This window comes from Lynx canadensis, chromosome B2, assembly GCF_007474595.2.
Source record: "Lynx canadensis isolate LIC74 chromosome B2, mLynCan4.pri.v2, whole genome shotgun sequence".
In the NCBI taxonomy this organism is placed as follows: domain Eukaryota; kingdom Metazoa; phylum Chordata; class Mammalia; order Carnivora; family Felidae; genus Lynx; species Lynx canadensis.
Window position 1 is genome coordinate 29,503,506 of NC_044307.1, and position 65,803 is coordinate 29,569,308.

The 65,803-nt window shown below is 40.7% G+C and overlaps 1 long non-coding RNA gene, 1 other non-coding gene and 2 pseudogenes across 2 annotated transcripts; 2 read left to right on the forward strand and 2 right to left on the reverse strand.

Annotated features, from left to right (window-relative positions):
* Positions 1–18,592: 18,592 nt before the first annotated feature.
* Positions 18,593–21,642, reverse strand: LOC115514880 (annotated as a pseudogene).
* A 15,836-nt stretch (positions 21,643–37,478) lies between these two features.
* On the forward strand, positions 37,479–42,746 carry LOC115513673. Its single transcript, XR_003968782.1, has 2 exons — positions 37,479–37,520; positions 42,290–42,746. It is a non-coding gene; the product is annotated as an uncharacterized LOC115513673 (long non-coding RNA).
* An 8,616-nt stretch (positions 42,747–51,362) lies between these two features.
* LOC115514881 lies at positions 51,363–53,824 on the forward strand (annotated as a pseudogene).
* A 1,579-nt stretch (positions 53,825–55,403) lies between these two features.
* Positions 55,404–55,507, reverse strand: LOC115515120. Its single transcript, XR_003969180.1, has one exon. It is a non-coding gene; the product is annotated as a U6 spliceosomal RNA (small nuclear RNA).
* Positions 55,508–65,803: the final 10,296 nt, after the last annotated feature.

A 65,803-nucleotide genomic window follows, 5' to 3' on the forward strand; every position in this document is an offset into this window, starting at 1 on the left:
CTTGACAACAAATTTTATAAACACACACACACACACACACACACACACATTCTAGAAAGTTAACGAAGTAAAAAAAAAAAGATGACTCAATCAAAAGATATCGATATCAAATCCCAGAATACATGAACTAAAATCAGGATAAGGGCATGCCCTTCATTGTTGAGGGGACAATGGCAGCTCCAGTGGGATCCATGGGGCTATGCTCTAGTGAAGACTGCCTCAAGGTTCTCTGTGGCCACAGTCCCAGTTACAGTTAAAGGATGGTTCTCCCTGATGAAATCAAAGCCTCTTTGAGCCACTATATTGTCATAGTCTATTATTGTATCTAGAGGAAATCAAATAAATGTTTGGGATTTAATTTATGGTTGATGCATTAATCAATGATTTTTGAAGAGTAAATTATGGAAACCTTTAAATATCCCCAGGCTATTTCCATTTCTCACATCAGCCACTAGCATTTGTTGCTTCTCATTTCCCTTTCTTGTCATATGTTTCTGGGTCCTCCTGTAGGAATTCTTAAGTCTAGACTTTCAGTCAGCTGCATTTCTGTCCATATTCTCTTCTAAACACCAGGCTCAATGAAGACAGGTACACTGGATTACTTATTTTTCCCTTAAACATACTCTGTACTTGATCGTTATTTGTCCACATAGTGATTCATATAAAATAAATGAGGAAATGGAGACCCAGAGAGGCAAAGTGCTCTGCCTTGACTCACACGATATAGACCAAAAAGGGAAAAAGTGAAAGGCAGTTGATAGGTGATCCCAGAGTTGTGGAATTGAGCCTTGCATCAGCTCCATGCTGAACGTGGAGCCTGCTTGAAATTCTCTTTCATCCTTTGCCCCCTCACTGTTCATGCACTCTAGCTCATAAATAAATAAATACATAAATACATAAAAATACAGTCAAACAATGACAGTGTGGGAACAATGAAGGCGAAGTTTTGTGTGTGTTTATTTCTCTCTTTCGAGCTACACCAACTCTATAGGACTGACTGGGACCCCAGTCACCCACTTCCACTGAAGACTTGGCCTATTGGCAGATGTATGAGAGTGGGCTTCAAAAGGTTTTCAAGTTTCTAATTCATAGGTTTATTGATACCTAGGTATTTTCTTCTTACCCTGTTTCTCTATTAACCTCAAGATAGCAACATTGGGGTGTTATCTATACTCATTTTCTTGATATAGTTCCATTTGCCCCTCAGATGCCCTTTTTTTCTCCTTGAGTGCAGCAGTTGCTATCAGGATCTTGAATGAGAGCACTTAGTGGACTATGTGGGATGCTGGAGCTGTCTCCTTCCCTTTCATAGCCACCTTTATGCTTCACAAAACTCAGCTCCACAATTATACTCCTTTCTCCACAGCATCTCTAAAATATTACTTAAATTAAAAGAAAAAGAAACATGTTTGGAAAAATGTTTTTTGGTTTGATTAACATGGAAAGCACTCACTTTCCAGTTTTGTACCTCTCACCAGAATTTTGTCCCTAAACATTGAACTCATTTCAAACTTTTGGCTTAACTAGGAATTGCTGTAGTTAGTCTATCCTAGACTGCATCCTGTGAACCCTTAGGAATTGGAGGACACAACTTTTCCAAATTAAATATGTGGTCCTGTTCTGGCTAAAACAATGGTCTTCCAGAACCATTCTTGAGTTTTACTAGAACAAATTGAGCAAACCATATGTTCACTCTTTGCACAACACCCAACGCTTCATAGCTACCAAAAAATTTTTTTTGCTGAGTTTAAATGACTTCCGTAAATACACCACTGGTTTACATTAGCTTATGGCACCCTTGTTTCCTGACCAGGGGTCAGCCACCTCTCCTGCACTTGCCATTATTAACTAACGTGCAGGACTAGGGCCACCTGGGTGGCTCAGTTTGTTGAGCGACTAACTTCGGCTCAGGTCATGATCTCATGGTTCATGAGTTGGAGTCTTGCGTCATCCTCTTTGCTGACAGCCTGGAGCCTGCTTTGGATTCTGTGTCTCCCTCTCTTTCTGTCCCTCCCCTGCTCACCCTCTGTCTCTCTCTCTCTTTCTCTCTCTCTCATAAATAAAAAAAACATTAAAAAAATTTTAATGTGCAGGATTATATCTTATCTTCTAGCAACTCCTCTGTAAAAAAGAACCCAGGAAAAATATCTCCCAGAATCCCCTTCTTTGTGTATCTCTACTTCAAGTTTTCCAGTGGGAGAGACTTACATGAGACTTGGGGTCCAGAAGAGAGGGAGAACCCTCTATCCATCACAAGTGGTTGAACCCAGATGAGTAGGTAGATGCGAGATTCTCAGCAGCTTCTCTGCTAGGCTTGAGACCCACCTGCTTTGGTTGTGCAGTCTGAGATGAGGGGTGGGAGCTTTCTCACAGGTTCTAGAGAATTATATCAATCTCCCAGAAAGCTTTTGAGAATCACCTATTAGTGCTTCAGGCTGAGACCTTCAGGATATGCTTCCCTAGCCTTCCCACTTCAGCTTCTCAGAACTTTGGTGGTGACTGGTATTATTGTCCTGCAAATTACCACTAATTTGGCATCCTGAAACAACATAAATTTATAATCTTTCAGTTCTGGAGTTCTGGAGTTCTGAAATAAGTTTTACAGGGCAAAAATCAAGATGTCTGCAGGCTCTAGGATATGATCTGTTTCCTTGCCTTCTCCAGTTTCCAGAGGCCTCCTGCATTTCTTGGCTGGTGACCCCTTCCTCCATCTTTGGAGTCAATGATCAAATCAGTTTGACTTCTGACTCTGCCATCATATCTCCTTCTCTAACTGACTCCTTTGTCATCCTCTTTCACTGACAAAGAATCTCGTGTTTACATTGGACCTGCCTGGATAATCTAGGATAATATTCCTATATCAAGAGCCTTCACTTAATCACCTCTGGAAAGTTCCTTTTACCATATTAAGTGACATTTTCACATGTTCCAGGGATTAGGTCAGGATATCATTATCCTGCCTACCACATGACTTCACTAACATTTGCTCTCCTAGACTTTCAAACAGTAGTGTAAACTCTCATTCTTATGTTAATTTTTTAATTTCTGGAATACCAGGCTTGGTTCAATTCCTCAACCAAGAAAAGATGGAAATTGTCCTCCTGTTATCCCAAAGTCTCCAAAAGATACTGATTTCTCAATATGCAATGACTATAGATTAGGCAGTGACCTTTCTGGGGTAATGGAGTGACAAGAAAAAGAATAACTAGAAAGTCCTTTTGATTCTGTCCCTTACCATGGTATCTGGTCCTCTTGGGCTATTGACTACAATTTCCCTCCCACCTTGACCCCAGCCAATTTCTGATTCCCCAAGGCATTTTTACAAGTATTTGTATTCAGTTCTTGAATTTGCCATCTTCTCTCTACACTCTCTTGTATCCCCATGTTTACATTTTTCTTCTTTTCCAACACAGTAGTTATACCCTGATTCTTGTCACTGTACTCTTTTTACCTTGCACACATGTGAGCCAATTCTCCAGGAAGAAATTCCATACACCTCTTCATTGTTTGTTTTTATTTGGATGTGGAGTTTAACAAGGAAAGCTCTCAAGTTTTTTCTGCTTAAATTTTCTGTTTAATTTAAATTTAAATTAAAATTAAATTTAATTTTCTGTTTTAAAATTTTACTGTAAAAATAAAGCATACTCATAGTAGGAAATGAAATAAATTTGTTTTTTTTTTTTTTTTGTAAACCAAACTGTGTTTTATTTTTTTTTTTATATGAAGTTTATTGACAAATTGGTTTCCATACAACACCCAGTGCTCATCCCAAAAGGTGCCCTCCTCAATACCCATCACCCACCCGCCCCTCCCTCCCACCCCCCATCAACCCTCAGTTTGTTCTCAGTTTTTAACAGTCTCTTATGCTTTGGCTCTCTCCCACTCTAACGTCCTTTTTTTTTTTTTTTTTTTTTTTTTTTTCCTTCCCCTCCCCCATGGGTTCCTGTTAAGTTTCTCAGGATCCACATAAGAGTGAAACCATATGGTATCTGTCTTTCTCTGTATGGCTTATTTCACTTAGCATCACACTCTCCACTTCCATCCACGTTGCTACAAAAGGCCATATTTCATTTTTTCTCATTGCCACGTAGTATTCCATTGTGTATATAAACCACAATTTCTTTATCCATTCATCAGTTGATGGACATTTAGGCTCTTTCCATAATTTGGCTATTGTTGAGAGTGCTGCTATGAACATTGGGGTACAAGTGCCCCTATGCATCAGTACTCCTGTATCCCTTGGATAAATTCCTAGCAGTGCTATTGCTGGGTCATAGGGTAGGTCTATTTTTAATTTTGTGAGGAACCTCCACACTGCTTTCCAGAGCGGCTGCACCAATTTGCATTCCCACCAACAGTGCAAGAGGGTTCCCGTTTCTCCACATCCTCTCCAGCATCTATAGTCTCCTGATTTGTTCATTTTGGCCACTCTGACTGGCGTGAGGTGATACCTGAGTGTGGTTTTGATTTGTATTTCCCTGATAAGGAGCGACGCTGAACATCTTTTCATGTGCCTGTTGGCTATCTGGATGTCTTCTTTAGAGAAGTGTCTATTCATGTTTTCTGCCCATTTCTTCACTGGGTTCTTTGTTTTTCGGGTGTGGAGTTTGGTGAGCTCTTTATAGATTTTAGATACTAGCCCTTTGTCCGATATGTCATTTGCAAATATCTTTTCCCATTCCGTTGGTTGCCTTTTAGTTTTGTTGGTTGTTTCCTTTGCTGTGCAGAAGCTTTTTATCTTCATAAGGTCCCAGTAATTCACTTTTGCTTTTAATTCCCTTGCCTTTGGGGATGTGTCGAGTAAGAGATTGCTACGGCTGAGGTCAGAGAGGTCTTTTCCTGCTTTCTCCTCTAAGGTTCTGATGGTTTCCTGTCTCACATTTAGGTCCTTTATCCATTTTGAGTTTATTTTTGTAAATGGCGTGAGAAAGTGGTCTAGTTTCAACCTTCTGCATGTTGCTGTCCAGTTCTCCCAGCACCATTTGTTAAAGAGGCTGTCTTTTTTCCATTGGATGTTCTTTCCTGCTTTGTCAAAGATGAGTTGGCCATATGTTTGTGGGTCTAGTTCTGGGGTTTCTATTCTATTCCATTGGTCTGTGTGTCTGTTTTTGTGCCAATACCATGCTGTCTTGATGATGACAGCTTTGTAGTAGAGGCTGAAGTCTGGGATTGTGATGCCTCCTGCTTTGGTCTTCTTCTTCAAAATTCCTTTGGCTATTCGGGGCCTTTTGTGGTTCCATATGAATTTTAGGATTGCTTGTTCTAGTTTCGAGAAGAATGCTGGTGCAATTTTGATTGGGATTGCATTGAATGTGTAGATAGCTTTGGGTAGTATTGACATTTTGACAATATTTATTTTTCCAATCCATGAGCAGGGAATGTCTTTCCATTTCTTTAAATCTTCTTCAATTGCCTTCATAAGCTTTCTATAGTTTTCAGCATACAGATCCTTTACATCTTTGGTTAGATTTATTCCTAGGTATTTTATGCTTCTTGGTGCAATTGTAAATGGGATCAGTTTCTTTATTTGTCTTTCTGTTGCTTCATTGTTAGTGTATAAGAATGCAACTGATTTCTGGACATTGATTTTGTATCCTGCAACTTTGCTGAATTCATGTATCAGTTCTAGCAGACTTTTGGTGGAGTCTATCGGATTTTCCATGTATAATATCATGTCATCTGCAAAAAGCGAAAGCTTGACTTCATCTTTGCCAATTTTGATGCCTTTGATTTCCTTTTGTTGTCTGATTGCTGATGCTAGAACTTCCAGCACTATGTTAAACAACAACGGTGAGAGTGGGCATCCCTGTCGTGTTCCTGATCTCAGGGAAAAAGCTCTCAGTTTTTCCCCGTTGAGGATGATGTTAGCTGTGGGCTTTTCATAAATGGCTTTTATGATCTTTAAGTATGTTCCTTCTATCCCGACTTTCTCAAGGGTTTTTATTAAGAAAGGGTGCTGGATTTTGTCAAAGGCCTTTTCTGCATCGATTGACAGGATCATATGGTTCTTCTCTTTTTTTTTGTTAATGTGATGTATCACGTTGATTGATTTGCGAATGTTGAACCAGCCCTGCATCCCAGGAATGAATCCCACTTGATCATGGTGAATAATTCTTTTTATATGCTGTTGAATTCGATTTGCTAGTATCTTATTGAGAATTTTTGCATCCATATTCATCAGGGATATTGGCCTGTAGTTCTCTTTTTTTACTGGGTCTCTGTCTGGTTTAGGAATCAAAGTAATACTGGCTTCATAGAATGAGTCTGGAAGTTTTCCTTCCCTTTCTATTTCTTGGAATAGCTTGAGAAGGATAGGTATTATCTCTGCTTTAAACGTCTGGTAGAACTCCCCTGGGAAGCCATCTGGTCCTGGACTCTTATTTGTTGGGAGATTTTTGATAACCGATTCAATTTCTTCGCTGGTTATGGGTCTGTTCAAGCTTTCTATTTCCTCCTGATTGAGTTTTGGAAGAGTGTGGGTGTTTAGGAATTTGTCCATTTCTTCCAGGTTGTCCAATTTGTTGGCATATAATTTTTCATAGTATTCCCTGATAATTGTTTGTATCTCTGAGGGACTGGTTGTAATAATTCCATTTTCATTCATGATTTTATCTATTTGGGTCATCTCCCTTTGGAAATGAAATAAATTTGTATAAATATATTCTAAAATCTCTTCTATCACTAAAGCTTATACCAACTTTATTGAGGTCATTATTGTTACTAGCCTACTCTATATTTCCACTTTCCCCATTTTCATGCAAACATAAACACCTCTTTGGTTGTTTTATCTCATAGCTTTTTTAAGCAAAAAAACCAACAAATTTTACTTGTAGTAAAAATTTACTTGTAGTTTAATCATTTCATAACTTGAGATTTAACATATATGCCATAAAATTCACATATTCAAAGTGTGCAATACAATGGTTTTTAGTATATTCACACACTTGTGCTACCATTACTATGGCCAACACGAGAACATTTTATCACCCCCCCCCAAAAAAAAAAGAACCAGTGCCCATTAGTGGTCACTCTCCTTTTTCCTCAAGATCCCCAGTCTTCAGCAACCACCAACCTATGTTCTGTCACAGCACATTTTCCTATTCTGTATAGTTTACGTAATTTAAATAATGTAATATGTGGCCTTTTGTGTCTGACTTCTTTCACTTAGGATAATGTTTTCAAGTTACAGGCATGTCATAGCATGTATTAATATTTCATTTCTTTTTTCTTTTTCTTTCTTTTTTTTGCTAAATAATATTCCATTGTATAGATACATCACATTGTATATATTCTTTTATTATTTGATTGTTTGATTTTATTATTTTCTCCATTTGGGGCTATTGTACTATAACATTTGCATGCAAGTTTTTGTGTGGACATAATGTTTTCATTTCTCTTCATTCCTGGGAGTGAAATTATTGGGTCATATGGTACCTCAATGTTTAACATTTTGAGAAACTACTAGTCTGTTTTTCAAAGGGGTTGCACCATTTTGCATTCCCACCAGCAGTGTGTAAGGATTCCAATTTCTACACATCCTCATCAACACTTATTATTATTGTTTTTTATTATTATTATAGACATTCTAGTGGATGGGGAGTAGAGTCTCATTGATTTGATTTGCATTTCCCTGATGGCTAATGATGCTGAACATTCTTTTATGTATGTATAGACCTTTTGTATGCCTTCTTTAGAAAATCATAAATTCAAATCCTTTGTCTATTTTCTAATTTTATTATTTATCTTCTTATTATCTACTTATAATAGTTTATATATCCTAGATATAATTCCCTCCTTACCAGATGTATAATTTGCAAAACAAATTTCCCATTCTTTTCATTTTCTTGATGGAGTTCTTGGAAGCACAAGTTTTTAATTTTGATGCTATATCAAAACAAATTTCCCATTCTTTTCATTTTCTTGATGGAGTTCTTGGAAGCACAAGTTTTTAATTTTGATGCTATATCAAACTTATCTTTTTTTTTCTTTTTTTGCTTGTGCTTTTAGTGTCATATATAAGAAACCATTACCTAATCCAAAGTCATAAATATTTGCATCTATGTTTTCTTCTAAGAGCTTTACAGTGTTATATCTTACATTTAGGTCTTTGATCCATTTTGAATTTATTTTTATGTGTGGTGTGAATTAGGAGTCCAACTTCATTCATTTGAATGTGGATATACAGTTGTCCCAGCACCATTTGATCAAAAATCTATTCTTTATCCCATTAAATTGTCTTAGCACTCTCTTTGAAAAACAATTGATCATAAATGTGAAGGTTATTTCTGGACTCTCAATTCTATTCCTATTTTATTCTTTTTGGTGCTATTATAAATTAATTTATTTCTTAATATCATTTCTTGTTTATTCATTGATACCATATAGAAATATAATAGATTTTGTATGATGATCTTGTATCTTACCAAATTACAGAGCTCATTTATTATTCCTAATTTTTAAAATTTATTCCTTTGAATTTGCATGCATAAAATCATATCATCTGCACATAGAGATACTTTAATTCTTTTCTTTCAAATATAGATAACTTTCATTTCACTTTCTTGCTCATTGTAGCCTTGTAAAAATGAAGTTGTTCATAAAAAACTATTCTGTCCAAAATGCCCTTTTATTAGCTGTTTTTACGTATATCATAGATATACATAATATCACAGATATCCTGCCACTTTCACAAAATGAGTTTTAACTTATTTTTAATATCACTCCATAGTATTATACACACAACTACTCCCCTATTGACATTTAGGTGATTTCTCTTATTTCTCACTACAGGGAATGCCCTGTCCATATATTTTTACACATATAACCTCACACAGCCATCCTAAAATCTTCTGATTTTACATAAAACTAGACTGTGTAGTTAAACTGAAGGTCTGAATGGCTAGCTGGATATACTGACTAACTGAAATCCCACTTCTGCTGTGTATAATTTTATTTTTTTTAATTTTTTTAATGTTTATTTATTTTTGAGACAGAGAGAGACAGAGCATGAATGGGGGAGGGTCAGAGAGAGGGAGACACAGAATCTGAAACAGGCTCCAGGCTCTGAGCGGTCAGCACAGAGCCCGATGCGGGGCTCGAACTCACGGACTGCGAGATCATGACCTGAGCCGAAGTTGGACCCTTAACCTACTGAGCCACCCAGGCGCCCCTGCTGTGTATAATTTTAAACAGCAACTACATTTGAAATTCAGATTCTCCAGGTGCAACCACACTTAATCTTTCCCAGTCTTAGAGATTCCCTCTCTGCCTCTCAACTTCTCTGTACCTGAAATTACCCTTGTACTCTAGACCAAGAAGTGATCTAGTCCTCTAGTCCTAGTTCTATTACTTGCTAGCTATGTGACCTAGAGAAGGTAAAAGGGATTTATCTCCATTGACTTCACTTCTAGTTATCAAATCTCCATATAGTTTACACAGGTTGAATCCAAAAAATGTTTGTGTTTCATCTTTCCAGCCAGTAGGCACACCATCACAGTGTTTTTCATACTTCAGTCCTACTCAAAGATTTAAGTGACTACTGTCCAGATAGGATAAATTCCTGGGAAGATCCAGATCACCTCCTACCTTGGCTCCTACCAGACCAGACCGCTCACCATGCACTGATTATGCCATAATTCACTCTGCTTCTGCACCTTTGCTCATTCTGACTCTCCCATCAATTCTCAAGGGTCAGCAGTGACCTCTAGTTTCAAATGTAATGGACTTTCTTGCCTTCGTTTCCCTCAATGTCTCTAGGGTTTTCGACAGAGTACAGTCCTCCTTCTGGAGGTGCTTACTTTGGCCTAAATACTATCATATTGTAGATTCACTGTAGATAGCTGCCTGACAAAAAAGGGGCTCAGCTGACTTAATACATCTTAACTTATTTCCTCTTCTGCCCAAACAAACTCGTCTATTATAATGGTATTATGGATAATTATTTCAAGGGAGAGAGGTGCAGTATTTGACCTTATGATTAAAAACTGTTTAAAGTCATAATTTCATGACCATTGGGGTTTACCTTAAACTTTCTTCCCTGGTATCCTTTCATATCCAGTTGACAACTCCAGCTCCCTATATACCAGGATTTGTAGATCTGTCCACGGTGCTGAAACACTTAATCAAGTTCCACTAACTCCATAAATGGCATTTTTTAATTATGGAAAACTAATCGTTAATGAAAAGTCTACAGTCGAGTTTGTACATTCATTATTATAATTTTAGAGCACTTCACTTACTGAACGATCCAGCAGTAAGTTGGAAAGATAACATCTGGAAAGACCCACAGAATATTCTCTTAACAAAAATAGACCACATAATGAAGGAAAAATTTATTTTGAAATTTTTAAATCAGAATACAAAGAAAAGAAGTCCAGTATTATCATGGAGGAAAGAGAGAAATAATTTTGATTTAAATTAACTTTATTTATTCCTTCCCAACTTATATACTACCTTTTTGGGGTTTTTTGTTTGTTTTTTGTTGTTGTTTGTTTAAATTTTTTTAACGTTTATTTATTTTTGAGACAGAGAGAGACAGAGCATGAACGGGGGAGGGTCAGAGAGAGGGAGACACAGAATCCGAAACAGGCTCCAGGCTCTGAGCTGTCAGCACAGAGCCCGACGTGGGGCTCGAAGTCACAGACCTCGAGATCATGACCTGAGCCAAAGTCGGCCGCTTAACCAACTGAGCCACCCAGGCGCCCCTATACTACCTTTTTGAATGTCACCATACATTTTAATTTTTTCCATAGTTAATCTTCATTAAATTTTACTCACATATTTTACTTTTACTTTTATTTATTTTTGTCTTTAATCTCACACCCTTCTCCTTTTGCCTGAAGTACTTTCTCCAGAGCTTCCTTTAGTAATGGTCTGTTTGTATCAAATGATCTGTCTTGGTCTGAAAAAATCCATTGAGATTTTAATTTTAATTATTATATATTTCTTTTTTTTAATTTTTTTAACGTTTATTTATTTTTGAGACAGAGAGAGACAGCATGAACGGGGGAGGGTCAGAGAGAGGGAGACACAGAATCCGAAACAGGCTCCAGGCTCTGAGCTGTCAGCACAGAGCCCCACGCGGGGCTCGAACTCACGGACCGTGAGATCATGACCTGAGCCGAAGTCGGCCACTTAACCGACTGAGCCACCCAGGCGCCCCTATTTCTTATTTTTTAAAGTTTATTTATTTATTTTGGGAGAGAGACCATGAGCGGGGGTGGGGCAGAGAGAGAAGGAGAGAGAAACTAAATATGCTCCCTACTGTCAGCACAGAGCCTGATGCGGAGCTTGAGCCCATGAACTGAGAGATCATGAGCTGAACCAAAATCAAGAGTGGGACTTTTAACTAACTGAGTCACCCAGGTTCACTGAAAATATTCTAAAGTTTTCTTTTATTCATAGTAAACATAGCTATTTTATAACCTATTTTCGTTATTCTAATTTCTAAATTAAATGATGTTGCTGTCTTTTCTGCTTGATCTTTTATGGTGCCTTGTTTTTTGTGAAAATATGTTTCCTTATTCAGAATCAAGTGTTTATTTTGCTTATTAAGTAATTTTTTTTGAATTTTCAAAGCATGGATAATAGCAGGTTCCTCCAGAGAGGATTTGGGTTTGCTTGCACCAGATTCCCTGAATTCATAGCATGATGATTTCCAGACCACCCAAGTAATATAAAGTTGGGCTGAAAATCCATAAGAGAGAAGAACACTTATTAAAATTTAGGCACAAGTTTTTCCTCCCACTTTACTCAGCATCAAGGCAACCGGCTCTGTAGTTTCTTGGGCATAGGACATCTACCTCACACTAAGGAACTGGCACTTTGCAGTACCTGCTTAATCAAAATCATCCTAATAGGTTTTTTACTTTGAGGGCTCCTGGGGCTTTGCCTTCTATACCAAATGCCTTATGAGGCCATGAAAACTAAATCTTAAGTTTTCCACATTAAGTAGATGAGCTCTTGACAAGAGTAAATTCAGAGTGCCCTGATTTCAGGCTGGACAATCCCCACCAAAGTATAAGTCCTTCGATCTTTTAATGAAGTTTTATATATTTTTTTCATCCATTTTTGTTAGCATTAGAATAGGTGTGGACACCTAATGTGTCATGTAAGTGATTCACACCTTATCCTCAAATATGTGTATCACAAATCTTCCCATCTTGTTCCTTCCAAGTCACTGAACATCTAAGCAAACAATTTACTGCCATGCATTGATGAGGATTCAACCACAAGACATTTCTCCTTTTGACAAAGAGAATTTAAAGAAGGTCTTATGTAAGATCTTCCCTCTGGGAGGATTTCCCTTTCCCCACTGTTCTTTATGATCATCCTTGAATGGGGTTGTAATGCTGTAACAGTCCACCTCTGGCTATTCAAAGTATATTCAAAACCATATGTAAACCAGATTCAATTTTTTCCACTGCAGTCAACCAGCTTTAGGGAACTCCTCACAGATTACAAGTATGAAACAAAGAAGAATGGACTCTGCAGCAGTTATAAGAACACTAGGAATGGATTTCATTTGGCTACACAACTTACCTGTGCTTTCAGGGCCTGCTCAAGTCTGATGCCATATGTAACACTTCCCCTGCTAAAGGAGTGCTGCTTTATATAAAATATATAAATATATAAAACTCAGATCATGATAAGTCACTTTGTCATTTACTGTGGTGGTGGCATTCAGAATTGACCAGGGCACAGTATCAAACCAGAAGCTATTTCTGAAAAGCAGAATATAGAGTATACCTTTTTTCCAAACCCTGGAACTTAAGTGATGAATCTCCTATGACTGTTTCTCTCTCTTTCCCTCTCTACAGCTGCCCCCTGTCTCACACATCACACACACACACACCACACTACACCACACCACACCAATATCCAATTAAGCATTTGGGGACAAGTGGCAGATATGCTTGCCTACTGCCTGGATCAGTGTGGCATTTCATTTTAGATGGAAATATTTTTATACTTGTACTACTTTATGGGATTTTGCTTCCGAAAAACTGCTTTGTAGGATGAGGAGTCATTACTTTTTATTTGATAAAATTATCTCTGTTCACAAAGGGATCAATAACACCAGTGCAGCTCTCAAAGAGCTCATACTCTTTAGAGTGTGAGGAATTCCTTGGAGTTTGAATAGTGGGTAGTCTCATTGCCAAACACTAGAACCAGTTATAGGATTTGGTACACAAGGTTTTGGGGGAGGATGGAGGACGAAGGCAGTGCTTCTTTAACACCTAACTGAACTGCCTCCAAGACTTCCGTTCAAACTTAGCTGCCTTTTTAATGACTGGATTCTGATTTTATAGGAAAAATCTCAGCTATGCAATTGCTGTCTCCAATACTAAAGAAGCCAATTTGATATGAGGCATCCTTCTTTACTATTGCAGGTGATATAAAGTCAGTAATTTCCTGAGGGATTTGGGGCCTCAAAGTCCAGGCCTAATCTTACTTGGGTTTGAGAAACCTGAATAGAGAATCTCTGATGTTTGGACCTGTATTGGACTTACAAGATCTAATTATAGGCTGTGACCTTCCCTTCCAAAAGTCTCTTGCAGGGTAAGACTTCTGGTAATGCACCATGAAGAGGTATACTGGAAAGTTGTCCTTCAGAAAACAATTACGAAAACTGGACAAAAATACATGCATAGAACCATACATATATGCTTATAAGCTCTTCATGTAACTCAGTGGGGAAAGGATAGTGTTTTCAACAAATGCAGTTGGAACAAATTGACAAGGAAAAGAACAAACAACACATACAAAAACTAACTTGAAAAGGAATTTAGACCAAAACTTAAGAGCTAAACTTGGTAAACATCTAGAACAGTGCTATCCAATACATTATAATCTGAGCCACATATGTAATTTTAAGTTTTCAATTTGCCACATTTTAAAAAGTAAAAAGTAATGAATAAAATTAATTTTAATAATATTTTATTTAACCCAATACATCTAAAATGTTATATAGTTTTAGCATATAATCTATATAAAAGATTATAGATCAACTATTTTATATTCTTTTGATTACACTTAACATTTTTTGAAAGTATTGTTTTGAGCCTACAGGGGTTAGAAATTCTTTAGTGTTACATCCTACTTTCCTCCAGATCCAGAGATTCTAGGATTTGCTGAACCTATCAGAATTGCTTACACATCAAACTGGATGCAGGAGAAAATGAGTGCAGAGACAGAGCTGAGGGTAGGATCTACTTCAGCTTCTTCCCTCGTCTCCCATCTTTCCTCCACTCACAGGCCCTGAATTCCCCTCCAGGCTCAAGGGTTTCATGAATCACCAGTAAGGGGTAGGCAGGAACAGATCATGAGGTCATGAGATATGCAAACCCAGATCCCCACAATTCCTCTACAGGAAGTTCTTCCTGAAATCCATTCACTCCCATTCCTGCTGCAGCCTCAATGCTTTCCTCAGTAGAGTCCCAGGTCTGTGCAGAGGTGATCTAGAATACTCTTCTTTCCAATAAACAGAGGGATCACTCCCTAGGCCCCCCAGGACTTAGCTCAAATGTCACTTCTCAGAAAAGCCTACCTTGGAGATATTTAAAATTGCAACCAGCTTCCTCATATAACCTAACTTGTTCTTTATCTCTAAATCAATCTTTACTTACTGACACCTCTATAATTGACATCAGTTACTTTATTTATTGACCATATATTCCATCTGAATGTAAGCTCCATGACAGAAGGAATTGTTCCTATTTTTGTTGATGTATCCCAACTTCCTAGAATAGTGGCTAACACATGGTAGATGTTAAATAATGACCGAATAAATCTAGAAACTGCAACTCCTTAAAACTGAGTCTGTCGTGAATGGATAAAGAAATTGTGGTTTATATATACAATGGAATACTACTTGGCAATGAGAAAGAATGAAATATGGCCTTTTGTAGCAACACAGATGGAACTGGAGAGTGTTATGCTAAGTGAGATAAGTTATACAGAGAAAGACAGATACCATATATTTTCACTTTTATGTGGATCCTGAGACACTTAACAGAAGACCATGGGGGAGGAGAAGGGGAAACAAAAAGAGAGGGAGGAAGCCAAACCATAAGAGACTGTTAAAAACTGATAATAAACTGAGGGTTGATGGGGGGTTGGAGAGAGGGAAAAGTGACTGATGGGCATTGAGGGGGGCACCTGTTGGGATGAACACTGGGTGTTGTATGGAAACCAATTTGACAACAAATTTCATATTAAAAAAAATTAAGTCTGTCGCAGGAGGAGTATTTTCCTAGTATGTGATTTTGAAGTCATCTGGGGGATGGAGGGTGGGTAGGGAGATGAGGCTACTTACTACCCTCCCAGAACTCATTACCCCTCTCTACCCTAGATACAGCTACACATGCATGGGTCCCAGATGAAGTTCTTACCAGCCTCTTGGGCCAGGTCCAGGGGTTCTTAAAAAACAAAATCAAAGCCATAAGACCATTGGCGCCTCTATGCTTAGCTGCAGCATGTGGGGCCCTGTGGGCCCTCCCCTAGCCATGACCCCCAAATCACTGCTTAGTTTGCAGAAACAGACATTAGATTTGGATTTAGAACTGCAAGACCTTCAATTTCAGAAATTGGTTGTGGCAGGGAGGAAAGCCTGAGGTGGTAGAGACAGTAGATTCATGTCTGCTTAGGTCCATGGAAAGGAAAAGAGGCAGATCCTGAACTCTCCTGTTGGAGAAGGGCTGCCATCCAGACTATGAGAGTGGGTGGTCTGACATGGGAGGTGGGTTCACCCTTGGTGTCCAGGGGAATGGTAGTGGGATGCCTGGGCCCTAAAGTTCTGAACAGTCACAGAGGGACTTCCCTGGGATTTTGGGGTGGATATTGGGTGAATGCCCCACTCAGTCTCATTGTGGATCTCTTTGTAACTGAATTTAGTCTGCAGCTCCTATGCCATGTCCTGCCCTCAGCCCTGCCATACTAGGCATGGAGAAAATCACCTGGTTGATTCCTAGCAATGCCTTCATTTCTGGAAGTATCAGCCAAACAAGTATCAGGGACTAGAGAGTCCAAAGTCTCATTCCAGGAGTCTGAGGAATTGAGGACTGGGGTACCCTCTATGTGGGATCCACCTTGGACCTGGGACCCAGCTAATACAGCCTACAGACCTTCTTCTGCCCTGAAGGCTGTTCACAGTCGTTCAGCAAGGAGGAAACATCCATGTGATTGTGGAATTTGGGAAACACTTCACACCCTGAACTTGGCACAGGATGGGGCTCCTCCATGCTTACAAAGCTCTGTGCACTTGTTGGAAGCCTAGGGTGGCTCTGGGGAAGTCCTGGCTGAGCAGGTCAAGGGGGAGCCCAGGGCCTCTGTCCTCAGCTCTGTGCCACACGGGGGCGCTGCCGCTCTCCGATTCTGCATTGCCGCGGGGAAGGACTGGTGTTTGTCGAGTCCGGCTGAGGGGGCTAACCTGGAGCCTGGGCAACAAATGCGCGGCGGGGGCGGGAAGCTCGATGAAGAAGAAGCCTCCTGGGCACCCCTGGACTCCACAGGGCTCTGGCTGGGGGTGGGACAGGGATCGTAGAGGAGCGCTCTGCAGCCTTGCCCTGCCTCTGAAGTTTCCATATATTCTCCCACAACCCTTCTCTACTGCCCTGCAGTAGCAACACACAGGTAAATGGAAAAATAGATGTTTTCTTCTACTCCCTATCCTTTTCCTGGGTGTCCTTTTTTAAAATAAACCTTTTATTTTAGAATAGTTTTAGATTTACAGAGAAGTTGCAAAGATAATAAAGAATTTCCATACATCCCACATTTATTTCCCCTATTATTAACCTATTACCATGGTACATTTTTCATACCTAACGAAGCAATACTGATACATTATTATTAACTAAACGGCATTCTTTATTTGGATTCCATTAGCTTTTCCCTAATGTCCTTTTTCCTTTCCTGGATTCTTTTTTTTTTTTTTTTTTCTCCTTTAAGTTTGTTTGTTGTTTGTTTTTAGTAATCTCTACACCTAACTTGGAGCTGGAACTCAACCCAGAGATCAAGAGTTCCATGTTCTTCTGACTGAGCCAGCCAGGCACCCCTCCTTTCCTGGATTCTATCATTTGGTCCCTTTCATGTCTCCTTTGCTTCCTCTGACTATGACAGTTTCTCAGATTTTCCTGGTTTGTTGTTTTGTTTTGTTTTGTTTTGTTTTATAACCTTGACATTTTTAAGGAGTACTGGTGAGGTATACAGTAGAATCTCTCTCGAGTTCAGTTGAAGTTTTGATCACAGGGTATATGGGTTTGGGGACAGGTGAAGTGCCATTCTCACAACATATCAAAGACACATAATACCAACTTGATTTATCACTGTTTCCTGTGGCAACTGAAACAAAGTACCACACATTCATTGGCTTAAAACAACAGAAAATTATTCTATCACAGTTTTGGAAGCCTGAATTAGATCAAAGTGTCAACAAGACTGTCCTCTCTCTGGATGCTCTGGATGCTCCATTCCTTGTGTCTTCTAGCTTCTGGCAGCTGCCCAGCACTCCTGGGCATGCTTTGGCTTGAGACTGCACTACTCAGATCTCTGCCTCCTTCTTCATATCACCTTCCTTATGTTTCTTCTGTGTCTGTTATAAGGCCGTTTGTCTTTGAATATAAGGTCCACCTGAAGAATCCAGGACGATCTCCTCATCTCAAGATCTTTAACTTAAATATGGCAAAAGAACTTAAAAATGGCAAAGACCATTTTTCCAAAGAATTTGCCATTCACAGATTCTGGGGATTAAGGCATAGACGTGTCTTTTGGGGTTCACTCTTCATCTCACTTTACCAGGCCAGTGTTTCCCAGGTTTCTATGCTATAAAGTTACTTTTTACTTGTCTCTTTCCATACCATACCCTGGAAATAAGTCATTATGGGCAAGGAATTATGGTCCATTTTCTTCAGGGCAGAGTATCCACATAAATTATTTTGAATTCTTCTGTATGGGAGATTTATCTATCCTTTCCATTGGGTCATTTATATCACTGGGGACTCATGGATATTTATTTTATACTTTGGCCTATAATTTAATATTTCTTTATTTTGTTTGTAAAATTGTTCTGGCTTTGACCATTGGGAGTTCTTCCTGCTGTCTCCTGAGTCCCCATGTGGTTTTTTTTTTTTCGTTTTTTTTTAAGATTTTTTTTATTTTTAAGCAATCTCTGCACACAGTGTGGGGTTTGACCTCACAATACCAAGACCAAGAGTTGCATGCTCCACCAACTGAGCCAGGTGCCCCACCCCACCATGATTTTATTTTTTGAGCACTTATTACATTCTGGCATTACATCTATATGGAGATTTTTTCTTTATTGAGAAATTTGGGTACATCAAATAAAACCAATTCCTGGGGGAAAAAAATAACACCCACAATGGGGGGGCAGGGCAGAAAGTCTGGGCCATAGCAGAACCCAGAGAATATCTTCCTTTAAGTGAAAATTTCTAGGTACTTCATAATTGACCTTTTGATATAAAATGACCTATTGAATTTCCAATTTTCTGTTTTTACTGTTGAGGTCCGTAGAACAAACTAGGAAATCTTCAAACCTTGAGCCTTCAAACCTTTCATGAAGGATTATTTGGCTTTTGAATCAGTTTTTCCTTGTCTAAGAGGTAGAACCAGCAACAGCACCCACCTTCTGGGCAGCTTGTTTCTTGGCATAAGGTTGTAGAACCACCACGGCTTCATCCACCTTGAAGCAGAGAGACTTGGGGGACTCCCGCTTGTGCAGCAGCTCAAAGCTGTCAACCTTCAGCAGCATTCCTACAATCTTTCCAGCCAAGTTTGAATGCACTGTTTGGATGAGTGGGAACAAACATTATCTCAGCATGTGCTTCTGTTCCCGGGGAGCAGGGAGGAGGGGGAGTGTGCAGTCAGCATGGAGGCAGTCAGGGGTTCCTACTCCTGCACATGGGCCATAGGCTGGGGTCCCTGCAGAGGCTGGATGGCAGGATTAGGGCTACAGACACTGGAGGTGTATTTGTAAGGTGCAGCAGCCCAAGGAGCAGCAGCAACAGCAGTACAAGGTGCTGAGATCTGCACAGTTACAGGAACACCTTCAGACTGGCAGCAGTCAGCCCTTACTGGGTGGCACCAGCCCCACCAAGGGGTCTGGGCACTCAGACCCCAGGGGTCACAAAAGGCCAGAGCATTACCAGTTGTAGCCAAATGGTGAAGAGCTGGACAAGGTCCAGCCTGGCAGATAGCACTTGGCATTCCTTGGAAGCCTTGAGGTCTCCCACCTTGTTGCCAGCATGAATTAAACCTCATCTGTGCTAATATGGGGTGTATAGTACGGAGGTCTTCTCTGAGCCTGTTGGAAATGCTGGCACAAAGTAACCATGAGCTGCAGGCTGAAACTGATTTAAGATGGCATTGGCAGGAAGTGCTCTCATTCCAACCCCCTGCTGCACATACAGGTTGGTCAGGTGAGCCTCTTCCCTCTGACTTCCTCTGGGAAGCCACATAACAGTGGCTTGGAGCCCAGGGTGCATCCATTCATCTCATTGACTACTTTGGTTGCCTCTTTAGGAAATAAGCAAAGCCAAACCCTCCAGCATTACCTTAGCACTGGTGATTGATCCAAAAGGAGAAAACTCTTGGGGCACCTGGGTGGCTCAGTTGGTTAAGCATCTGACTCTTGACTTTGACTTAGGTCATGATGTCACGGTTGGTGAGTTCAACCCCCTCCCTTCCTCCTGTTGAGCTTTATGCTGACAGCACAGAGCCTGCTTGGGATTCTGTCTTCCTCTCTCTGCCCCTCCTCTGCTTGCTCCCTCTCTCAAAATAAATAAAAATAAACTTTTTTTTTACTGTTATTATGTTTTATTATATCCTTGTCCCCAAATCCTAACAAGATAATAGCATTTTTATTCTTTTTTAAATTAATAATTAATTAATTTTTAAATTTACATCCAAGTTAGCATATAGTGCAACAATAATTTCAGGAGTAGATTCCTTAGCGCCCCTTACCCATTTAGCCCATCCCACCTCCCACAACCCTTCCAGTAATCCTCTGTTCTCCATATTTAAGAGTCTCTTATGTTTTGTCCCCCTCCCTGTTTTTATATAATAAAAATAAACTTTAAAAAAAGGAGAAAACTCTTCTTAATTTCTCGTAATCAGTGGTGTCATCCAAGTTATTAATGTAGAGATTTACCCCTTGATATCGACTAATTCTCTCATTTGAGCTTTTCAAATGTCTGTTTTAACTCAGCCTGCCATTCCACTTTCTTCTGTGCACAGCTTACAAAAATGATTTTCCCACTGATTTATTATCCATTCATTTTTTTGATAGCCTTATTGGCATCCTCGTCTTTTTTGTAACTCACAAGGCCAAACTCTGCATTTCTCACTAGGATCACTCATCATCTTGATACGTAGGATCTTACCAAACTGCCTAACTACTCTTTCAGGCTATCATTATCAACCTTTTCCCCAAAGTTTTTGATATAAACATTGGTGAATTCCTTGGCTTTGGCTCCAAGCTCGGCTTCCCGATTTTTTCACAACTTGGATCTGCCCACAAACACTTTGCTGTCATTGAAGAACATGCCGTTCATCTTCTCGATGGCTTTGTCAGCAGCCTCTTGGGTCTTGAAATGGGCAAAGTCATAACCCTTAAAGCTGTTCTCCTCACACACCACCTTTCAAAACAGAATGTTTCCGAAAGCAGAAAAAGTATCATAAAATGCCTTTTTATGTATAGATTTGTCCACGTACTTAATGAAGATGTTTCCCACCCCAGGTTTCTTCAGAGAAGAATCCCTCTGAGACCACCTGATGTGAATTGGCTTTCCCTTAATCACATCAAAGTTCAGGGTGTCTGCCTTGGCATCAGCAGGCCACTGGAAGTTGACATAGGCATAACCCAGAGAGCGGCTGGTAGTCATGTATCCAAAGACCTGGATGGACAGCTCAGGCTCCGCAAGACTGAACTCTTCATAGAGCATGGCCTCAGTGATGTCCAAATGCAGGTCACCCACGGAACAGGAAGGCTGTGGGGTACCTACCTGCTAGCCTCAGTGTTCATCTCCCCCACCCCCACCACCCGAAGCCCCATGGGGAAAACTTTGAGGGACCACACTGGACAAGGAGGGCTCTTCTCAGAGATGTGGCTACCCAGTGACAGATGGCAAAGTGAAGCTAAGAGACACTGGGTTAGGCTCAGGGAGACAGAGGACTGGAAAGAGGAGTTCAGAGATAGCTCATTGGAGAGTGACAAGCCGAGACAAAAGGCTCTGAAAAACAATATGGCCCTCTCTGGGAGTTTGTAATTTGCAGGCTGTCCTGGTCTAAAGTTCCAAATTTTAGGGGTGCCTGGGTGGCTGTCAGTTAAGCGTGGGACTTCAGCTCAGATCATGATCCTGTGGTTAGTGAGTTTGAGCCCAGCATCAGGCTCTGTGTTGACATCTTAGAGCCTGGAGCCTACTTCCAATTCTGTTTCCCTCTCTCTCTGTCTCTACCCGGCTCACACTCTCTCTCTCAAAAATAAATAAACATTAATAATAATAAAGCTCCAATTTCAAAAACAGAAAAAATAACGTATTAAAACAGAGACTCTTCTCCAAATTATAAAAATTCTTAGGCCACCAAATGGTTCTCACGGTGGCCGGGGCGGGGGCTGAGGGAGGGCATGCGTTTCTCTAAGCTTTGGCAGTTTAAGATTACAGCAGCCAGGGGAAGAGGGGGAAACCAAATATTGGTTGGAGCTAACTGGAGAGCACGCAGCCGCCTCCCACTGGGGGCCCAGCAGAAAAAGGCAAGGCAGACATTTGGAGCGCCGGAGGGGCGGCCACGAGGCGTGACCGGACTGCCCGAGCAGAGGCGCGTGGGCGTGGGTAGGGTGGCTGCTCACCACTCGGACCCACCGACCGGGACCGACAGACGCCAAGGTGTGGCTGCAGCGGGCTGGGACAGGCGGGAAGAGGCAAAATGACTTCCCGCGGGTTTTCGGAGGAGATTGACTTTTCCCTCTCTCTCCTTTTCTAAGATTTTAAAGCGTTTTCTTTTTCTGTTTTTATTTCAGGTTGCTGGGCCCGAAAGCCGCGGGTGCCGCTGGGATGGAGAGAGGCAGCCATTTGAGCCACCGCTCCCCTTACACCCGCCCGCCTAAGGCGCGGCTGATGTCAAAGGGCGCCATGAAACCTGGGCACAGTCTTGCCTGCCCACTCGGCCTATACATATATGTTTCTATCCGTATAGCCTCACCTTTTGTTTATCTGTATCCTCCCATAACAAGAAACTTGGCTCGCACAGTCCACCAATTCTTTTACTTAGTGTCAATCCCAGCATACGTTTACAATCATTTCAGAATTGTTAACCTGTGCTTATTTATGTACAGTTCCTTTCGTCTTCAGTCATACAGTTTCATGTAATATATATATGTCCATGTAATATATATACACACATACACACACACACACACACATATATATATAAAAGAGAGAGAGAATGAGGAGAGGGGCAGAGAAAGGGGAGACAGAGAATCCTAAGCAGCCTCTGTGCTGACAGCAGTGAGCCTGATGAAGGGCTTGAACTCAAACCCTGAGATCATGACCTGAGCTAAAGTCAGAAGCTCAATAGACTAAACCATCCAGGTGCCCCTGTTTTATGGTTTTGATACATGAATAGGTTTGTGTATCCATCCCTACAGAACCATACTGGATAGCTTCATGGTCCTAAAATCTCTGTGCTCCAACTAGTCAACCCTACCCTTTGCAAACCCTAGGTAGTCACTGATCTTCCCCGCCCCCCCCTCCCAGTTTTGCTTTATCTAGAATATCACATAAATGGAATCCTACAACATATAACCTTCTCATACTACTTTCACTTAGCAAAATGCACTTAAGATTCATCCATGTTGTGACATGGATTGATAGCTTATCCCTTTTGATCACTTAATAGTTTTTCATGGTACAGATATATACCACAGTTTGTTTTGTCCATTCATCTACTGTTTCTAATTTTTGGTGATCATGAATAAAGCTGCTATAAACATCCACCTGCAGATTTTTTGTAAATATAAACTTTCAGACTAGGAGTAGAATTGCTGGGTCATGTGGAAAGTCTATGTTGCTTTTTATTTAATGTTTATTTTTGAGAGAGCACAAGCAGGGGAGGGGCAGAGACAGAGGGAAATGGAGAATTCCAGGCAGGCTCCAATACTGCCAATGCAGAGCCCGCCATGGGGCTCAAACTCACGAACTATGAGATCATGACCTGAGCTGAAACCAAGAGTCAGATGCTCAACTGACTGAATCACCCAGGCACCCCTACATTGCTGTTTATAAACAAAACAAAGCAAAACAAAACAAAACAAAAAAACTTCCAGGGGCGCCTTGGTTACTCAGTCCATTTAGCATCTGACTCTTGATCTCAGCTCAGGTTATGATCTCACAGGTTTGTGAGTTCCAGCCCCAAATTGGGCTCTGTGCAGATATCAACGATCCTGCTTAGGATTCTATCTCTCCTTCTCTCTGCCCCTCCCCTGCTCATGCTTGCTCTCTCTGAAAATAAATAAACTTAAAAAAAATTCCAAACTGTCTTCCAAAATGTTTGTACCATGTTTTACATTACTACCAGTAATGAATGAGCATTCATACTGCTCCACATGCTTTCCAGCAATAGGTACCACCAGTTTTGTTTTTTTTTTTTTAGTTTTGCCATTTTAATTTTTTTAAGTTTATTCATTTTGAGAGAGAGGGCATACATGCATGCACATGCATGAGTGGAGGAGGGGCAGAGACAGAGAAAGAGAGAGAACGAGGAAGAGAATTCCAAGAAGGCTCCCCAGTGTCTGAGGTTTAACTGACTGAGCCATCCAGGTTCCCCTAGTTTTGTCACTTTAATAGGTGTGTGTGGTATCGCATTATTGTTGAACATCATTTCATGTACTTATTCACCATCTGTATACTTCTTTCTGAGGTGTCTTCAGATCTTTTGCCCATTTTTTAATTAGGTTGTTTTCTTATTGTTGAGCTTTAGGGGTTGTTTATATATTCTGGATACAAGTACTTTTTCACTTATGTGATTTGCAGATATGTTCTCCAAAGCTATGTGGCTTCAGCTCTTTTATTTGCTTAAGAATATACATTAGCACATAGATTTAGTTTTCTGGGAAGAGAAGTAAGAAATTGCTAACTGTGGTAGTTTCTGGGTAGATGACCTGGGTGGCTGGAGAATGTCATGCGATGTATGAACAGTGTGACATATGTATTTCTTACGTATCTTTTGTAATTTCCTTGTGTGTGTGCAAGAATTATCTTTTCAAAAAATAAACATTAAAATCCCATGCACTTGTAAAACACTTAACAAATTATGTGTTAAAACACAGGTTCTGATTTTGTACTCTAGGACCAGTGATCTTTATCCTGAACCATCTTGCCTTTGATTTTTCATTTATGAAAAAGGTGGACTATCATATGGAAAAATTGCCCACTGAAAACAGCTAAAAATGCAATGCAAAACACAAAAACCATCTTCTTAAAATCATCACAGTAGTGACAAGAAAGCAGCAAATGACCAAGCCCCCAAAAGAAGAGAAAGATGCTACTTGACCTCTATAAGGAACTGGGTCACAGGAGATGAAGGAAAAACTAAGTTCCTTTTCCTGGAACCCAGGCATGGGGGCCCAGCACTTCCAGCTCTTCATTGTCACTCCTAATGGACTCAGGTGATGAGGACCTACTGGGAATCACAGTCCTCCAATTAGTGAGCCCACTCTGTCTCCTGTCGACTAGATTCTTCAATATCATTGGAAATAGGATGTACACATTTAATAAAAGAATTCAAAAGCACAATGGAGAAGCCAGGGGGTATCTTGAGAGGGTTTATTGCCTCCACCACCATGATCTCTATCAGCTTTCCCCTATGCTACCCCAAGTAAGCAAAACTTTCTAAGTAAATAGCACAAGCTTTCTCAGCAAATGCAACTTCAAGACAACTCTCTTAGCCACACTCTGTTCCAGCCAGATTGCTGCTCCAAAGCCCTTCTTATATAGAAATTCTAGGAACACCCACACATACACAGGAAGTTTCTTCCCTGGTTGCTGCCAATAAGATTGGCTCACGAGGGATGAGGAATGAGGGGGAAATGGATTTTGGGGTAAGACTGGTCTGAATTTGAATGTGGCCTTTAATACTTCTGTAAGATTTAGGCAAATCACTTATCATTACTAAGCTTACTTGATCTATAAACTGAGAGTAATAATCCCCCAATTTATAAGGTTGTTGGGATGTGGAAGGTTGGAATTCCTTGCCCTTTTCACCCCTTATACACCTCCCCTCACTCACTGGGGGTGAGGATTTCTCTGCAATCAGTGCTGTGTTGTGAGTGACAATCCACACCAGCTTGAAAGAGGATAATTTTTCTTGAAGGTGTCTACTGTGAGGAACATGGAGACCTAGGAAAATGGAAATTGCTGCTTGTGAGCAAGCATTAAATGAAGCAGCAGAATAAAGCTGGAAAGTTGAAGATGTGAGTAAACAAGGAACGAAGGGTGGAGAGTCAGGGAGAGGGGACACCTGGGTGCCCATTTGAGATGTATCCAGTGCTCTCTGATAGTTAATGGGAGAGAAGAGTACAGAAATATATAGTCTGTCATCTGCACTGTTTTCCTGATAAGCCAAATGCCCCTAACTCTAAATGGGGACTCTAGTTGGAAACACACATTATATTATACAACCCCCCCAACACACACACACACACACACACATACACATACACACACTCTCTCTCTAGATACAGATTAATGAAGAAAATGCTCTCGTGGGGATTCTCAATGGAATTCATATCACTTGTGTGATCTAAAATGGGAATGCACTGAGAGAGATGGACCAAGATGGTGGAGCAGCATGGAAGTTTTCTACTTCTCTCATCCCTGAAATGCAGCCAAATCGATACCAAACCATCTTGCACACTTAGAAAATTGATCTGAGGATTAACACAACAGTCTGCATAACTTGAGCCACAGAACTCAGTAGATACACAGCACAAAAGGTAAACTAGGGGAGAGAGAAGCTGGGAAGGGTAGGGAGCTGCTTTTTCTTGCAGAGAGAGGACAGAGACAGGGGGCAGAGTACAGGAAAAGCACTCCCTCTGAAAGCAGCTGAAGAGAAAGAGAAAGTAGTGGAAACACCCATAAGGGACTGACCAAGAAATGGAGAAAGGAGAAAGGAGAAAGGAAAGGGTTTAAATAGCACTAGGACTCTATAAACAGGGGAGTGCAGAGTCTGAAACGCCATAGCTTGATTCCTGGTGGAGCTCTGGTGGGAAAGACAAACCCCCAAGAGCAGATAGCAAGGTCTGAGGGGTCCTCAGGCCACACTGGGAGAGACAGTTCCCCTGCTGAGAGGACATTTGGTAGAGGCTATGTGGCCTCCCTATAGGCAAAGGCCCCAGTGGACCCCAGAGAACAGTCACATTTGCTGGTGTTGGAACAAGGACATTAGAGGGTGGTGAAGCCTCATGCCAGATGTGTGTTGTGATTTACCATAATCCCTGAAATGCTGCTGCTACATAATCATGGGAACATTCCTCGGGGGTGGGTTGGCACCCAGCCATTGCTTGCTGAGACCCTCCTCCAGAGGGTTGGAGCAGGTCAAAGCTGCAGGGCCATCAGAAGTGAGGGGTTTGGAGACACAGCCCCATCTGAGATAAAATTCAGGAGGGAGGTGCCACCTGGCAGGCTGATGGCTTGGTTGTGGACAGTGTAAAAGTGGGGAGTGGATGGAAGCCAGAGACAAAGGAGGGATGCTTGACTGCCAGTCAATGAGAAGACAGAGTTCTGATGCTAAAGACTGGGTAGCTGGGAGACACCATTTTCAGCTTTTCTGGGCAGGCACATACACACATACAGATGCCACAACAATCCACCCCACTAAGCTAAGAAGCTCCATCTAGTGGAGTATAGGGCCATTACACCAAGCCCCATCCAACTGCACCACCCATGCTCTAAAGGAACATAAGTCTCTCTGCCTGCTTAGTTTACAGACTATAAAGTGCTTCATAGTTTGACTTCTGGGGGAAACTGGATGTAATTTCAATCTTATTAATTCTGTTCACTGGTATTTTTTTCCTTTTCTTATTCTTAAATACAGAAAGAGAAAAAAATTATTTTTATTTTCTGCTTTTATAAAAAATATTTCTCTTTAATATTTTTCTACTATATTTTTAATTTCTTGTAAATTTCTTTATTCTATTTTACTTTCATCATTTCATTTTATCCTATTTTATTGTATTCATTTTTTAAGTTTTCAAACGTTTTCTTACCTTTTTTTTACTTTTTTTCCTTTTTTTTCTTTCCTGTTTTTCTCTGTTATACCAAGTTCTTTCAACAACCAGAGCAGAACACATCTAGGATCTAGCATCAGTTAGTTGTTTTTAATTTTAATTTTAATTTTATTAATTCTTTTTTTTTTTTTAATTTTTTTTTCAACGTTTATTTATTTTTGGGACAGAGAGAGACAGAGCATGAACGGGGGAGGGGCAGAGAGAGAGGGAGACACAGAATCGGAAACAGGCTCCAGGCTCTGAGCCATCAGCCCAGAGCCCGACGCGGGGCTCGAACTCACGGACCGCGAGATCGTGACCTGGCTGAAGTCGGACGCTTAACCGACTGCGCCACCCAGGCGCCCCAATTTTATTAATTCTTTTTCTTCCTCCAAAATGATGAAATGAAGGAATTTACCCCCAAAAAAGAACAGAAATAAATGACAGCCAGGGACTTAATCAACACACATAAAAGCAAGATGTCTGAACCAGAATTTAGAATCATAATAATAAGAATACTAGCTGGGGTTGAAAAAAAGCATAGGATCCCTTTCTGCAGAGATAAAGGAAGTAAAATCTAGTCAGGATGAAATTAAAAATGTTATAACTGACATGCAATCTCAAATGGATGCTATGGCAGCAAGGATGGATGAAGCAGAGAAGCGAATCAACGATATAGAGGACAAACTTATGGAGAATAATGAAGCAGAAAAAAGAAGAAAATTAAGGCAAAAGAGCATGATATAAGAATTAGATAACTCAGTGACTCATTAAAAATGAATAACATGAAACATAGAGGTCCCAGAAGATGAAGAGAGAGAAAAAGGGGTAGAAAGTTTATGTGAACAAATCAGAGTGGAAAACTTTCCTAACCTGGAGAAACAGACATCAAAATCCAGGAAACTCAGAGAACTCCCATTAGTTTCAACAAAAACTGCCCATCAACATGGCATGTCATAGTCAAGTTCACAAAATACACAGACAAGGAAAGAATCATGAAAGCAGCAAGGGAAAAAGAAGTCCTTAACTTACAAGGGAAGACAGATTAGGTTTGCAGCAAACCTATCTGCAGAAACATGGCAGGCAAGAAAGGAGTGGCAGGATATATTCAAAGTGCTGAATGGGGAAAATATGCAGTCAGAATTCTTTATCCAGGAAGGATGTCATTCAAAATGTAAGGAGAGATAGAGTCTCCCAGACAAACAAAAACTAGAGGAGTTTGTGACCATTAAAGAAATTTTAAGGGGGAGTCTCTGAGGGGAGAAAAGACAAAACAAAACAAAACAAAACAAGTAACAGACTAGAAAGGACCAGAGAACACCACCAGAAACTCCAACTCTATAGGCAACACAATGGCAATAAATTCATATCTTTCGGTACTCACTCTAAATGTCAATGGACTAAACACTTCAATCAAAAGACGTAGGGTAACAGAATGGATAAGAAAATAAGATCCATCTATATGCTGTTTACAAGAGACCCATTTTAGACCTAAAGACACCTTCAGATAGAAAGTAAGGGGATGGAGAACCATCTATCATGCTAATGGTTGCCAAAAGAAAGCCAAAGTAACCATACTTATATCATACAATCTAGAATTTAAAATAAAGACTGTAACAAGAGATGAAGAAGGGCATTATATCCTAATTAAGGGGTTTTCCACCAAGAAGACCTAACAATTGTAAACATTTATGCCCCCAACGTAGAAAACCCAAATATATAAATCAATGAATCACAAATATAAAGAAACTCATTGATAATACCATAATAGTAGGGGACTTCAACATCCTACTTACAACAATGGACAGATCATCTAGGCAGAAAATCAACAAGGAAACAAAGGCTTTGAATGACACACTGGACTAGATAGACTTAACAGATATATTCAAAATATTTCATCCTAAAGCAGCAGAATACACATTCTTCTAGAGTGCACATGGAATATTCTCCAGAATAGATCACATACTGGGTCACAATTCAGCCCTCAACAAGTACAAAAATATCAAGATCATATCTTGCACGTATTTTCAGACCACAATGCTATGAGAGTTGAAATCAACCAGATGAAAAAAAATTGGAAATACAACAAATACTTGGAGACTAAAGAATATCCTACTAAAGAATAAATGGGCTAATCGAGAAGTTAAAGAGGAAATTAAAAAGTACAGGGAAGCCAATGAAAATAACACCACAGCCAAAAACCTATGGGATGCAGCAAAGGTGGCCATGAGAGGGAAGTATATAGAATCCAGGCCTTTCTAAAGAAGAAAGAAAGGTCTCAGATACACAACCTTAACTTACACCTTAAAGAGCTGGAAAAAGAACAGTAAATAAAACCTAAAACCAGCAGAATGCAGGAAATAATAAAGATTACAACAAAAATCAATGCTATCAAACAAAAAAACAAAACAAAACAGTAGAAGAGATCAATAAAACCAAGAGTTGGTTCTTTGAAAGAATTAACAAAATTGATAAACCCCTAGCCAGTTTGATCAAAAAGAAAAAGAAAAGGACCCCAAAAAAATAAAATCAAGAATGAAAGAGGAGAGATCACAACCAACACTGCAGAACTACAAACAATAACGAGAGACTATTAGCAATTATATGCCAATAAATTGGGCGATCTGGAAGAAATGGAAAAATTCCAAGAAACATATAAACTACCAAAACCGAAACAAGAATAGAAAACTTGAACAGACCCATAACCAGTAAAGAAATCGAATTAGTAATAAAAAATCTCCAAAAAACAAGAGTCCAGGGCCAGATGGATTTTCAGGGGAATTCTACCAAACATTTAAAGAAGAGTTAACACCTAGACTTTTGAAGCTGTTCCAAAAAATAGAAATGGAAGGAAAACTTCCAAACTCATTCTATGAAGCCAGCATTGCCTTGATTCCAAAACCAAAGACTCCACTAAAAAAGGGAACTACAGACCAATTTCCCTGATGAATACGGATGCAACAATTCTCAACAAGATACTAGCCCACTGGATCCAGCAATACATTAAAAGAATTCACCACGACCAAGTGGGATTTATACCTGGGATGCAGGGCTGGTTCAATATCTGCAAAACAATGTGATACATCACATCAATAAAAGAAAGGACAAGAACCACATGGTCCTCTCAATAGATGCAGAGAAAGCATTTGATGAAATACAGCACCCTTTCTTGATAAAAACCCTCAAGAAAGTAGGAATAGAAGGATCATATCTCAAGATCATAAAAGCCATATATGAAAGGCCTACCACTAATATCATCATCAGTGGGGGAAAACTGAGAGCTTTCCCCCTAAAGTCAGGAACATGACAGGAATGTCCACTCTCACCACTGTTATTCAACATAGTAGTGAAAGTCCTAGCCTCAGCAGTCAGAAAACACAAAGGAATAAAATGTATCCAAATTGGCAAGGAAGAAGTCAAACTTTCACCCTTCGCATATGACATGATACTCCATATGGAAAACCCAAAAGATTACACCAAAAAACTGCTAGAACTGATCCATGAATTCAGCAAAATCACAGGATTTAAAATCAATGTGCAGAAACCGGTTGCATTTCTATATACCAACAATAAAGAAAAAGAAAGAGAAATCAAGGAATCAATCCCTTTTACAATAGCACCAAAACCCATAAAATACTTAAGGAATAAACCTAACCAAAAAGGTGAAAAATCTATACACGGAAAACTATAGAAAGTTTATGAAAAAAATTGAAGAAGACACACACACAAAAATAGAAAAATATTCCATGCACCTGGATTGAAAGAATAAATATTGTTAAAATGTCAATACTACCCAAAGCAATCTATACATTCAATGCAATCTCTATCAAAATAACACCAGCATTCTTCACAGAGCTAGAACAAACAATCCTAAAATTTGCATGGAACCACAGAAGATCCCAAAAAGCCAAAGCAACCCTAAAAAAATAAAAACAAACAAACCCTAAGCTGGAGGCACAACAATCCTGGACTTCAAGGTTTATTACAAAGCTGTAATCATCAAGACAGTATGGTACTGGCACAAAAACAGACACATAGGTCAATGGAACAGAATGGAGAACCCAGAAATGTACCCACAAATGTATGGCAAACTAATCTTTGACAAAGCAGGAAAGAATACCCAATGGAATAAAGACAGTCTCTTCAGCAAGTGGTGTTGGAAAAACTGGACAGGGCATGCAGAATGAACCTGGACCACTTTCTTATGTCACACACAAAAATAAACTCAAAATGGATGAAAGACCTAACTGCAATACAGGAAGAAAATCCTAGAGGAGAAAGTAGGCAAAAACCTCTTTGACCTTGGCTACACCAGCTTCTTAACACGTAAGGCAAGGGAAACAAAAGCAAAAACGAACTATTGGGACCTCATCAAGATAAAAAGCTTCTGCATGGTGAAGGAAATGATCAGCAAAACTAAAAGGCAACCAACAGAATGGGAGAAGATATTTGCAAATGACATATCAGAAAAATTGTTAGTATCCAAAATTTATAAATTTAGTATTCAAAATTTATCAAACTCAACACCCAAAAAAACAAATAACCTAGTGAAGAAATGGAAAGAAGACACGAACAGACACTTCTCCAAAGAAGACATCCAGATGGCTAACAGACACATGAAAACATGCTCAACATCACTCATCATCAGGGAAATACAAGTCAAAACCACAATGGGATATCGCCTCACACCCATCAAAAAGGCAAAAATTAACAACTCAGGAAATGACAGATGTTGGAGAGGATGCAGAGATAGGGGAATTCTCTTGCACAGCTGGTGGGAGTACAAACTGGTGTAGCTACTCTAGAACTACCTTACAACCCAGCAGTACACTACTAGGTATTTATCCAAGGGATACAGGTATGCTGTTTCGAAGGGACACATGCACCCCAATGTTTATAGCAATGCTATTGACAATAGCCAATGTATGGAAAAAGCCCAAATGTCCATAGACAGATGAATGAATGGATAAAGGAGATGTGGTGTATATATATACAATGGAGTATTACTTGGCAACCAAAAAGAATGAAATCTTGCCATTTGCAACAATGTGGAATGGAACTAGAGGGTATTATGCTAAGCAAAATTAGTCAGTCAAAGACAAATATATGACTTCACTCATATGAGGAATTTAAGATACAAAATAGATGAACATAATGGAAGCGAAGCAAAATAATATAAAAACAGGGAGGGGGACAAAGCATAAGAGACTCAAATATAGAGAACAAACTGAGGGTTGCTGGAGGGCTTGTGGGTGGGAGAATGGGCGAAATGGGTAAGAAGCATTAAGGAAGATACTTGGGATGAGCACTGGGTGTTATAGATAGGGGATGAATCACTGGAATCAACTTCTGAAACCATTACAGCACTATATGCTAACTTGGATGTAAATTTAAAAACAAAAGTATTTTTAAAGATACATAAAATTAAAATAATAATAATAATAAAATGGGAATGCACTGGGGCACCTGGGTGACTCAGTTAAGTGGACGACTTCAACTCAGTTTATGATCTCATGGTTCATGGATTCAAGCCCCATGTTGGGCTCTGTGCTGACAGCTCAGAGCCTAGAGCCTGCTTCAAATTCTGTTTCCCTCTCTCTCTCTTCCCCTCCCCGACTCGTACTGCCTCTCTGTCTCTCAAAAATAAATAAATGTTTTTAAAAAATAAAATAAAATGGGAATGCACTGATGCTCTAAGTCCATCTAGCCTCATAGGGCATAGGCTGGGCTTATATATAAGAGTGATATGGGATCATGAACATGAAACACTTAGTGCAGGCCTTGGAATGTGAAAATGAGCAATAACTGTGGCCATTCTCTATAAAAATAAAATACAGTTGACCCCTGAACAAGGTGGGGTGAGGGGCCCCAACCTCTGCTCAAAAATCTGCCTGTAACTTCTGACTCCCCCAAAACATAGCTACTAATAGCCTACTGTTGTCTGAAAGTCTTATATATACATAAATGGTGAAGTAACACATATTTTGTATATTCTATGCATCATAGTATATTCTTTTTTTCTTTTTCTTTTTTATTTGGGGGAGAGCGCAAGCAGGGAACGGGCAGAGAGAGGGGGACAGAGCATCCCAAGTAGGCTCTGTGCTGACTGACAGCAGTGAGCCCAATGTGGGGCTCAAACTGATGAACAGCAAGATCATCACCTAAGCCGAAGTCGGTTGCTTGACCGACTGAGCCACCTGGGTGCCCCTATATGTATCATAGTATATTCTTAAAATAATCTAGAGAAAATAAAATGTTACTAAGAAAATCATAAGGAAGAGAAAATACATTTATAGTACTGTACTGTATTTATCCAAAAAAATCTACGTATAAGTAGACCTGTATAGGTCAAACCCATGTTGTTGAAGAGTCAACTGTACTCCAGACATAAAGAGCCTGAGTCTCAGAATCAGATAGACTTGGACTCATATCCTAGGGCTGCTCTGACAAGCCATGACATAGGGCAGAGCTACTTAAAGCTCTGTAGGGCTCAGTTCCCTGTCTGTAAATAATCTGAGAATTTAACAGATGAGCAATAGTATTTGTAATGTATTTAACACAATTTCTGGTACTACAGTCAGTGGTAATATGCTGCTGCTTCTGCTACTGTGTGCTGCTGACCACAATGATGACTTTCTTCTCTACATCATCTCCTCTAATGGAGGTTTCTGGAGTACATGCCTGACCCCAAAGCACCCTGCCACTCTGTGGGAGCGTGTTTGGAGTAAAACAGGCTTTTGAGTCCCTCTTAGATCACAGCTGATGTGTGCAGTGGATATGGTATTACTTTTATTCCCTTCAGTCATTTTCTGTCCTCTCTCAAATTTCTAAATGTATTTTTCTATTCATCTCCTTTCCTTCTGAAAATTTTAAATATAGATTTTTTTCTGATTATAATACATATTCACTGAATATAAATTATAAAACGTTAAAAGTATAAATGACAAAGTAAAAATGATTGAAATCTTCTCACCAGAAAGATCTCGTTGCATTTTCTTCTATTATAGATCCTCCTGCTACTTGAACTCTCTCTAAGGTGGTGAGCACACAGCTCAGGGACCCCAGCTCTGCTCTCTCCAGATGCCATTTCCCCAGTCAGCTCACTGTCATCCCTCCTGAGAGGGCTGCTTCTCACTTTCTCCTCCCTTCTCAGTCTCCTCCACCCCCTTCCTGCTCCCACCCACCCTGAGGTGATGAGTATTTTTTTTTTCAGTCAGAAAAGGACTCAGAATGGGGTGCCTGGCTGGCTCAGCTCATGTGACTCTTGAACTCCAAGTTGAGTTGTGAGCTGGAGCCCCACATTGGTGTAGAGATTACTTAAATAAATAAACTTTTAAAAAAAGAATTAAAAAATAATGGTACCATCTCCCCCCAGAAATACCCCCTCACATCTGCATGTGTGCCCTCACCTTCCCAACAGTGTTGGTGGAGGGTCCCCTCCTGTCTAAGGCTGCCCCTCAGTTTGGGCACACATTGACCCCTCACTTACCTGCATCATCCATTTCCCCCTCTCTACTGGCTCATCCACCCTTCATACAAACATGCTGTAATTCTTCCCTTTTAAAAAAGTTAAATGAAACTACATAAATCAAAACAAAACCCTCCCATAAAAATCCAGCACTCTATCCCACCTCTCCTTCCAACCATTGTCCAATCTCATTGGCACTCATAGAACAATTCCTGAGTCCAGTCTCTCACCTACCCAGCTGTTTTTTTATTTTTGCCAAATGGATACATATTTTAAAAAATCAAATACTTTTACAAGGCTTCTTATCAAGATAGATGTCCCCAATCTTCCATGTCCCCCCATTTTCTGAACCTCAGAGGCAACCTACATTACTTTTTACCTGATTCTCTTATTACTTCTATGCTACTAAAGAGCATGCATTTTATTTTTATTTTTTTCATTTTGAGAGACAGAGCAGGAGTGGGGGAGGAACAGAGACAGAGGGAGACACAGAATCTAAAGCAGGCTCCAGACCCTGAGCTGTCAGCACAGATCCCGACGCGGGGCTCGAACCCACAAACTGTGAGATCGTGACCTAAAGTGAAGTCTGAAGTTGGACGCTCAACCGACTGAGCCACCCAGGTGCCCTTGAGCATGCATTTTAAATAGCTCTCCTGGGAAGGAGTTAAGATGGCAGAGAAGTAGAGGGACCCTGGGCTTCCCATGTCCCTCAAACACAGCTGTATTGAGGTCAGATTACTTGGAACACTCAGAAAATTTATCTGAGCAGCAGAAGGATTTCCACAGTTGGAGGGAGACAGCTTGGCAGGAGGGAGGTGCGCGGAGTTGAGGGAGAGAAAGCGGTGGACAAAAAATCAGATACTTAACTGACTGAGCCACCCAGGCGCCCCTCCCCTGGGTTTTAAACATTAATAATGGGAGCACAGATCTACCACCTGCTGAGGCTTTCTTGTTTCAACAAGAAAAAGTCAGGAACTATAGTGCTGCTAAGTCTTGAGGATTACACCCTTCAATTGGGGCCCATCTGCTGATAGGACATCAGACATATAGGATGGAAGGGTGTTTGGGGGTGAGGCAAGGAAATAATTGACTGAATGAACTAGATTCCATGACCTGAGGGTGTAAGCAAATTAGCACAACCAAGAAATGAGGGCTCAACAAAGGGATCTCCAAAGAATGAGGTCATGAGTGACTTTCTCTGCTACATAAAAGGTTCATGGAGGGGGGGTTCACACAAGGACTGGAAATTCAGCATTCTGACTGTGCCCTATGGTCTCCATTGGGCACCCAAGACATGTAAAAGGATAGAGACCAGCCCTGGAGGGTCATAGCCCAGGGAAGCTTCCTCTATAAGCAGAATATCCCTCCCCATAATCACCCCAGTTGTTTGCTTGCACCTGTAACCTTTACAAATAACAAGTCTTGAATCACTAACCTCGCCAAACTCAAGGTTTAAAATATTTAGAAAGATCCAGAGGAGGGAAAGAAGGGTTAGGTTGGGGCTAAAGCAGTGGGTCACAATGGCTACTTCTGCTGGCCCAATCCTTCTTCAACCCAAGGTGTTAGGCCATTCTCTCACTTTGGGGAAGGCAGATCAAGGGACACCTTGATTCTAAAAGGGAGAGCTGATAGGTAGGGATGCCTTCATAGTCACCTCTCTAATAGGTACAGACTCCTACAGGAATCATGAGATGGGAAACAAACCTTTCTCCACAGGGACTCCTCTGGAATGTGTCCTAAAAATCTGGGAAAGATTTGATCCACAAATCCTCAAAAAAAAAAAAAAGTGCATGAAGTTTTTTTGCTCCCAGGCTTGGCTTCAGTATCGCCTGGAGGAGGGAGAATCCTGGCCTCCTGAGGGAAGTAGTCAGTACAATACTATCTTACAATTATATCTATATTGTAAAAGAGAGGATAAATGGTCAGAAGTTCCTTATGTGCAAGTCTTCTTTGTTTTACAGGCCCAGGCAGACTTATGTAAGACCTGTAAGTGAGGTGTCAGCCTCCCAGCCCCTTCAAGAGATCCAGAAGGGCCAGTACTTGCAGACTCGCCCCCTGAGGCCTCTTCTCAGGAAAAGCCACCTACTAGACTTTCATGTCCTTCTTATCCAGGATTCCCAGGGATGAGAAATTTTCCCCCTGAAAGGAAGGCACATTCATTGACTGAAGTACCTCATGGTGAATTTCGCCCTTTGAAGGTCCATATTCTATTTTCCTTGCAAGATTTTAGACAAATAAAAAAGGATCTGGACAAATTTGCAGACACCCCTAATCAATATATAGAAGTGCTCCACATGAAAAGATGCTCAACATTACTCATCATCAGGGAAATACAAATCAAAACCACACTGAGATACCACCTCACACTGGTCAGAGTGGCTAAAATTAACAACTCAGGAAGCAAAAGACACTGGTGAGGATGTGGAGAAACGGGAACTCTCTTGCACTGTTGGTGGGAATGCAAACTCGTGCAGCCACTCTGGAAAACAATGTGGAGATTCCTCAAAAAATTAAAAATAGAACTACCCTATGACCCAGCAATAGCACTACTAGAAATTTATCCAAAGGAAACAGGAGTGCTGATTCATAGGGGCACACGTACCCCAGTGTATATAGGACCACTTTCAACAGTAGCCAAATTATAGGAAGAGCTAAAATATCCATCAACCGATGAATGGATAAAGAAGATGTGGTTTATATATAGAATGGAATACTACTTGGAAATGAGAAAGAATGAAAGCATGCCATTTGCAGCAACGTGGATGGAACTGGAAGGTATGCTGAGTGAAATAAGTCAGAGAAAGATATCATATGTTTTCACTCATGTGGATCTTGAGAAACTTAACAGAAGACCATGGGGGAAGGGAAGGGGAAAAAGTAGTTACAAACAGAGAGGGAGGGAGGCAAACCATAAGAGACTCTTAAATACAGAGAACAAACTGAGGGTTGATGGGGGAGTACGGGAGAGGGGAAAATGGGTGATGGGCATTGAGGAGGGCACTTGTTAGGATGAGCACTGGGGATTGTATGTAAGCGATGAAGCATGAAAATCTACCCCAAAAACCAAGAGCACACTTTACACACTGTATGTGAGCCAATTTGATAATAAATTATATATATATATACACTCTGTATTTAAACTAATTTAAGTTTGTTGGTTTGATTAAGATAGACACGTCTTTAGAGTTATCAACATTAAATACATGAAACTTTTTCTACCTAGGTTTACTGAAGGTCAGATAAGCTCATAAATATCTTTGTTGCAGTTTGTCAGCAAAAGATGCTTAAAATGATGGTTAATTTTGTCTGTCTTAAAGTTTTCATGGGTAATTGTTAAGATACCTTTCAGGGTCTTTGGAAACCTGAAACTTGCAGGTTTTGCTTAGATGATAAACTGGATTGAATTCATTACATATTTAGGCCTTTTCCAAATTGGGTGAAATGCTGAAGCAGTGCTTACTAAACATAACCTTGTGCTTTTGGCTTATTGCAGAAAAACTAAGATATTTAAATCTGTTTTAAAAAGATGGTTTGTGCTTAATTGATTCATAAGTTTGCCATCTAAAAAATTCTGGTGTAACAGTTCACAATTGATTACTACTTAGTTTTCACTGGAGACTAAGGTTTCTAAGAGTTAAAATTCTGCCGAATGTAATTAAGACTGGTGGAAATAAGGAAAGCAACTCTAGGGGCGCCTGGGTGGCTCAGTTAAGTGCCTGACTTCACCTCAGGTCATGATCTCGTGGTTCACGAGTTCAAGCCCCACACTGGGATCTGTGCTGACAGCTCAGAGCCTGGAGCCTGCTTCAGATTCTGTCTCTGTCTCTCTCTGCCCCTTCCCCATTCATGCTCTCTCTCAAATATAAATAAAACATTTAAAAATTTTTTTAACGAAAGCAATTCTATACACAGTAAAGCAGGAGATATATAAGAAGTATCTAAGAAATGAGAATACATTTTTGTTGAGGGTAAAAGAAAGTAATTTTGTCCTAAATGAGACTGGTTGGAGAAAAAGGGCTTAGGTCAAAATCTAAAGCAAAAGAGGGGCGCCTGAGTGGCTCAGTTAAGCATCGGACTTCAGCTCAGGTCATGATCTCGTTCATTTGTGGATTCAAGCCCTGCATGGAGCTTTCTGCTGTCAGCACAGAGCCTGCTTCAGATCCTCTGCCCCCCATGCCCCTCCCCCACATGCATGAGTGCACTGCCTGTCAAAAATAAATATTAAAAATAAATAAATAATACAGGCAACACTCTAATTATGGAAGATATTTTTTATACTTAGTTGCAGTAGGGATTCATTCTCAGTCAAAGCAATAGTCATGACTTCACATGGAACCAATAAATAGGGATTGTTTTTCATAAAATGAAGACTGGCAATAAAGTTGTCCATTCGATTGCAAATATTTGGTTATAAGGTATAGCCACTGATACTCTTTCATGTTTAAAAATAAATAAATAAATAAATAAATAAATAGGGGCACTTGGGTGGCTCAGTCAGTTAAGTGTCTGACTTTGGCTCAGGGCATGATCTCGCAGTTTGTGAGTTTAAACCCCAGGTCAAGCTCTATGCTGACAGCTTAGAGCTTGGAGCTTGCTTTAGATTCTGTGTCTCTCTGCCCCTCCCCCACTCACATTCTGTGTGTCTCTCCCTCTCAAAAATAAACATTAAAATTTTTTTAATAAATAAATAAATAATAAAAGCAAAAGAAAGTTGTAGAAGGCTTGTAAAGGGAAAGCTTTAAGAAAAATTTTAGTTGGAATGACATAATGCTTTTGTTAAATCAGACTCTTAAACAGAAAAACATGGAGTTCTGGCAGTAGCTGAGAGATATGGGGATGAACAACTTCTTAATTATCATGGGACTAGAGGTCCTATAGGCGACTTCCAGTTTCCTAATGGGGCTCAGTCCCAACAAGTCTGAATGAGGTTAGCCTAGTGTATCACCACCATTTCCAAGCCTGTATTTTAAAAGATTATTACAAGCCTGTATTTTAAAAGGATTAAGCCCTTAAATTATACAAAATTAGCCACTATTTTACAAACACAGAGTAAGAGCCCAGTGGCCTTCCTGGAGAGGTTGAAGGAGGCTCTCATTAAATATATGGTTATCTTGGGACACCTGGGTTGCTCAGTCAGCTAAGTGTCCAACTCTTGATTTTGGCTCAGATTCATGAGTTCTGAGCTCTGCATCAGGCTCTGAACTGACAGCATGAAGCCTGCTTGGGATTCTTTGTCTCCTCTCTCTCTCTCTCTCTCTCTCTCTCTCTCTCTCTCTTTGCCCCTCTCGGACTTGTGCTCTCTCTCTCTCTCTCTCTCTCTCTCAAAAATATATAAACTTTAAAAATATAGCTATCTCCCCTGATACTCCTGAGGCTGAGACTATTTTAAGTTTTTTTAAATGTTTATTCATTTTTGAGAGAAAGAGAGACAGAGCATGAGCAGGGGAGGGACAGATAGAGGGAGACACAGAATCTGAAGCAGGCTCCAGGCCCTAAGCTGTCAGCACAGAGCCCGATATGGGGCTCGAACCCACGAGTCAGGAGATCATGACCTGAGCCGAAGTCAGATGCTCAACCAACTGAGCCATCCAGGTGCCCCATGGCTGAGACTATTTTAAAGGACAAATTTGTCACTCAGTCAGCCCCAGATATTCAAAGGAAGCTGCAAAAATTGGCTGTTAGCTGGGAAGGAATTGGAGCTCTTAGGAGCTGCCAATCGGGTATATTACAACTGAGATCAAGAGGAAACTAAGGAACAGAAATGGAGACTTTAGAAAAAATCTGAGGCCTTAGTTGTGGCCTAACATACTCAGACCAGCCTTCCAGAGGCCACTTGTGTGGCTGTTCAGAGCACTGGAAATAAGACTGCCCTTAAATTTTTTTTATGTTTATTTTTGAAAGAGAGAGAGAGAGAGACAGAGTGTGAGAGTGTGAGCGGAGAAGGGGCAGAGAGAGACACACACACACACACACACACACACAGAATCTGAAGCAGGCTCCAGACTCCGAGCTGCCAGCACAGAGAAGACAATCCTTAGAAGGGACAAAAGAAGTCAAAGCCCCGCAAGCCATGCCCCTTATGTGGAGACGATCACTAGAAGTCTGAATGCCCTCAGAGACCTCTATCTGTGAGGACTATCTGAGTCCCTGACCCACCAGTGTCCCTGAAAGGGACTGATGGGCCCTGGGGCTCTTCACAGGGGTTCCCCAGCACCAATTATCTATTGGAAGTCCAGAGCCTTGGGCAACTCTGGAAAACTCAGGTAACTGAAAAGCCAGTTTATTTTCTTCTTGCTGGATCCACCTTTTCTGTCCTCCTTTCTACTCCTGGCCAACTATCCAAATGCAGTGTAATGATTAGAGGCATCTCTGGAAAACTTATGACTAAATTTTTCTCTCAGCCCCTGGGATGTATATGGAGAAACCTAATTTTTTCTCGTTCTTTATCAATCATGCCTACAAGTCCCACTCCCTTGTTGGGAAGAGATATATTAGCCCAGATGAAGACTACTGCATTGCTAGCCCCAGGGAAATGTTTATGCCTTCCCTTAATAAAAGTTATTGAGGCTTCTCTTATTTGGGATAACTCCCTTGCTCAATTTAGATCCACCTACTCTCCCAAGGAAATGAACTGGGGTCTGATTCATAGACACTGTCTCCAGTGCTCAGGATGGTTACAAACAGAGCAGGGGCAATTTCTATTATCTAGCTCACAGAGTTGGGAGATCATTAAAGCACTGCCTTGAGGCCTTTCATTTAGGGAGGGATAAAACTTATCAAATGGTCCAAAAGATATTTATCAGAAAAAAATTGTCAAGGACAGTTCAGCAAGTAGTATCAGCCTGTAAAGTTTACCTTACAAACAATCCTCTCAACCACAAAATTGCTCTCCAAGGCAAAGTACTGGAAGCTATGCAGGGGAAGACTGGCAATTAGATTTCCCTCATATGCCAATGTCAAGGGGATTCCAACATCTGTTGGTATAGGTTGGTACTTTTACTAATTGGGTAGAGGCCTTCCCCTGCAAAATGGAAAAGACACAAGAAGTAATAAAAGCTCTGCTTTATAAAATAATACCCAGGTTCAACTTACCCAAAAATTTGTAAAGTAATAATGGTAAATGGCTGTTGTGGCTCTTTCTCTGGTAGGACTCGTCCTTGGAAAAGTTTTGCATTGTGAAATAAAGCAAACTGTCTTACTCAGCAGAGTAACTCTAAATAACACCTGATAAACATTAGATGCTTTAAATCAAGAATTAAGGGAAGTTAGGGCTGGGCTGTTGGAAAATTGAGCCACCACTGGTTACTTACTGCTCCTCCATCACCTGGGTTGTGAGAGATTCCCTCACATGTGTTGTTCAATATAACCAATAATTCTCATAAAGTCTCACGACAAATCGATGACATTCAGGCACAATTGGACAAACTCAGGATCTCTCCTAGATTGTTCAGTATAGAAACTAGAGACATTATCTTAGAGATGCCATCTTGTTCGTCAGCATAATCTTTAGTTTGTGTTTTTCTCTTTGTGTCTGCCAATGTTAGTGCCACCTCATGCCTGCCAGCTTTCCTGTGGAACCATACTGTGGACCACTTGACTGACCCTTGGGTAGACTGACTGCCATACCCCACACCATCCCTTGTCAACTTGAAAAAGCCAAAACAGTCATCATCCCTGTTCCCTAACAGCAGTTAGGGGCCCTATTCCAGGGGGGAGGAATGAGTAGGGAAAGGGTTAACATTAAGCAGGGATAGATAAAGGACCCTCAGGGAGGTAGGCTTCAGCTGCAAGTGGGAGGCTGAAGCTGCTGTGGGGTTTGGAAAAAAAGGGGGAGCGGGAATAAATGCATTCCAAACCTGCCTGGGCAAGGTGCCATGAATGAAGTCTCACAAACTTTCTGATAATGTCTCAATAAAATCCTTGGTGGCAATCCAGTTGGGACCCCCTCACTCTTGAGAGCTTTGTACTTTTGCTCAATAAACTTTATTGCTTTGTTCACTCTCTGCTGTCTTCGAGATTCATTCTTTGACTCCATGAGATAAGGACCAGTGTCTCTCCCACCCACCTGTAACGTGGGGAGCAAGAAGTACTGAGTGTCTGAGTTCTTGCAAACAGCATGTGGAGCTCAAACTCAGAGGTTCTGGAAGTGCATGACTTTCTCCGGAGCAAAGCTGCAGAGCACGCTCTTGGGGAGAAGGAGGGAGTACATAGCATGGCATAATGATTTCTGGGGCACATTGGAAGAGAACATTCCCCTTCCTGGAATACTTTTGGAAGAGTGTTTATTGCCTCTCCAAGGAAAATAAGCCAAAAGCCTTTTATTAGGAGGGTGGAGAATCTCTACTCCAGAAGAGAGGAGCAGATAAGCACCATACTGGGTCATACGAGCTGCATGCCAAGTGCTGGGTTCTTTAAGACCTTGGATGTTGAATCCTAGCTGTGTGCACCAAGGAAAAGGCACAGAAAAGTTATGGCCTAGTGTAAGCTGAGGGCCCTCAGTATTCTGTGAAGGCTGCCTGAACAACTGGGGTTGAGATCCCAGGTCCAGGGACAGGAGATTGGGGTAACACTCTTCCCCCCCCCACCCCGCCCAACACCAACACAGTGGGACTTCAGAGAGCAATACAGCAGCCTCCAGTGAACCTTGGACTTGCTACACCAAACCCCGTTCCTCCATGCTTGGTATGTTTATTTACTGGGGCAAGATTGACTCTGAGCATATGCAGCCAGCCTCTTTTCCAGACCAGTATATCTACCACCCCAGGCACCAACAGATAACTCTTTTTTCTTCTTTTTAACCTCTTTCCCTCTTTCTTTTTTTCTTGTAGAATCATGTTCATTTCTGATTTGTTTTTTCTCATTTCGTTTTATCTTTTTTCTTTTTTTAATCAGGCTTTCTTATTTTCTTTTTCCTTCTTATCTCTTTTCTTCTGCTTTTTTTTCTGTTTTCTCCTTTCTTTTTCTTTGGAATAAGCCTTATAATTTAATGATTTTCTGTTTGTTTTTCTTTTGTTCTCTTTCCATCTTTCTTTGTATGCAATCAGGCTCCCTCCCCCTTTTCCTTTTTTCCAGGGTTACTTCAACAAAAAAATCAAAACACACCTAGTTAAAGATCCAAACACTCCACCACTGCCAGCAAGGAGGAACTCTGCAGAGAACTGACCCATGAGATAGAGCAGCCAAAATGCAACAGCAGAGTGCATACATTGTACATCAAAAATACTTTCTGAAATGCCAGGCCCTGGACAGTGTATGACCCCTTTTTAATATAGTAGTACACTCAGGTGCAGGAAACATAACAAGCTTTTAAAACACGCAAAAGGGGGCGCCTGGGTGGTGCAGTCGGTTAAGCGTCCGACTTCAGCCAGGTCACGATCTCGCGGTCCCTGAGTTCGAGCCCCGTGTCAGGCTCTGGGCTGATGGCTCAGAGCCTGGAGCTTGTTTCCGATTCTGTGTCTCCCTCTCTCTCTGCCCCTCCCCCGTTCATGCTCTGTCTCTCTCTGTCCCAAAAATAAATAAACGTTGAAAAAAATAAATAAAACACGCAAAAGACAGAAATTTAGCCAAAATGATGGAGGAATTCTCCCCAAAAGAAAGGTCAAGAAGAAATCACAGCAAGGGACTTGCTTAAAACAGATATAAACAATACATCTGAATAAGAATTTAGAATAACAGCCATAAGACTAATAGCTGGGTTTGAAAACAACATAGAAGACACCAAAGAAACCCTTGCTGCAGAGATCAAAGAGTTAAGAACTAGTTGGGGTGAATGTCAAAATGCCAAAACTGAAGATGCAAAATAAGCTAGATATAGTGACAGCAAGGATTGAAGAAGCAGAGGAGAGAATAGGTGAAATAGAGGATAAAATTATAAAAATAATGAAGATTAAAAAAGAGAGAGAAAGGAAATTACTAGATCATGAGGTGAGACTTACAGAACTAAGTGATTCCAATAAAATGAAACAATACCCACATCATACGAGTCCCAGAAGAAGAAGAGCAAGAAAAAGGGGCACAAAGTTTATTTGAAGAAATTATAGCTGAGAACATCCCTAATCTGGGGAAAGAAACAAGCATCCAAGCCCAAGAGGCACAGAGAACTCCCTTCAAACTCAATAAAACAGGTCAACACCATGACATATCATAGTGAAACTGGCAAAATACAAAGATAAAGAGAATTCTGAAAGCAGCTATGGATAAGAGGCCATTAGCCTACAAGGATAGACACATAATGTTAGTAGCAGACCTGTCCACTGAAACTTCTCAGGCCAGATGGGAGTGGCAGGAAATATCCAATGTGATGAATAGGAAAAATATGCAGCCAAGAATCCTGTATCCAGAAAGGCTGTCTTTCAGAATAGAAGGAGAGATAGAGGGGTGCCTGGGTGGCTCGGTTGAGTGTCTGACTTTGGCCCAGGTCATGATCCTGCACTTTGTGGGTTCGAGTCCCATGTCAGGCTCTGTGCTGACAGCTCAGAGCCTGCAGCCTGCTTCACATTCTGTGTCTCACTCTATCTATGCCCCTCCCCACTCTGTCTCTCTGTCTCCCAAAAATAAATAAACATTAAAATAAAAAAGGAGAGATAGACTTTCCCAGATAAACAAAAACTAAAGGAGTCCATGACCACTAAACCAGCCCTGCAAGAAATTTTGAAGAGGACGCTCTGAATGGAAAGCAGTAGAGACTATAAAGGACCAGAGAACATCACTAGATACACCAAATCTACAGATAACAAAATGGCACTAAATTCATAACTTTCAGTAAACACTCTGAATGTAAATGGACTAAAAGCCCCAATCAAAAGACATAGGGTCACAGAATGGATTAAAAAAACAAGATCCATCTATATGCTGCCTACAAGAGATTCATTTTAGATCTGAGGACACCTGCAGATTGAAAGTGAAGGGATGGAGAACCATCTATCATGCTACTGAATGTCAAATGAAAGCAAGAGTAGCCATACTTAGACAAACTAGATTTTAAAACAAAGACTATAACAAGAGATGAAGAAAAGCATTCTATCACAGTTAAGGGGTCTATCCATTAGGATCTATCCATTGTAAATATTTGTGTCCCTAACTTGGAGGAACACAAATGTATAAATAAATTAAACACAAACATAAACAAACTCCTTGCTAATAATACCATTTATAGTAGGAGACTTAATATGCCACCTACAACAATGGGCAGATCAACTAAGCAGAAAATCAATAAGGAAACATCAGCTTGGAATGTCAAAATGGGCTAGATGACTTAACAGATAGACTCAGAACATTTCACCCTAAAGCAGTAGAATACACATTTTTCTTGAGTGCACAAGGAACATCCTTCAGAATAGATCACATACTGAGTCACAAATCAGTCCTCAACAAATTTAAAAAGATGGAGATCATAGCATGCATATTTTCAGATCACAATGCTATGAAATTTGAAATTTGAAATCAACCATGAGAAAAAATTTGGAAAGCCATGGAGGTTAGAGAACATCCTACTAAGAAGGAATGGGTTAGCCAGGAAATTCAAGAATAAATAAAAAAAAATACATGGAAACAAATGAAAATGAAAACATGACAGTCCAAACCTTTTGGGATGCAGCAATGGCAGTCCTAAGAGGAAAATACATTGCAATTCAGGCTTATCTCAAGAAGCAAGAAATATCCCAAATACACAACCTAACCATACACTAAAAGAGATAAAGAAGCAGCAAATAAAGCCAAAAGCCAGCAAAAGAAGGGAAATAATAAAGATTAGAGCAGAAATACATGATACAGGGGGGAAAAAAGTAGTATAGATCAATGATATCAAAAGTTTGTTTTTTGAGGGGCGCCTGGGTGGCGCAGTCGGTTAAGCGTCCGACTTCAGCCAGGTCACGATCTCACGGTCCGGGAGTTCGAGCCCCGCGTCGGGCTCTGGGCTGATGGCTCAGAGCCTGGAGCTTGTTTCCGATTCTGTGTCTCCCTCTCTCTCTGCCCCTCCCCCGTTCATGCTCTGTCTCTCTCTGTCCCAAAAATAAATAAACGTTGAAAAAAAAAAATTTTTTTTTAAATAAAAAAAAAAGTTTGTTTTTTGAAAGAATAAACAAAATTGATAAACCCCTAGCCAGATTTCTCAAAAAGAAGAAAGGGCCCAAATAGATAAAATCACCAGTGAAAGAGGAGGATTCACAACAACAACACAGAAATACAAAAAATCACAAGAGAATACTATGAAAAATTATATGTCAACAAACTGGACAATCTGGAAGAAATGGACAAATTCCTAGACACCCACACACTACCAAAACTCAAATGGGAAGAAATAGGACAAACAGGCCTATAACCAGTAAAGAAATTAAATCAGTTATCAAAAATCTCCCAAAAAATGAGAGTCCTGGGCCAGATGGTTTCCCAGGGGAATTCTACCAGACATTTAAAGAGGGGTTATTTTTCTCAAACTTTTCAAAAAAAAAAAAAAATAGAAATGGAAGGAAAGCTTCCAAACTCATTGTATGATGCCAGCATTATCTTGATTCCAAAACCAGACAAAGACCCCACTAAATGAAGAATTACAGGCCAATGTCCCTGATGAAACTGAATGCAAAAATTCTCAACAAGATACTAGCAATTTGAATCCAACAGTATATTAAAGAAATTATTCACCATGATCAGAGGGAGAAGTCAACATGGCTGAGAATTAGTGATACCAGAATTTCCCTTATCCCTCAAACACAGCAGTATTGAGGTCAGAACACTTGGAATTCCAGGAATCCCGACTACAGTCTGACATAAACCTCTCCAGGGGAGTATGGAGACAGCTTGGCGGTTCAGAGGTGCATGTTTGTGAATTGGGAGAGATAAAACAGGTGGCAGCGTAGGCACAGAAGAGGGGGGGAACCCTTTTGGTGGATAAACAAAAGGAAGAGAAAGAGAGGCTGTGGAAGTGTGGTGTTACATCTGGATAAGGAAAAAACTCTCCATATCATGGTCGGGGAATGAAAAATTTGAAGAGAGCCAGCCTCTACTTTGCAAACAGCCTTAGGAGTAAAGGTTGGAGTTTTCAGGATTGCAGGACTTTCTCTGGACCAGAGCTGCCAGTGTGCATGCCTGGAGGGAAGGAAAGCTAACCCCAGGCTAAGTAATGATCTCAGGAGCGCACTGGGAGAAAACAGTGCCCTCACTCGAGTACTGTGAGAAGAGGGTATATTGCACCCCCAGGACAAAAGACCCTGCAGGCACAAGCCAGAGGCCCTTTGTCAGTAGGACAGAGTGACACTATTCCAGAACCCATCCACATGGAGCGGATCCTTTAAGACATCGGGTTTTGAGTCCCAGTTGAGCGCCTGGGAGGCACAGGGGAAGGAGCAAAGCAAGTTGCCCCCCACCTCCTCCACTACTCTGTGAGGGCTGCCTGAACAGTGTGGTTTGAGACACCCAGTCTGGGGAGGAGAGATTGGGGTGTTGCCATTTTCCTCCCCATTACCAACACGGTGGGGCTTCAGGGAGCAGGACAGTGGCACCCAGTGGAGGCAGGACCACTTAATACCAAACCTCGCCCCTAAGAGCCTGGTAACTACTTATCTACCGAAGTGAGATTGACACTCACTGAACTACTTGGCCCCTCCTCCAGACCAGCACGGTCACTGGTTTCAAGGCACCAATGGACAATTGTCCTGTGGTTTTGTATGTTAGTCTGATGTTTTTGTTGTTTTTCTTTTATTTCCTTCTCTTCTTTTTTCCCTGCCTTATCTTTCTACTCTCCTATTTTTTTCTCTCCCTGGAGACCCTTATAGTTTCTGATTTGATTTTTGGTTGATTCTTATTATATATTTTTTCTCTTTTTCTTCCCTCTTTTCTGGTTGTTTGTTTAATCAGGCATTTATTGCTATGTTCTTTTTATACCTTTTCTGTACTCCTTCTTTATTTTCCTCCCTCTTTTTTTTAATATGTATTTATTTTTGAGAGACAGAGCATGAGCAGGGGAGGGGCAGAGAGAGTGGGAGACACAGAATCCAAAGTAGGCTCCAAGCTCTGAGCTGTCAGCATGAATGGTGAGATCATGACCTGAGCCAAACTCAGATGCTTAACCAACTGAGCCACCCAGGCACCCCAACTGGGCTTGAAAAAAAGCATAGAAGACAGCAAGAATCTATTGCTGCACAGATCAAGGAAATAAGAAATAGTCACGATGAATTAAGAAATGTTGTAAATAGGTTAAAATAAACTAGATGCAGCGACAGCAAGGATGGAAGAAGCAGAGAAAAGAATAGGTGAAATAGAAGATAAAATTATGGAAAATGATGAAGCTGAGAAAAGGAAAAAAAGGAAATTACTAGACCACGAGGGAGAATTAGAGACCTAAGTGATTCAATAAAATTAATTATATTTGTATCATAGGAGTTTCAGAAGAGGAAGAGAAAGAGAAAGAGGCAGAAGGTTTATTTGAACAAATTATAGCTGAGAACTTTCCCAACCTGGGGAAAGAAACAGGCATCCAAGTCCAGGAAGCACAGAGAACTCCCTTCAGAATCAACAAAAACAGGTCCACACCATGCCATATCATAGTGAAACTGGCAAAATACAAAGATAAAGAGAGAATTCTGAAAGCAGCTAGGGGCAAATCGGGCCTTAATCTACAAGCGTAGACATATAAGAGAAGTAGCAGACCTGTCCACTGAAAATTGACAGGCCAGAAAAGAGTGGCAGGAAATATTCAATGTGCTGAATAGGAAAAATATGCAGCCAAGAGTCCTCTATCCAGCAAGGTTGTCATTTAGAATAGAAGGAGAGATAAAGGCTTTCCCAGACAAAAACTAAAAGAGTTCATAACCACTAAATCAGCCCTGCAGGAGATCCTAAGGGGGACTCTGCATGTGGAAAGCAGCAAAATCTACAAAGGACCAGAGACAACACCACAAGCACAAAACCTGCAGATAACATAATGACACTAAAGCCACATCTTTCAATAATCACTCTGTATGTAAATGGACTAAATGCCCCATTTAAAAGACATTGGGTATCAGAATGTATAAAAAAACAAGATCCATCTATATGCTGCCTACAAGAGACTCATTTTAGACCTGAGGACACCTGCAGATTGGAAGTGAAGGGATGGAGAACCATCTATTATGCTACTGAATGTCAAAAGAAAGCCAGAGTAGCCATACTTATATCAGACAAACTAGTTTTAAAACAATGACTGTAATAAGAGATGAAGAAGGGCATTATATTATAATTAGAGGGTGTATCCATCAAGAACAGCTAACAATTGTAAATGTTTATGCCCCCAACGTGAAAATATCAAAATATATGAATCAATTAATGGCAAACATAAATAAATGTGTAGACAACAATACTGTGATTGTAGGGGACTTTAATAGTCCACTTACAACAATGGACAGATAATCTAGGCAGAAAATCAGTAAGGAAACAATGGCTCTGAATTACACATTGGACCAGATGGACTTAACAGATATATTCAGATCTTTTCATCCAAGAGCAACAGAATACACATTCTTCTCAAGTGCACATGGAACATTCTCCAAAATATATCACATACTGACCACAAAATAGCCCTCAACAAATATAAAAGGATTGAGATCATACCAAGCATATCTTCAGATCACAATGCTTTGAAACTTGAAATCAACCACAAGAAAAAATTTAGAAAGCCTCCAAGTTCATGAAGGTTAAGGAACATCCTACTAAAGAATGAATAAGCCAACCAGGAAATTAAAGAAGAACTTAAAAAATATTTGGAAGAAAATGAAAATGAAAACACGACAGTCCAAACCATTTGGGATGCAGCAAAGGCAGTCCTAACAGGAAAATACATTGCAATCTAGGCCTATGAAGCAAGAAAAATCCCAAATACAGAATCTAACCTCACACCTAAAGGAACTAGAAACAGAGCAGCAAAGAAACCCAAAGCCAGAAGAAGAAGATAAATAATAAAGATTAGAGCAGAAATTAACAATATAGAATCCAAAACAACAACAACAACAACAAGAACAAAAACACGGTAGAACAGATCAATAAATCTAAGAGTTGGTTTTTCAAAAGAATAAATAAAATTTATAAACCCTCAGCCAGACTTCTCAAAAAGAAGAGAGAGGGGACCCAAATAGATAAAATCATGAATGCAAGAGGAAAGATCACAACCAACACCACAGAAATACAAACAATTATAAGAAAATACTATGAAAAATTATATGCCAAAAAACTGGACAATCTGGAAGAAATGGACAAATTCCTAGATACCCACACACTACCAAAATTCAAACAGGAAGAAATAGAAAACTTGAACAGGCCCATAAGCAGCAAAGAAATTGAGTTGGTCATCAAAAATCTTCCACCATGATCAAGTGGCATTTATTCCTGGGTTGCAGAGCTGGTTCAATATTCACAAATCAATGTGATATACCACATTATTAAAAGAAAGCATAAGAACCATATGATTTTTTCAATAGATGCAGAAAAGGCATTTGACAAAATACATTATCCTTTCTTGATAAAAACCCTTAAGAAAGTAGGGGTAGAAGGAACATGCCTCAACATCATAAAAGCCATATATGAAAGGCCTACAGCTAATATCATCCTCAATGGGTAAAAACTGAGAGCTTTCTCCCTAGGGTCAGGAACATGACAGGCATGTCCACTCTCACCCTGTCATTGAACATAGTACTGGAAGTCCTAGCCTCAGCAATCAGACAAAAAAAAGAAATAAAAGGTATACAAACTGGTAAAGAAGTCAAACTTTCACTGTTCACAGATGACATGATACTCTACATAGAAAACTCTACATAGAAAAGAGTCCACCAAAAAAACATTAGAACTAATACGTGAATTCAGCAAAGTCACAGGATGTAAAATCAACGTACATAAATAAGTTACATTTCTATACACCAATAATAAGGCAGCAATAAAGAAAAATCAAGGAACCAATCCCATTGACAATAGCACCAAAAACTATAAGATATTCAGGAATAAACCTAATCAAGGAAGTAAAAGATCTGTACACTAAAAACCATAGAAAGCTTATGAAAGAAACTGAAGATATAAAGAAATGGAAAAACATCCCATGCTCATGGATTGGAAAAACAAATATTGTTAAAATGTCAATACTACCCAAAGCAATCTACACATTCAGTGAAATCCCTATCAAAATTATGCCAGCATTCTTTACAGAGCTAGAACAAACAATCCTAAGCAAAATTAGTCAGTCAGAGAAAGACAAATATCATGTGACTTCACTCATATGAGGAATTTAAGATACAAAACAGATGAACATAAGGGAAGGGAAGCAAAAATAATATAAAAACAAGGAGGGGAACAAAACATAAAAGACTCTTAAATACAGAGAACAAACTGAGGGTTGCTGGAGGAGTTGTGGGGGGGATGGGCTAAATAGGTAAGGGGCATTAGGGAAGACACTTGTTGGGATGAGCACTGGGTGTTATACTATGGGATGAATCACTGGAATCGACTCCTGAAATCATTATAGCACTATATGTTAACTAACTTAGATGTAAACTTAAAAATAAATTTTAAAAATATTTTTTAAATAAAATTATTTGTCACACATGGCCCAATTTCATATGTAGAAAAACGTAAACTTTTTTACAACAGATTTGTCACCAGAACACAGGTGTCGTGAAAACCACCACTAAACCTAAGCCAAAATGGGAAAGGAAGACTAATATCAACATCATAGTTATTGAATATGTAGATTCAGGCAAGTCTACCACTCCTGGTCATCTGATCTAAACATGTGGTAGAATCAACAAAAGAACTATTGAAAAATTTGATAAGGGGGCATTCAAGATGAGAATGGGCTTCTTTAAGTATGCCTGGGTCTTGAGTAAACTGAAAGCAATGGTGAATGTGGTATCACCATTAATATCTCCCTGTGGAAATTCAAGACCAGCAAGTGTTATGTGACCATCATCGATGCCACAGGGCACAGACTTTATTAAAAAAAATCTCAAGCCAACTGTACTGTCCTAATTGTTGCTGCTGTTGGTGAATTTGAAGCTGGTATCATGAATGCCAGACCCATGAGCATGCCCTTCTGGCTTACACACTGGGTGTGAAACAACCATTTGTTGGTGTTAACAGAATGGATTCCACTGAGCCACCCTACAGCTGGAAGAGATATGAGGAAATGGTTAAGAAAGTCATCACCTACATTAAGAAAATTGGCTACCATCCCAGTAGCATTTGTGCCAATTTTTGGTTGGAATGGTGACAACATGCTCCAGCAAAGTGCTAACATGCCTTCTTTCAAAGGATGGAAACTCACCTATAAAGATGGCAATTCCAGTGGAACCATGCTGCTTGAAGCTCTGGATTGCATTCTGCCACCAACTTGTCCCACTAACAAGCCCTTGTGTCTGTCCCACCAGGACATCTACAAAATTGATTGTATTGGTACTGTCCCTGTGGGCCAAGTGGAGACTAGTGTTCTTAAACCTGCTATGGTGGTCACTTCTGCTCTACTGAATGTTAGAACTGAGGTAAAGTTTGTTGACATGCACCATGAGACTTTGAGTGAGACTCTTCCTGGGGAAAATATAGACTTCAATGTCAAGAACATATCTGTCAAATATGTTCATCATGGCAATGTGGCTGATGATAGCAAAAATGACCCATCAATGGAAGCAGCTAGCTTCCAGGATAATCACCTGAACCATCCAGGCCAAATCAGTGCTGGATATACAACTGTGCTGGATTTTCACACAGCTTACACTACTTGTAAGTTGCTGAGCTGGAGAAGATTGATCATCATTCTGGAAAAAAGCTGGAAGATGGCCCCAGGTTACTGAAATCTGATGACGCTGCCATTGTTTGTATGGTTCCTGGCAAGCCTATGTGTGTTGAGAGCATCTCTGACTACCCTCTTCTGGGCCATTTTGCTGTTTGTGACATGAGACAGACGATTGCTGTAGGTGTCATCAAAGCAGTGGACAATAAGATAGCTGGAGCTGGCAAGGTCACCAGGTATGTCCAGGAAGCTCAGAAGTCTAAATGAATATTATCCCCAATACCTGCCACCCCAGTCTTAATTAGTGGTGGAAGAATGGTCTCAGAACAGTTTGCATCAATTGGCAATTTCAGTTTAATAGTAAAGGACTGTGGCACAAAAACAGACACACAGACCAATGGAATAGAATAGAAACCCCAGAACTAGACCCACAAATGTATGGCCAACTAATCTTTGACAAAGCAGGAAAGAACATCCAATGGAAAAAAGACAGTCTCTTTAACAAATGGTGCTGGGAGAACTGGACAGCAACATGCAGAAGGTTGAAACTAGACCACTTTCTCATACCATTCATAAAAATAAACTCAAAATGGATAAAGGACCTGAATGTGAGACAGGAAACCATCAAAACCCTAGAGGAGAAAGCAGGAAAAGACCTCTCTGACCTCAGCCGTAGCAATCTCTTACTCGACACATCCCCAAAGACAAGGGAATTAAAAGCAAAAATGAATTACTGGGACCTTATGAAGATAACTTCTGCACAGCAAAGGAAACCAACAAAACTAAAAGGCAACCAACAGAATGGGAAAAGATATTTGCAAATGACATATCGGATAAATGGCTAGTATCCAAAATCTATAAAGAGCTCACCAAACTCCACACCCGAAAATCAAATAGCCCAGTGAAGAAATGGGCAGAAAACATGAATAGACACTTCTCTAAAGAAGACATCTGGATGGCCAACAGGCACATGAAAAGATGCTCAACGTCGCTCCTCATCAGGGAAATACAAATCAAAACCACACTCAGATATCACCTCATGCCAGTCAGAGTGGCCAAAATGAACAAATCAGGAGACTATAGATGCTGGAGAGGATGTGGAGAAACGGGAACCCTCTTGCACTGTTGGTGGGAATGCAAACTGGTGCAGCCACTCTGGAAAACAGTGTGGAGCTTCCTCAGAAAATTAAAAATAGACCTACCCTATGACCCAGCAGTAGCACTGCTAGGAATTTACCCAAGGGATACAGGAGTACTGATGCATAGGGGCACTTGTACCCCAATGTTTATAGCAGCACTCTCATCAATAGCCAAATTATGGAAAGAGCCTAAATGTCCATCAACTGATGAATGGATAAAGAAATTGTGGTTTATATACACAATGGAGTACTACATGGCAATGAGAAAGAATGAAATATGGCCCTTTGTAGCAACGTGGATGGAACTGGAGAGTGTGATGCTAAGTGAAATAAGCCATACAGAGAAAGATACCATATGTTTTCACTCTTATGTGGATCCTGAGAAACTTAACAGAAACCCATGGGGGAGGGGAAGAAAAAAAAAAAGAGGTTAGAGTGGGAGAGAGCCAAAGCATAAGAGACTCTTAAAAACTGAGAACAAACTGAGGGTTGATGGGGGGTGGGAGGGAGGAGAGGGTGGGTGATGGGTATTGAGGAGGGCACCTTTTGGGATGAGCACTGGGTGTTGTATGGAAACCAATTTGACAATAAATTTCATATATTGAAAAATAAATAAATAAAAACTCAAGTCAGGTCATGTAAAAAATAATAATAATAGTAAAGGACTGGTTAATGATAACAATGCACTGTAAAACCTTCAGATGGATAGGAGAATGTTTTGTGGACCACTTGGGTTGTGTTTGTGTGTGTGTGTGTGTGTGTGTGTGTTATCTTTAAGTTACTAGTTTTTAAAATCAGTACTTTTGGCATATCATCCTTGCACATGGGGCCATGCTGATCTTCTCTGCATCGCTCCAACTTTCATATATACTTCCAAAGCAAGCCCTAAAATCAGTACTTTTTAATGGAAAAAACTTAACCAAAAATCTGTCACAGAATTTGAGACCCACTAAAGCAATAGTTTAATAAAAAAAAAAAAACTTAAAGATTATACACACACACAAACTATTAGAACCAATAAATGAAATCAGCAAAACTATAGGATAAAAATCAACACATACATATCAGTTGCATTTCTATACAGTAACAATGAACTATCAGAAAAGGAAATTAAGAAAACAATTCCAATTACAATAGCATCAAGAAGAATAAAATAATTAGAAATAAACTTAGCCAATGAATGAAAGATTACAAAATGTTGCTGAAAGAACTAGTAAATGGAAACACATCTCATGTTCATGTTTTGAAAGGCTTAATATTGTTAACATATCAATACTACCCAAGAGATCTACAGATTTAATGCAATTTAATTCAAAACGACAATGGCATTTTTTGCAGAAACATCCCAAAATTCATATGGAATCACAAGGGAACCCAGAGCCAAAACAATCTTGAAATAAGAACAGAGTTGGAGATCATGCATTTCCCGATTTCAAAACATATTACAAATCTTCAGTGATAAAAACACTGTGGTACTGGCACAAGGACAGACATATAGACTAATGGAGTAGAATAGATACCCCCCCCCCAAAAAAAAATCCTCAAATGTTTGGTCAAGTGATTTTTGACAGAGGTGCAAAGACCATTCAATGGGGAAAGGAACTTTTCCAACTACATGGTGCTGGAAAAAACTTGATATCCACATACAAAAGAATGAAATTGTACCCTTACATCTAACATCAAACAGAAAAAATAACTCAAAATAGGTCAGAGACTTAAAACTATAAAACTCTTAAAAGAAACCCAGGGCAAAAGCTTCACAACATTGGATTTGGCAGTGACATCTTATATTTGACACCAAATGCATAGGCAACAAAAGAAAAAAATAGTTAAATCATACTTCATGATAATTTTGTACATTGAAAGACAGTAGCAACAGAGTAAAAAGGTAACCCACAGAGAGGGGAGAAAATATTTGCAAATAATATATCTGATAACAGATATCCAGGATATATCCAGAATATATAAAGAACTCCTAAAACTCAACATCAACAACAACAACAACCACAAGAAAAACAAAAACCCAATTCAAAAATGGTCAAAGTACTTGAAAAGACATTTCTCTGGAAAAGATATACAAATAACCAACAAGCACATGAAAAGATGTTCAATGTCACTATTCACTAGGGCAGTGCAAATCAAAACTACAATGAGATCTCACTTCACACCTATTAGGGTGGTTGCTATTAAAAAACACAAAACAAACAAAAAAAGAGTTCTGGCCAGGATGTGGAGAAATTAGAACCCTTGATCACTACTGGTGAGAATGTAAAATGGAACAGCCACTGTGGGAAACAGTGGTATGGTGTTTCCTTGAAAAATTAAAGGTAGAATATGATACAGTAATTCCACTTCTGGGTATATACCAAAAGAACTAAAACCAGAGTCTCAAAGACAGATATTTGTACACCAATGTTCACAGCAGCATTATTCAGCATTACAGCTAAAACATGGAAGCAATCCTAGTATCCATTGACAGATGAATGGATAGGCAAAATGCAATCTACATACAAAAGGATATTCAGCCTTGGAAAGGAAGGAAATTATGACATGTGCTGTAACATAAATGAACATTGAGCATATTATGCTAAGTGAAATAAGGCAACCCACAAAAGGACAAATATTCTATGATTCCACTTAATATGAGGTACATAAAGTAGTCAAAATCATAGAAAGTAGAATGGTGGTTGCCAGGGGATGGGGGAATGGGGAATTACTGTTTGATGAGTAAAGAGTTTCAGTTTTACATAATAAAATGAGTTATGGAGATCAATGATGGTGATGGTTGCACATTATGAATGTATTTAATACTACTGAATTTTCACTTAAAATGGTAAATTTATGTCATCTGTATCTTACCACATATTTTAAATCAGAAAAAAAATGTTTTTCAATATTTACTTATTTCTGAGAGAGAAAGAGACAGAGACAGAGCACAAGCAGGGAAGGGGCAGAGAGAGAGAAACACAGAATCCGAAGCAGGCTCCAGGCTCTGAGCTGTCAGCACAGAGCCCAACGTGGAGCTCAAACTCGTGAACTGCGAGATAATGACCTGAGCTGAAGTCATTTAACCGACTGAGCCACCCAGGTGCCCCAGAAAAAATATTTTTTTTAAAAAACTTTAAACAGAGTAATATGACCAAGCAATTCCATTCACAGGTATATATCTGAGAGAAGTAAACACATACATCCACACAAAAACTTGTGCACAAATATTCACAACAGCATTATTCCTTAATAGACAAATGGTAGAAATAACCCAGTTGTCCATCAAATGAATAAAATAAACAAATCATTGCATGATTCCATTTATGTGAAATATCCAAAATAGTTAAATACATAGAGACAGAAAATAGACTATTGGTTACTTAGGGCTGGGAGATTTGGGGCTAAATGGGAGAGAGAAGTGACTGCTAATGTATACAGGGGTTTCTTTGGGGCTGATGAAAATGTTCTAAATTGATGGTAGCGATGATTGCAAAATGCAATGAACAGGGGTCCCTGGCTGACTCAGGCAGTAGAGCGTGTGACTTTTGATCTCAGGGTCATGAGTTCAAGCCCCACATTCAGCATAGAGCTTATCTTAAAATAATAAATATTGGGGTGCCTGGATGACTCAGTTGGTTAAGCGTCCAACTCTTGGTTTCAGCACAGGTCATGAACTCACAGTTCATGTGATGGAACACTGCACTGGGCTCTATTCTGTCAGAGAATCTTAGGATTCTCTCTCTCCCTCTCTCTGCAGCCCCCCCACCCCCGCTCATGCTCTCTCTCTGTCTCAAAAATAAACTTTTAAACAAATAAATAAATATTAAAATGTTATGAATGTACTAAAAACGATTTAATTGTATGATTTAGGTGGAAAAATTGTATGGTATGTGAGTTATATATCAATAAATATATTATAAAAACACATATCTGTAAAGACGATACATTGAAACTAGTTAAGGCATTTTTAAACATTTGTAACATAGATTAAAACATGTATTGATTAATATTTGTACACACTGCTTGTTTTTTTTTAATTTTTTTTAAACGTTTATTTATTTTTGAGACAGAGAGAGACAGAGCATGAACAGGGGAGGGGCAGAGAGAGAGGGAGACACAGAATCTGAAACAGGCTCCAGGCTCTGAGCAGTCAGCACAGAGCCCAACGCGGAGCTCAAACTCACGGACCATGAGATCATGACCTGAGCCGAAGTCGGACGCTTAACCGACCGAGCCACCCAGGCGCCCCACACACTGCTTGTTAAACTTTGTAAATAAATTCTGCTTCCTGAGGGACTGTCTACATTGACTGATACACATATGATCCACATTGTGCTATTATCCCTGGATATGATATACAAACAATTGTAATCCACCTCAATCCCAAAGTCACACAAATATATTCCTTGATGGAGTGAACTCAGGTGCATTATGCGAAGCTTGCAGGACACTTTGGCATATGAGAAGTGGCCAAAATCCTCATGGAAACTACCTTGGGCTCCTGGCTCTTTGCGGGGTATAGTTCTCAAAACAGAAGTTAACAAACAACAACAAAAACTGTAAGAGAATCACTATCTGACCCGATGCAGCCATCGGTTGTCTCCTGAACTAAAGAGAGAGCCTCCATCCTGCCACCTTCCATTGTCCAGAGGTGCTTATTATCTGTCCTTGAGCTCTTTGAAGAAAGATATTTTTCCAGAAGGGAATAGGAAAGACTGAGGAGAATCTTGAGTCAAGAGTCTCTGAGTCCTTTTCCCTGCCCAGTTCAGGGCAGAGATTCTAGAAAATGAAGAAGAAAAGTAAGCTGAGAGTCAAGCTAATATCACTATGTCTTCTTTCTTCCTCCTTCTGAGTGTTTCGGGGCAGGACTTGGTCTTGAGACAATGGGCAAGGGTTCCCTATGTCGCAGAGAAGAGGGCTCAGAGAAAGGTACCAATGTCTGCAACTTTGATCTCAGGGGTCCAGCACTGAGGGTAACCTCTGGGATGCAGAAAATAACTGTGATGGTGTAGTGTGGCCAAATGTGGAAGGAGGCATCTGGGAATCCCCATTCACACAAGGGTTAGTTTTATGTTTGTTTTTTTCAGAAGTTTCACTTTTCAATTTCACAACCTCTTTCATGCCTGGAGACCCATGACACTTGTCAATATCTGTTTCCACTGGGTATCCTGTTCTAGAGAAGCCAACTAGATGGAGTTTATTTTTACAGAGGAGCAGACAGGTAGCCAGAGTTCCCCGACTCCGAAGTCCTGAGGCACCAGATCACTGTGGTCCAAAATCTCCACCTGTTCCTCTCAGGGATGCTAATTCCGACAGAGACCCAGAAGAGTGAGTGTGGGATCTGGAGTGAAACTGCCTTTGAGGAGGAAGGAAAAAAGGTATATCCCTTTGGATCTCTTCTCCTTCCTGCCCCCTTGCTCACCTGCCTTCTCTGATCCTCGTCACCTTCCCTACCACCCCAACACACACACACACACACACACACACACACACACACACACACGAGACCTGCCTACCTCAGAGGGTCCCACTTCTTGAGGTACTTCGACACCACCCTATCCCCAGCCCAGATTCGCAAAGCCTGGGTACTTCAAAGGCATGGATAATGCACACAGTTGTATTCCTGGGACACCACTGGCCCCACATAGAAGAGAACTGTGAATGACCCCTGATCTGGCTAACTACTGTCTTGGAAAGGGGATGCTGCGGGGCTGGGGCCAGGGTCTCATACCGTCCTGTGCATGCCCCAACCGAAGCCTTTGCGCAGTTGTGAGCTGCCTCCTACCCCTATGCACATTGCATCTTCCTCAACAGGGACCTGAGCTCTGGAGTAGAGGCTGGACTACTCGAAAGGGAAGGCAGCCTGCTCGGTGGTGCGCTTCTAGACCTACCTGAAGGGTACTGCCTGGATCCCCCACATAGATCCCTGGAGAACCAGGAGGGCATGCTTCTTCACCTAGGTACCTGGGGACCACGGAGCAGCCTCCCTGGACCTCCTTTTTGACTGGGACAGTGTCTGTAGCGCTGTCCCTAAGAATGGGAACAAGGCAGGGATCAGAGAACCTTTCATACAGTTTAAGGGGTTCTGATGGAGAGGTTGAATTTGTCTGGGTCTCTAGGACAGTTTACCCTCATCCAGGGCCACTGCTTTCTGGATCATTTTGGAATAAGAGGTTTTGGGGAATGAAGGTAGGGAGAAAGACCTCCAGAAATAATTGAAAGGCAATTTCTCTTTGAAACTGATCTTGGAGACCCAGCTTTGCTTGGATTTCTTTCCCTTAGACTTTGCCCTAAACCACTTTCCAAGGCCTGCTGCTCAGTCTGATTCTACATTTATCTCCGATGGAGCCACAGTTCCTCTTCTGCTGGCCTGAGGCCTCCATCTCTGTGTGGTCTCAGCTTTAGCCTAGAATCTGCTCTAAAATAGCATTTCCGGGGCGCCTGGGTGGCGCAGTCGGTTAAGCGTCCGACTTCAGCCAGGTCACGATCTCGCGGTCCGTGAGTTCGAGCCCCGCGTCGGGCTCTGGGCTGATGGCTCAGAGCCTGGAGCCTGTTTCCGATTCTGTGTCTCCCTCTCTCTCTGCCCCTCCCCCATTCATGCTCTGTCTCTCTCTGTCCCAAAAATGAAAATAAACATTGAAAAAAAAAATTTTTTTTTTTTAAAAATAAAATAGCATTTCCTTCTGTGCCTTGCGGAGGCTAGTTGATTTTCTAGTTTCCCTCACCCATTCTCCTGTCCTTTCCCAAAGTGGTTACATATGCATTTCTTTGATGGATAACAGGAAGAAAATCAACAGAAATTGTACAAGTAGATAGTATGTATAACTGTATAGAAGTGGTCATAAACACAACAAATCATCTCAGCTTTTTTAGCTGAAAATAAGTTCTCTAACTTTATTTGCCTTTTTAAGAATTGCTTTAGGGGGCGCCTGGGTGGCACAGTCGGTTGAGCGTCCGACTTCAGCCAGGTCACGATCTCGCGGTCCGTGAGTTCGAGCCCCGCGTCGGGCTCTGGGCTGGTGGCTCAGAGACTGGAGCCTGTTTCCGATTCTGTCTCCCTCTCTCTCTGACCCTCCCCCGTTCATGCTTTGTCTCTCTCTGTCCCAAAAATAAATAAACGTTGAAAAAAAAATTAAAAAAAAAATTGCTTTAGTTGTTCTGGGTCTTTAATGTTTTCATATAAATTTTAAAATCAGCTAACCAATGTTTACCAAAAGTTATCCTCAAATTTTGTTTTGGGATTTTGTTCAATCTATAGATCAATTTGGGGAGAACTGTCATCTTTACAATGTTGAGTCTTTTTTATATGTTTATTTATTTATTTTGAGAGGTTGGAAGAGGCAGAGAGAGAGCAAGAGAGAAAATCCCAAGCAGGCTCTGTGCTGTTAGCACAGAGCCAGCCCAGGGAGACGGACTCAGAATCCATGACCTGGGGGGAAATCAAGAGTCAAAAGCTTAACCGACTGAGCCACCCAGAACCCCACTTTTTTTTCTTGATTAGTCTACCTAAAGGTTTGTCAAGTCAACAAAGAACAAAGTTTTGCCTTTGTTAATTGTCACTGTTGCTGTCTGTTTTTTATTTAGTTGATTTTTTTTTTTTGTTATTTCCTTCCTTTCATCCTTTGGATTAATTTTACTCTTTCTAGTTTCTTAAGGTGAAATTCATGTTACTGCTTTTAGGGTTTTCTTTTTTTTTTTTAGTATTTTTTAATGTTTATTTATTTTTGAGAGAGAGAGAGAGAGAGAACACCCACAGGGAAGGGCCAGGGAGAGGGGGTCACAGAGAATCTGAAGCAGGCTCCGCACTGTTAGTACAAAGCCCTACTTGGGGCTCCAAGCTATGAACCGTGAGACCGTGACCTGAACCGAAGTCAGATACTCAACTGACTGAGCCACCCAGGTGCCCCGAGGTCTTTCTTCTTTTCTAATCTAAACATCCAAAGCTTTAAGTTTTCCTCAAGTGACTCTTTTAACTGCATTCTACAAATGTTAATAAGTTGTATTGTTGAAATTTTTAATTCTAAATATTTTTATATTTCCCTTGTAATTTTGTCTTCAACCTATGAACTATATAGAGGTGTGTTGATTTCCAGATATTTGGGCCTTCCTATATATTCGATTGGTATTAATTTCTAATTTAATTACATTATATTCAGAGAATACATTCTGTATGATCTCTATCCTTTTTAATTTATTGAGACTTGTTTTCTAGCACAGTATATTACCTATCTACTGCATGCACTTGAAAAGTTTTATTCTTCAATTGCTGTGAGGTAATGGTCTATAAATGACAATTAGATCAAGGTGGTTGATAGTTTGTTATTGGGTTTTTTTCAGGTTCTCTGTCTTTATTGATATTTTGTTTAGTTGTTTTATCAATTGCTAAAAGATGGGTTATATAAATGGAATTGGAGGAGCAGGGATTTGGGGAATTGAGGGTTTTGTTTGTTTGGGGGGTGTTTGTTTTTCTTTCTTTTTCTGCCCCCACCCCCAACTCCGCCCCCCATTTCTGACCTCCAGGTAACCACAGCTCCACCAGACAGGGGTCTCAGCAGCTTCAGCGGAGGACAGAGCCCAAGAGGCTTTTTAGCTTCCCCAAAGGAGAGGCCTCCCTTGAGGCCCAGGAAGCTGAGGGCTGATGCTGTTTTTGGAGAGAAGTATACCAAGAAAAAGACACGTTCTCCTGCTGGCCCCTACCGAGGTCAGCATGCCAATAAACCGGTGCCAGGAAACGAGTTAGTGGAGGACGATGGGCCTCCTGGCTTTTGTGCAGCTTGTCCCTCAGGCCTGGTGTCCCCTCCGCTCTCCGGATAACTGAGACCCTGCAGACTATCCCCTCCCTGAGGCCGACCACCGGACGCCAAGACAACCGTCTCCAAGGGGGCCAAAGTGCCCACAGTAGGTGACACATTGGAGACTAGTGAAGCTCAGCAGGGGGGCTGGCGTGCTGACCGTCCTGCCAGTCCCCCAAAGCCTGTCCTGGAGCAGAAAAGGCCTTCCCGGTGTCGCACCAGGACAGCAGAGCCCTTTAGGGAGCTTATTGAGGCCGTGGATTCTGCCAGTGAAAGGCCCTCCAGGCAGGAGCCAAGGAATGGTGACTTGGGAACCTCAGACCTCCTTGTGAAAACGCCACAGTGATTTAGTGACTCGTGGCTTTAGAAGCCAAGAACCGAGCTGAGGAACTGGCTGCCCAGTCCGAGTAGGATGAGAATGAGGGATGGGGGTGGGGTACAGCGAAGCACAAACGGATCAAAGAGAGGCGGGGTTAGGGGCACCAGGCTGGGAACCAGCTGTGTGGGGTACGTTTTATCCTGTTTCATACAACGCAGCAGCGGGACCCAGGGCGCTGGGATGAGACCCACCATGTGTGGGCTCCGCAAGGGGGTCTTGGCCCAGCGCTTGCAAGTCACCGCTCCTTCCCGCCCTGTTCATCTCTCTTATTTCTTCCAACTCTGCCAGCTTCTCCCCCCTCCTCCTGCCCCTCAGGCTGCAACCCCTCAACCATCCTTCCCCTCAGAGAATTCAGGGAGTGAAACGAGGGTGGCATCAGGCGTTCCAGTTAGGGTTTTGGAGAGATCCTAGGAGCTGCCCTCTTAGGTATTACCATTGACAGCATGCTCTCTGGTTACAGAATACTTTCCTAAGAGATTTCCTCTCCTCAGCTATGACAGGCAGGCTGTCTGATCACCCTGTGCCTGGGGAAGGAAAGTGAGGTGCAGGCGGAGAGGCTGGCCAGAACACAGAACCCCTCAGCTAGACTAGAATCCAGGCTTCTCTGTGATGGAGGCCATCTCCCAAGACCCCCAAGAGTCAGAGACCCCAGTCCAGGACATTATATTCTGCATCTTGTTTTCAGAAATAGGGATAGAAATGGCACTAACTTTCCCCTGCACCCTTTGGGCTGGGGAGGAGGTGCGAGAAAGGGGGGAATAGGTCCCCTGAGCCTGGGCACCCTGCGACTGCCAAGACTCAGCTTTCCCAGCCACAGCTAGCCTTGACTCCAGAATCTGCCCCTGAAAAAGAGGAAGAAAATCCCATATGCATGACCTCAGAAGTTTACCACTGCAAACCACATGTCCAACCAAGGACTTATATCTTGAATACATTTTTTAAAAATCTAAAAATTCAACAGTTAAAAAAACAACCAATACAATAGGAAGATGAACAAAAGACATGAACAGACATTTCCTTAAAGAGAACATGCAGATGGCAAATAAAGACATGAAAGGATGATTAACAGCTTTGGCCACTAGGAAAATGCATATTAAAACCAAAATCAGAATGGATAAAATAAGTAATAGTGATTAACACCAAATGCTGGTGAGGATGCAGAGAAACTGAATTCAATCATTGCTGGTGGGAATGTAAAATAGTATAGCTACTTTGGAAAACAAGTATGGCAGTCTTTTTTGTTTGTTTAATTAACATGCAATTCACTATTTAGACATTTATCCCAGAGAAATGTAATCTTAAATTTACACATACACACACACACACACACACACACACACACAAGTGTGCATGAATGTTCATAGAGCAAATGTGTGAGCAAACAAGAAGAGCTCATTGGTACAGCCAGACAGAATCAGCTCCAAGAACTCCCACAGGGACCAGAAGCCACCAAGGTCTGTGGCCTGCACTGGCAGAGAGGGTCTCAGAAACATGGCCTCAAGAGGGAAGATGAGACCAGAATTGAGAAGCAATCCTTTTATCACAGCAGTTGCAAACACAGATGAGGAAGAGATTATTATCACAAGTCAGATGAGTAATTACTAAGGGTGCTGAGAAAGGGTATAATAATGTGAGAAGTGCACAGTTGTGGGGTTCTGACCCCATCTGCTTCTTGGCCTGCATGTTGCTTACATGATCATAATCACTAGTTAACTCTACATGTGGTTTCAGTACTTTTCTGCATATATTTTATATCTCATAATATTAAAAAAGAAAAGAACAAGAGATCAAACCCTTTCAAGAAAAAAAAAAAAAGAGGAGGTGTCATACAAAACACAGTGAGACCTAGTACTTGCCTTTGCAAATACAACCAAGTACTAGCTCCATGACCCCACTGAATACCTAAACCTTCCTATCCTCAGTTTCCTCATCTCTATTGAGACCCTGCATCTTCAAAGTTTGAACAGATGAGAGTGGATGGATCTTACTACCACAAAGCAAGGCTAGATCTTGTGATTACA